We start from the raw sequence: 69,247 nt of genomic DNA, 5'->3' as shown, positions 1-69,247 counted from the left end.
CTTGTCTCATAAGGACCGGAGATCCCAGGTAGCAGCCCCAGACTTGTCTAATGAGGCTACCCTAGATAATTCTTCTCTTTTGCAGGAAGCTCTCTTCTCCGGGATCGACCCAAGACTCCTCCCAGGCGTCATCCCAGAACGTTTTGACCTCTGCGTTCGGGACCGGAGATCCCAGCTACCTGCCCCAGACTCCTCCAATAAGTAGCTCGAGACATTTTTGTTCTCCTGTAGAGAAATCTCTCAACTCCGACAGCCAGCTGAGACTCCTCCCAGGCATCTCCCACAGTCTTCTGTCCTCTGCTTTACCTACCTAAGGGGTCAGGTAGAAGCCCCAGACTCCTCCAAGGAAGCTACCGTTGAGGTTTTTTTCTTTTTTGGAGGAACCTCTGCCCTCCGGGATTCCCTGTGATTCCTTCCAGACGTCTCCTAGCGTCTTTTGGGCTTTTCTTATAAGGACCGGAGATCCCAGGTAGCAGCCCCAGACTTGTCTAATGAGGCTACCCTAGATGATTCTTCTCTTTTGCAGGAAGCTCTCTTCTCTGGGATCGACCCAAGACTCCTCCCAGGCGTCATCCCAGAATGTTTTGACCTCTGCGTTCGGGACCGGAGATCCCATCTACCTGCCCCAGACTCCTCCAAGTAAGTAGCTCGAGACATTTTTGTTCTCCTGTAGAGAAATCTCTCAACTCCGACAGCCAGCTGAGACTCCTCCCAGGCATCTCCCACAGTCTTCTGTCCTCTGCTTTACCTACCTAAGGGGTCAGGTAGAAGCCCCAGACTCCTCCAAGGAAGCTACCGGTGAGGTTTTTTTCTTTTTTTCGAGGAGCCTCTGACCTCCGGGATTCCCTGTGATTCCTTCCAGACGTCTCCTAGCGTCTTTTGGCCTTTTCTTATAAGGACCGGAGATCCCAGGTAGCAGCCCCAGACTTGTCTAATGAGGCTACCCTAGATGATTCTTCTCTTTTGCAGGAAGCTCTCTTCTCTGGGATCGACCCAAGACTCCTCCCAGGCGTCATCCCAGAACGTTTTGACATCTGTGTTCGGGACCGGAGATCCCATCTACCTGCCCCAGACTCCTCCAAGTAAGTAGCTCGAGACATTTTTGTTCTCCTGTAGAGAAATCTCTCAACTCCGACAGCCACCTGAGACTCCTCCTAGGCATCTCCCACAGTCTTCTGTCCTCTGCTTTACCAACCTAAGGGCTCAGGTAGAAGCCCCAGACTCCTCCAAGGAAGCTACCGTTGAGGTTTTTTCTTTTTTTTGGAGGAGCCTCTGCCCTCTGGGTTCCCCTGTGATTCCTTCCAGACGTCTCCTAGAGTCTTTTGGCCTTTTCTTATAAGGACCGGAGATCCCAGGTAGCAGCCCCAGACTTGTCTAATGAGGCTACCCTAGATGATTCTTCTCTTTTGCAGGAAGCTCTCTTCTCTGGGATCGACCCAAGACTCCTCCCAGGCGTCATCCCAGAATGTTTTGACCTCTGCGTTCGGGACCGGAGATCCCAGCTACCTGCCCCAGACTCCTCCAAGTAAGTAGCTCGAGACATTTTTGTTCTCCTGTAGAGAAATCTCTCAACTCCGACAGCCAGCTGAGACTCCTCCCAGGCATCTCCCACAGTCTTCTGTCCTCTGCTTTACCTACCTAAGGGGTCAGGTAGAAGCCCCAGACTCCTCCAAGGAAGCTACCGTTGAGGTTTTTTTCTTTTTTTCGAGGAGCCTCTGACCTCCGGGATTCCCTGTGATTCCTTCCAGACGTCTCCTAGCGTCTTTTGGCCTTTTCTTATAAGGACCGGAGATCCCAGGTAGCAGCCCCAGACTTGTCTAATGAGGCTACCCTAGATGATTCTTCTCTTTTGCAGGAAGCTCTCTTCTCTGGGATCGACCCAAGACTCCTCCCAGGCGTCATCCCAGAACGTTTTGACATCTGTGTTCGGGACCGGAGATCCCATCTACCTGCCCCAGACTCCTCCAAGTAAGTAGCTCGAGACATTTTTGTTCTCCTGTAGAGAAATCTCTCAACTCCGACAGCCACCTGAGACTCCTCCTAGGCATCTCCCACAGTCTTCTGTCCTCTGCTTTACCAACCTAAGGGCTCAGGTAGAAGCCCCAGACTCCTCCAAGGAAGCTACCGTTGAGGTTTTTTCTTTTTTTTGGAGGAGCCTCTGCCCTCTGGGTTCCCCTGTGATTCCTTCCAGACGTCTCCTAGAGTCTTTTGGCCTTTTCTTATAAGGACCGGAGATCCCAGGTAGCAGCCCCAGACTTGTCTAATGAGGCTACCCTAGATGATTCTTCTCTTTTGCAGGAAGCTCTCTTCTCTGGGATCGACCCAAGACTCCTCCCAGGCGTCATCCCAGAACGTTTTGACCTCTGCTTTCGGGACCGGAGATCCCAGCTACCTGCCCCAGACTCCTCCAAGTAAGTAGCTCAAGACATTTTTGTTCTCCTGTAGAGAAATCTCTCAACTCCGACAGCCAGCTGAGACTCCTCCCAGGCATCTCCCACAGTCTTCTGTCCTCTGCTTTACCAACCTAAGGGGTCAGGTAGAAGCCCCAGACTCCTCCAAGGAAGCTACCGTTGAGGTTTTTTACTTTTTTTCTAGGAGCCTCTGACCTCCGGGATTCCCTGTGATTCCTTCCAGACGTCTCCTAGCGTCTTTTGGGCTTTTCTTATAAGGACCGGAGATCCCAGGTAGCAGCCCCAGACTTGTCTAATGAGGCTACCCTAGATGATTCTTCTCTTTTGCAGGAAGCTCTCTTCTCCGGGATCGACCCAAGACTCCTCCCAGGCGTCATCCCAGAACGTTTTGACCTCTGTGTTCGGGACCGGAGATCCCATCTACCTGCCCCAGACTCCTCCAAGTAAGTAGCTCGAGACATTTTTGTTCTCCTGTAGAGAAATCTCTCAACCCGACAGCCACCTGAGACTCCTCCTAGGCATCTCCCACAGTCTTCTGTCCTCTGCTTTACCTACCTAAGGGGTCAGGTAGAAGCCCCAGACTCCTCCAAGGAAGCTACCGTTGAGGTTTTTTCTTTTTTGGAGGAGCCTGTGCCCTCTGGGATGCCCTGTGATTCCTTCCAGACGTCTCCTAGAGTCTTTTGGCCTTTTCTTATAAGGACCGGAGATCCCAGGTAGCAGCCCCAGACTTGTCTAATGAGGCTACCCTAGATGATTCTTCTCTTTTGCAGGAAGCTCTCTTCTCCGGGATCGACCCAAGACTCCTCCCAGGCGTCATCCCAGAACGTTTTGACATCTGTGTTCGGGACCGGAGATCCCATCTACCTGCCCCAGACTCCTCCAAGTAAGTAGCTCGAGACATTTTTGTTCTCTTGTAGAGAAATCTCTCAACTCCCACAGCCACATAAGACTCCTCCTAGGCATCTCCCACAGTCTTCTGTCCTCTGCTTTACCTACCTAAGGGGTCAGGTAGAAGCCCCAGACTCCTCCAAGGAAGCTACCGTTGAGGCTTTTTTCTTTTTTGGAGGAAACACTGCCCTCTGGGATTCCCTGTGATTCCTTCCAGACGTCTCCTAGCGTCTTTTGGCCTTTTCTTATAAGGACCGGAGATCCCAGGTAGCAGCCCCAGACTTGTCTAATGAGGCTACCCTAGATGATTCTTCTCTTTTGCAGGAAGCTCTCTTCTCCGGGATCAACCCAAGACTCCTCCCATGCGTCATCCCAGAACGTTTTGACCTCTGCGTTCGGGACCGGAGATCCCAGCTACCTGCCCCAGACTCCCCCAAGTAAGTAGCTGGAGACATTTTTGTTCTCCTGTAGAGAAATCTCTCAACTCCGACAGCCACCTGAGACTCCTCCCAGGCATCTCCCACAGTCTTCTGTCTTCTGCTTTACCTACCTAAGGGGTCAGGTAGAAGCCCCAGACTCCTCCAAGGAAGCTACCGTTGACGTTTTTTTCTTTTTTTTGGAGTAGCCTCTGACCTCCGGGATTCCCTGTGATTCCTTCCAGACGTCTCCTAGAGTCTTTTGGCCTTTTCTTATAAGGACCGGAGATCCCAGGTAGCAGCCCCAGACTTGTCTAATGAGGCTACCCTAGATGATTCTTCTCTTTTGCAGGAAGCTCTCTTCTCCGGGATCGACCCAAGACTCCTCCCAGGCGTCATCCCAGAACGTTTTGACATCTGTGTTCGGGACCGGAGATCCCATCTACCTGCCCCAGACTCCTCCAAGTAAGTAGCTCGAGACATTTTTGTTCTCCTGTAGAGAAATCTCTCAACTCCGACAGCCACCTGAGACTCCTCCCAGGCATCTCCCACAGTCTTCTGTCCTCTGCTTTACCTACCTAAGGGGTCAGGTAGAAGCCCCAGACTCCTCCAAGGAAACTACCGTTGAGGTTTTTTTCTTTTTTTTGGAGGAGCCTCTGACCTCCGGGATCCCCTGTGATTCCTTCCAGACGTCTCCTAGCGTCTTTTGGCCTTGTCTCATAAGGACCGGAGATCCCAGGTAGCAGCCCCAGACTTGTCTAATGAGGCTACCCTAGATAATTCTTCTCTTTTGCAGGAAGCTCTCTTCTCCGGGATCGACCCAAGACTCCTCCCAGGCGTCATCCCAGAACGTTTTGACCTCTGCGTTCGGGACCGGAGATCCCATCTACCTGCCCCAGACTCCCCCAAGTAAGTAGCTCGAGACATTTTTGTTCTCCTGTAGAGAAATCTCTCAACTCCGACAGGCACCTGAGACTCCTCCCAGGCATCTCCCACAGTCTTCTGTCTTCTGCTTTACCTACCTAAGGGGTCAGGTAGAAGCCCCAGACTCCTCCAAGGAAGCTACCGTTGACGTTTTTTTCTTTTTTTTGGAGTAGCCTCTGACCTCCAGGATTCCCTGTGATTCCTTCCAGACGTCTCCTAGCGTCTTTTGGCCTTTTCTTATAAGGACCGGAGATCCCAGGTAGCAGCCCCAGACTTCTCTAATGAGGCTACCCTAGATAATTCTTCTCTTTTGCAGGAAGCTCTCTTCTCCGGGATCGACCCAAGACTCCTCCCAGGCGTCATCCCAGAACGTTTTGACCTCTGCGTTCGGGACCGGAGATCCCATCTACCTGCCCCAGACTCCTCCAAGTAAGTAGCTCGAGACATTTTTGTTCTCCTGTAGAGAAATCTCTCAACTCCGACAGCCACCTGAGACTCCTCCCAGGCATCTCCCACAGTCTTCTGTCCTCTGCTTTACCTACCTAAGGGGTCAGGTAGAAGCCCCAGACTCCTCCAAGGAAGCTACCGTTGAGGCTTTTTTCTTTTTTGGAGGAACCTCTGCCCTCCGGGATTCCCTGTGATTCCTTCCAGACGTCTCCTAGAGTCTTTTGGCCTTTTCTTATAAGGACCGGAGATCCCAGGTAGCAGCCCCACAATTGTTTAATGAGGCTACCCTAGATGATTCTTCTCTTTTGCAGGAAGCTCTCTTCTCCGGGATCGACCCAAGACTCCTCCCAGGCGTCATCCCAGAATGTTTTGACCTCTGCTTTCGGGACCGGAGATCCCAGCTACCTGCCCCAGACTCCTCCAAGTAAGTAGCTCGAGACATTTTTGTTCTCCTGTAGAGAAATCTCTCAACTCCGACAGCCACCTGAGACTCCTCCCAGGCATCTCCCACAGTCTTCTGTCCTCTGCTTTACCAACCTAAGGGGTCAGGTAGAAGCCCTAGACTCCTCCAAAGAAGCTACCGTTGAGGTTTTTTTCTTTTTTTCGAGGAGCCTCTGACCTCCGGGATTCCCTGTGATTCCTTCCAGACGTCTCCTAGCGTCTTTTGGCCTTTTCTTATAAGGACCGGAGATCCCAGGTAGCAGCCCCAGACTTGTCTAATGAGGCTACCCTAGATGATTCTTCTCTTTTGCAGGAAGCTCTCTTCTCTGGGATCGACCCAAGACTCCTCCCAGGCGTCATCCCAGAATGTTTTGACCTCTGCGTTCGGGACCGGAGATCCCATCTACCTGCCCCAGACTCCTCCAAGTAAGTAGCTCGAGACATTTTTGTTCTCCTGTAGAGAAATCTCTCAACTCCGACAGCCACCTGAGACTCCTCCCAGGCATCTCCCACAGTCTTCTGTCCTCTGCTTTACCTACCTAAGGGGTCAGGTAGAAGCCCCAGACTCCTCCAAGGAAGCTACCGTTGAGGCTTTTTTCTTTTTTGGAGGAACCTCTGCCCTCCGGGATTCCCTGTGATTCCTTCCAGACGTCTCCTAGCGTCTTTTGGGCTTTTCTTATAAGGACCGGAGATCCCAGGTAGCAGCCCCAGACTTGTCTAATGAGGCTACCCTAGATGATTCTTCTCTTTTGCAGGAAGCTCTCTTCTCCGGGATCGACGCAAGACTCCTCCCATGCGTCATCCCAGAACGTTTTGACCTCTGCGTTCGGGACCGGAGATCCCATATACCTGCCCCAGACTCCCCCAAGTAAGTAGCTCGAGACATTTTTGTTCTCCTGTAGAGAAATCTCTCAACTCCGACAGCCACCTGAGACTCCTCCCAGGCATCTCCCACAGTCTTCTGTCTTCTGCTTTACCTACCTAAGGGGTCAGGTAGAAGCCCCAGACTCCTCCAAGGAAGCTACCGTTGACGTTTTTTTCTTTTTTTTGGAGTAGCCTCTGACCTCCGGGATTCCCTGTGATTCCTTCCAGACGTCTCCTAGAGTCTTTTGGCCTTTTCTTATAAGGACCGGAGATCCCAGGTAGCAGCCCCAGACTTGTCTAATGAGGCTACCCTAGATGATTCTTCTCTTTTGCAGGAAGCTCTCTTCTCCGGGATCGACCCAAGACTCCTCCCAGGCGTCATCCCAGAACGTTTTGACATCTGTGTTCGGGACCGGAGATCCCATCTACCTGCCCCAGACTCCTCCAAGTAAGTAGCTCGAGACATTTTTGTTCTCCTGTAGAGAAATCTCTCAACTCCGACAGGCACCTGAGACTCCTCCCAGGCATCTCCCACATTCTTCTGTCCTCTGCTTTACCTACCTAAGGGGTCAGGTAGAAGCCCCAGACACCTCCAAGGAAATTACCGTTGAGGTTTTTTTCTTTTTTTTGGAGGAGCCTCTGACCTCCGGGATCCCCTGTGATTCCTTCCAGACGTCTCCTAGCGTCTTTTGGCCTTGTCTCATAAGGACCGGAGATCCCAGGTAGCAGCCCCAGACTTGTCAAATGAGGCTACCCTAGATGATTCTTCTCTTTTGCAGGAAGCTCTCTTCTCCGGGATCGACCCAAGACTCCTCCCAGGCGTCATCCCAGAACGTTTTGACCTCTGCGTTCGGGACCGGAGATCCCATCTACCTGCCCCAGACTCCCCCAAGTAAGTAGCTGGAGACATTTTTGTTCTCCTGTAGAGAAATCTCTCAACTCCGACAGGCACCTGAGACTCCTCCCAGGCATCTCCCACAGTCTTCTGTCTTCTGCTTTACCTACCTAAGGGGTCAGGTAGAAGCCCCAGACTCCTCCAAGGAAGCTACCGTTGACGTTTTTTTCTTTTTTTTGGAGTAGCCTCTGACCTCCAGGATTCCCTGTGATTCCTTCCAGACGTCTCCTAGCGTCTTTTGGGCTTTTCTTATAAGGACCGGAGATCCCAGGTAGCAGCCCCAGACTTGTCTAATGAGGCTACCCTAGATAATTCTTCTCTTTTGCAGGAAGCTCTCTTCTCCGGGATCGACCCAAGACTCCTCCCAGGCGTCATCCCAGAACGTTTTGACATCTGTGTTCGGGACCGGAGATCCCATCTACCTGCCCCAGACTCCTCCAAGTAAGTAGCTCGAGACATTTTTGTTCTCCTGTAGAGAAATCTCTCAACTCCGACAGCCACCTGAGACTCCTCCCAGGCATCTCCCACAGTCTTCTGTCCTCTGCTTTACCTACCTAAGGGGTCAGGTAGAAGCCCCAGACTCCTCCAAGGAAGCTACCGTTGAGGCTTTTTTCTTTTTTGGAGGAACCTCTGCCCTCCGGGATTCCCTGTGATTCCTTCCAGACGTCTCCTAGCGTCTTTTGGCCTTTTCTTATAAGGACCGGAGATCCCAGGTAGCAGCCCCACAATTGTTTAATGAGGCTACCCTAGATGATTCTTCTCTTTTGCAGGAAGCTCTCTTCTCCGGGATCGACCCAAGACTCCTCCCAGGCGTCATCCCAGAATGTTTTGACCTCTGCGTTCGGGACCGGAGATCCCAGCTACCTGCCCCAGACTCCTCCAAGTAAGTAGCTCGAGACATTTTTGTTCTCCTGTAGAGAAATCTCTCAACTCCGACAGGCACCTGAGACTCCTCCCAGGCATCTCCCACAGTCTTCTGTCCTCTGCTTTACCAACCTAAGGGGTCAGGTAGAAGCCCTAGACTCCTCCAAAGAAGCTACCGTTGAGGTTTTTTTCTTTTTTTCGAGGAGCCTCTGACCTCCGGGATTCCCTGTGATTCCTTCCAGACGTCTCCTAGCGTCTTTTGGGCTTTTCTTATAAGGACCGGAGATCCCAGGTAGCAGCCCCAGACTTGTCTAATGAGGCTACCCTAGATGATTCTTCTCTTTTGCAGGAAGCTCTCTTCTCCGGGATCGACCCAAGACTCCTCCCAGGCGTCATCCCAGAATGTTTTGACCTCTGCGTTCGGGACCGGAGATCCCATCTACCTGCCCCAGACTCCTCCAAGTAAGTAGCTCGAGACATTTTTGTTCTCCTGTAGAGAAATCTCTCAACTCCGACAGCCACCTGAGACTCCTCCCAGGCATCTCCCACAGTCTTCTGTCCTCTGCTTTACCTACCTAAGGGGTCAGGTAGAAGCCCCAGACTCCTCCAAGGAAGCTACCGTTGAGGCTTTTTTCTTTTTTGGAGGAACCTCTGCCCTCCGGGATTCCCTGTGATTCCTTCCAGACGTCTCCTAGAGTCTTTTGGCCTTTTCTTATAAGGACCGGAGATCCCAGGTAGCAGCCCCAGAATTGTTTAATGAGGCTACCCTAGATGATTCTTCTCTTTTGCAGGAAGCTCTCTTCTCCGGGATCGACCCAAGACTCCTCCCAGGCGTCATCCCAGAACGTTTTGACATCTGTGTTCGGGACCGGAGATCCCATCTACCTGCCCCAGACTCCTCCAAGTAAGTAGCTCGAGACATTTTTGTTCTCCTGTAGAGAAATCTCTCAACTCCGACAGCCACCTGAGACTCCTCCCAGGCATCTCCCACAGTCTTCTGTCCTCTGCTTTACCTACCTAAGGGGTCAGGTAGAAGCCCCAGACTCCTCCAAGGAAACTACCGTTGAGGTTTTTTTCTTTTTTTTGGAGGAGCCTCTGACCTCCGGGATCCCCTGTGATTCCTTCCAGACGTCTCCTAGCGTCTTTTGGCCTTGTCTCATAAGGACCGGAGATCCCAGGTAGCAGCCCCAGACTTGTCAAATGAGGCTACCCTAGATAATTCTTCTCTTTTGCAGGAAGCTCTCTTCTCCGGGATCGACCCAAGACTCCTCCCAGGCGTCATCCCAGAACGTTTTGACCTCTGCGTTCGGGACCGGAGATCCCATCTACCTGCCCCAGACTCCCCCAAGTAAGTAGCTGGAGACATTTTTGTTCTCCTGTAGAGAAATCTCTCAACTCCGACAGGCACCTGAGACTCCTCCCAGGCATCTCCCACAGTCTTCTGTCTTCTGCTTTACCTACCTAAGGGGTCAGGTAGAAGCCCCAGACTCCTCCAAGGAAGCTACCGTTGACGTTTTTTTCTTTTTTTTGGAGTAGCCTCTGACCTCCAGGATTCCCTGTGATTCCTTCCAGACGTCTCCTAGCGTCTTTTGGCCTTTTCTTATAAGGACCGGAGATCCCAGGTAGCAGCCCCAGACTTGTCTAATGAGGCTACCCTAGATGATTCTTCTCTTTTGCAGGAAGCTCTCTTCTCCGGGATCGACCCAAGACTCCTCCCAGGCGTCATCCCAGAACGTTTTGACCTCTGCGTTCGGGACCGGAGATCCCATCTACCTGCCCCAGACTCCTCCAAGTAAGTAGCTCGAGACATTTTTGTTCTCCTGTAGAGAAATCTCTCAACTCCGACAGCCACCTGAGACTCCTCCCAGGCATCTCCCACAGTCTTCTGTCCTCTGCTTTACCTACCTAAGGGGTCAGGTAGAAGCCCCAGACTCCTCCAAGGAAGCTACCGTTGAGGCTTTTTTCTTTTTTGGAGGAACCTCTGCCCTCCGGGATTCCCTGTGATTCCTTCCAGACGTCTCCTAGAGTCTTTTGGCCTTTTCTTATAAGGACCGGAGATCCCAGGTAGCAGCCCCACAATTGTTTAATGAGGCTACCCTAGATGATTCTTCTCTTTTGCAGGAAGCTCTCTTCTCCGGGATCGACCCAAGACTCCTCCCAGGCGTCATCCCAGAATGTTTTGACCTCTGCGTTCGGGACCGGAGATCCCAGCTACCTGCCCCAGACTCCTCCAAGTAAGTAGCTCGAGACATTTTTGTTCTCCTGTAGAGAAATCTCTCAACTCCGACAGCCACCTGAGACTCCTCCCAGGCATCTCCCACATTCTTCTGTCCTCTGCTTTACCTACCTAAGGGGTCAGGTAGAAGCCCCAGACACCTCCAAGGAAATTACCGTTGAGGTTTTTTTCTTTTTTTTGGAGGAGCCTCTGACCTCCGGGATCCCCTGTGATTCCTTCCAGACGTCTCCTAGCGTCTTTTGGCCTTGTCTCATAAGGACCGGAGATCCCAGGTAGCAGCCCCAGACTTGTCAAATGAGGCTACCCTAGATGATTCTTCTCTTTTGCAGGAAGCTCTCTTCTCCGGGATCGACCCAAGACTCCTCCCAGGCGTCATCCCAGAACGTTTTGACCTCTGCGTTCGGGACCGGAGATCCCATCTACCTGCCCCAGACTCCCCCAAGTAAGTAGCTGGAGACATTTTTGTTCTCCTGTAGAGAAATCTCTCAACTCCGACAGGCACCTGAGACTCCTCCCAGGCATCTCCCACAGTCTTCTGTCTTCTGCTTTACCTACCTAAGGGGTCAGGTAGAAGCCCCAGACTCCTCCAAGGAAGCTACCGTTGACGTTTTTTTCTTTTTTTTGGAGTAGCCTCTGACCTCCAGGATTCCCTGTGATTCCTTCCAGACGTCTCCTAGCGTCTTTTGGGCTTTTCTTATAAGGACCGGAGATCCCAGGTAGCAGCCCCAGACTTGTCTAATGAGGCTACCCTAGATAATTCTTCTCTTTTGCAGGAAGCTCTCTTCTCCGGGATCGACCCAAGACTCCTCCCAGGCGTCATCCCAGAACGTTTTGACCTCTGTGTTCGGGACCGGAGATCCCATCTACCTGCCCCAGACTCCTCCAAGTAAGTAGCTCGAGACATTTTTGTTCTCCTGTAGAGAAATCTCTCAACTCCGACAGCCACCTGAGACTCCTCCCAGGCATCTCCCACAGTCTTCTGTCCTCTGCTTTACCTACCTAAGGGGTCAGGTAGAAGCCCCAGACTCCTCCAAGGAAGCTACCGTTGAGGCTTTTTTCTTTTTTGGAGTAGCCTCTGACCTCCAGGATCCCCTGTGATTCCTTCCAGACGTCTCCTAGCGTCTTTTGGCCTTTTCTTATAAGGACCGGAGATCCCAGGTAGCAGCCCCACAATTGTTTAATGAGGCTACCCTAGATGATTCTTCTCTTTTGCAGGAAGCTCTCTTCTCCGGGATCGACCCAAGACTCCTCCCAGGCGTCATCCCAGAATGTTTTGACCTCTGCGTTCGGGACCGGAGATCCCAGCTACCTGCCCCAGACTCCTCCAAGTAAGTAGCTCGAGACATTTTTGTTCTCCTGTAGAGAAATCTCTCAACTCCGACAGGCACCTGAGACTCCTCCCAGGCATCTCCCACAGTCTTCTGTCCTCTGCTTTACCAACCTAAGGGGTCAGGTAGAAGCCCTAGACTCCTCCAAAGAAGCTACCGTTGAGGTTTTTTTCTTTTTTTCGAGGAGCCTCTGACCTCCGGGATTCCCTGTGATTCCTTCCAGACGTCTCCTAGCGTCTTTTGGGCTTTTCTTATAAGGACCGGAGATCCCAGGTAGCAGCCCCAGACTTGTCTAATGAGGCTACCCTAGATGATTCTTCTCTTTTGCAGGAAGCTCTCTTCTCTGGGATCGACCCAAGACTCCTCCCAGGCGTCATCCCAGAATGTTTTGACCTCTGCGTTCGGGACCGGAGATCCCATCTACCTGCCCCAGACTCCTCCAAGTAAGTAGCTCGAGACATTTTTGTTCTCCTGTAGAGAAATCTCTCAACTCCGACAGCCACCTGAGACTCCTCCCAGGCATCTCCCACAGTCTTCTGTCCTCTGCTTTACCTACCTAAGGGGTCAGGTAGAAGCCCCAGACTCCTCCAAGGAAACTACCGTTGAGGTTTTTTTCTTTTTTTTGGAGGAGCCTCTGACCTCCGGGATCCCCTGTGATTCCTTCCAGACGTCTCCTAGCGTCTTTTGGCCTTGTCTCATAAGGACCGGAGATCCCAGGTAGCAGCCCCAGACTTGTCAAATGAGGCTACCCTAGATAATTCTTCTCTTTTGCAGGAAGCTCTCTTCTCCGGGATCGACCCAAGACTCCTCCCAGGCGTCATCCCAGAACGTTTTGACCTCTGCGTTCGGGACCGGAGATCCCATCTACCTGCCCCAGACTCCCCCAAGTAAGTAGCTGGAGACATTTTTGTTCTCCTGTAGAGAAATCTCTCAACTCCGACAGGCACCTGAGACTCCTCCCAGGCATCTCCCACAGTCTTCTGTCTTCTGCTTTACCTACCTAAGGGGTCAGGTAGAAGCCCCAGACTCCTCCAAGGAAGCTACCGTTGACGTTTTTTTCTTTTTTTTGGAGTAGCCTCTGACCTCCAGGATTCCCTGTGATTCCTTCCAGACGTCTCCTAGCGTCTTTTGGCCTTTTCTTATAAGGACCGGAGATCCCAGGTAGCAGCCCCAGACTTGTCTAATGAGGCTACCCTAGATAATTCTTCTCTTTTGCAGGAAGCTCTCTTCTCCGGGATCGACCCAAGACTCCTCCCAGGCGTCATCCCAGAACGTTTTGACCTCTGCGTTCGGGACCGGAGATCCCATCTACCTGCCCCAGACTCCTCCAAGTAAGTAGCTCGAGACATTTTTGTTCTCCTGTAGAGAAATCTCTCAACTCCGACAGCCACCTGAGACTCCTCCCAGGCATCTCCCACAGTCTTCTGTCCTCTGCTTTACCTACCTAATGGGTCAGGTAGAAGCCCCAGACTCCTCCAAGGAAGCTACCGTTGAGGCTTTTTTCTTTTTTGGAGGAACCTCTGCCCTCCGGGATTCCCTGTGATTCCTTCCAGACGTCTCCTAGAGTCTTTTGGCCTTTTCTTATAAGGACCGGAGATCCCAGGTAGCAGCCCCACAATTGTTTAATGAGGCTACCCTAGATGATTCTTCTCTTTTGCAGGAAGCTCTCTTCTCCGGGATCGACCCAAGACTCCTCCCAGGCGTCATCCCAGAATGTTTTGACCTCTGCGTTCGGGACCGGAGATCCCAGCTACCTGCCCCAGACTCCTCCAAGTAAGTAGCTCGAGACATTTTTGTTCTCCTGTAGAGAAATCTCTCAACTCCGACAGCCACCTGAGACTCCTCCCAGGCATCTCCCACAGTCTTCTGTCCTCTGCTTTACCAACCTAAGGGGTCAGGTAGAAGCCCTAGACTCCTCCAAAGAAGCTACCGTTGAGGTTTTTTTCTTTTTTTCGAGGAGCCTCTGACCTCCGGGATTCCCTGTGATTCCTTCCAGACGTCTCCTAGCGTCTTTTGGGCTTTTCTTATAAGGACCGGAGATCCCAGGTAGCAGCCCCAGACTTGTCTAATGAGGCTACCCTAGATGATTCTTCTCTTTTGCAGGAAGCTCTCTTCTCTGGGATCGACCCAAGACTCCTCCCAGGCGTCATCCCAGAATGTTTTGACCTCTGCGTTCGGGACCGGAGATCCCATCTACCTGCCCCAGACTCCTCCAAGTAAGTAGCTCGAGACATTTTTGTTCTCCTGTAGAGAAATCTCTCAACTCCGACAGCCAGCTGAGACTCCTCCCAGGCATCTCCCACAGTCTTCTGTCCTCTGCTTTACCTACCTAAGGGGTCAGGTAGAAGCCCCAGACTCCTCCAAGGAAGCTACCGTTGAGGCTTTTTTCTTTTTTGGAGGAAGCTCTGCCCTCCGGGATTCCCTGTGATTCCTTCCAGACGTCTCCTAGAGTCTTTTGGCCTTTTCTTATAAGGACCGGAGATCCCAGGTAGCAGCCCCACAATTGTTTAATGAGGCTACCCTAGATGATTCTTCTCTTTTGCAGGAAGCTATCTTCTCCGGGATCGACCCAAGACTCCTCCCAGGCGTCATCCCAGAATGTTTTGACCTCTGCGTTCGGGACCGGAGATCCCAGCTACCTGCCCCAGACGCCCCCAAGTAAGTAGCTCGAGACATTTTTGTTCTCCTGTAGAGAAATCTCTCAACTCCGACAGGCACCTGAGACTCCTCCCAGGTATCTCCCACAGTCTTCTGTCTTCTTCTTTACCTACCTAAGGGGTCAGGTAGAAGCCCCAGACTCCTCCAAGGAAGCTACCGTTGACCTTTTTTTCTTTTTTTTGGAGTAGCCTCTGACCTCCGGGATTCCCTGTGATTCCTTCCAGACGTCTCCTAGCGTCTTTTGGCCTTTTCTTATAAGGACCGGAGATCCCAGGTAGCAGCCCCAGACTTGTCTAATGAGGCTACCCTAGATGATTCTTCTCTTTTGCAGGAAGCTCTCTTCTCCGGGATCGACGCAAGACTCCTCCCATGCGTCATCCCAGAACGTTTTGACCTCTGCGTTCGGGACCGGACATCCCATCTACCTGCCCCAGACTCCCCCAAGTAAGTAGCTCGAGACATTTTTGTTCTCCTGTAGAGAAATCTCTCAACTCCGACAGCCACCTGAGACTCCTCCCAGGCATCTCCCACAGTCTTCTGTCTTCTGCTTTACCTACCTAAGGGGTCAGGTAGAAGCCCCAGACTCCTCCAAGGAAGCTACCGTTGACGTTTTTTTCTTTTTTTTGGAGTAGCCTCTGACCTCCGGGATTCCCTGTGATTCCTTCCAGACGTCTCCTAGAGTCTTTTGGCCTTTTCTTATAAGGACCGGAGATCCCAGGTAGCAGCCCCAGACTTGTCTAATGAGGCTACCCTAGATGATTCTTCTCTTTTGCAGGAAGCTCTCTTCTCCGGGATCGACCCAAGACTCCTCCCAGGCGTCATCCCAGAACGTTTTGACATCTGTGTTCGGGACCGGAGATCCCATCTACCTGCCCCAGACTCCTCCAAGTAAGTAGCTCGAGACATTTTTGTTCTCCTGTAGAGAAATCTCTCAACTCCGACAGCCACCTGAGACTCCTCCCAGGCATCTCCCACAGTCTTCTGTCCTCTGCTTTACCTACCTAAGGGGTCAGGTAGAAGCCCCAGACTCCTCCAAGGAAACTACCGTTGAGGTTTTTTTCTTTTTTTTGGAGGAGCCTCTGACCTCCGGGATCCCCTGTGATTCCTTCCAGACGTCTCCTAGCGTCTTTTGGCCTTGTCTCATAAGGACCGGAGATCCCAGGTAGCAGCCCCAGACTTGTCAAATGAGGCTACCCTAGATGATTCTTCTCTTTTGCAGGAAGCTCTCTTCTCCGGGATCGACCCAAGACTCCTCCCAGGCGTCATCCCAGAACGTTTTGACCTCTGTGTTCGGGACCGGAGATCCCATCTACCTGCCCCAGACTCCCCCAAGTAAGTAGCTCGAGACATTTTTGTTCTCCTGTAGAGAAATCTCTCAACTCCGACAGGCACCTGAGACTCCTCCCAGGCATCTCCCACAGTCTTCTGTCTTCTGCTTTACCTACCTAAGGGGTCAGGTAGAAGCCCCAGACTCCTCCAAGGAAGCTACCGTTGACGTTTTTTTCTTTTTTTTGGAGTAGCCTCTGACCTCCAGGATCCCCAGTGATTCCTTCCAGACGTCTCCTAGCGTCTTTTGGCCTTTTCTTATAAGGACCGGAGATCCCAGGTAGCAGCCCCAGACTTGTCTAATGAGGCTACCCTAGATAATTCTTCTCTTTTGCAGGAAGCTCTCTTCTCCGGGATCGACCCAAGACTCCTCCCAGGCGTCATCCCAGAACGTTTTGACCTCTGCGTTCGGGACCGGAGATCCCATCTACCTGCCCCAGACTCCTCCAAGTAAGTAGCTCGAGACATTTTTGTTCTCCTGTAGAGAAATCTCTCAACTCCGACAGCCACCTGAGACTCCTCCCAGGCATCTCCCACAGTCTTCTGTCCTCTGCTTTACCTACCTAAGGGGTCAGGTAGAAGCCCCAGACTCCTCCAAGGAAGCTACCGTTGAGGCTTTTTTCTTTTTTGGAGGAACCTCTGCCCTCCGGGATTCCCTGTGATTCCTTCCAGACGTCTCCTAGAGTCTTTTGGCCTTTTCTTATAAGGACCGGAGATCCCAGGTAGCAGCCCCACAATTGTTTAATGAGGCTACCCTAGATGATTCTTCTCTTTTGCAGGAAGCTCTCTTCTCCGGGATCGACCCAAGACTCCTCCCAGGCGTCATCCCAGAATGTTTTGACCTCTGCGTTCGGGACCGGAGATCCCAGCTACCTGCCCCATACTCCTCCAAGTAAGTAGCTCGAGACATTTTTGTTCTCCTGTAGAGAAATCTCTCAACTCCGACAGGCACCTGAGACTCCTCCCAGGCATCTCCCACAGTCTTCTGTCCTCTGCTTTACCAACCTAAGGGGTCAGGTAGAAGCCCTAGACTCCTCCAAAGAAGCTACCGTTGAGGTTTTTTTCTTTTTTTCGAGGAGCCTCTGACCTCCGGGATTCCCTGTGATTCCTTCCAGACGTCTCCTAGCGTCTTTTGGGCTTTTCTTATAAGGACCGGAGATCCCAGGTAGCAGCCCCAGACTTGTCTAATGAGGCTACCCTAGATGATTCTTCTCTTTTGCAGTGTGATGGGTTGACCCTGGCTGAACACCAGGTGCCCACCAAAGCCATTCTATCACTCCCCCATCCTCAGCTGGATAGGGGAGAGAAAAATATAACAAAAGGCTCGCGGGTCGAGATAAGGACAGGAGAGATCATTCACTATTACCGTCACGGGCAAAACAGACTCAATTTGCAAAACATACTCAATTTATTACAAATCAACCAGAGCAAGGTAATGAGAAGTAAAATGAAATCTCAGAACACCTTCCCACCACCCCTCCGTTCTTCCCAGGCACAACTACCCTCCCGGATTTCACCACCAAGCCCCCCCAGCGGCACAGGGGGACAGGGATGGGGTTTATGGTCATCACACGTTATTTTCTGCCGCTTCACCTCCTCAGGACGAGGGCTGATCACACTCTTCCCCTGCTCCAGCGTGGGGTCCCACCCACGGGAGACAGTCCTCCACGAACTCCTCCAACGTGGGCCATTCCCACGGGCTGCAGTTCTTCACGAACTGCTCCAGCATGGGTCCATTCCACGGTGTGCAGTCCTTCAGGAGCACACTGCTCCAGCGCGGGTCCCCCACGGGGTCACAAGTCCTGCCAGAAAGCCTGCTCCGTGGGCTCCTCTCTCCACAGATCCGCAGGTCCTGCCAGGAGCCTGCTCCAGCGCGGGGTTCCCACGGGGTCACAGCCTCCTTCGGGAACCCACCTGCTCCGGCGTGGGGTCCTCTCTCCCCGGGCTACAGGTGGAGATCTGCTCCACCGTGGACCTCCCTGGACTGCAGGGGGACAGCCTGCCTCACCAGGGTCTTCCCCACGGGCTGCAGGGGAATCTTCGCTCCGGCGCCTGGAGCATCTCCTCCCCCTCCTTCTTCACTGACCTTGGTGTCCGCAGGCTTGTTTCTCTTACATGTTCTCACTCCTCACTCCGGCGGCAGTTTCTCTCCGTCCCAACTTTTTTCCTTCTTAAAAATGTTATCACAGAGGCGTTACCACTATCACTGATTGGCTCGGCCTTGGCCGGCGGCGGGTCCGTCTCAGAGCCGGCTAATATGGGCTCGCTCTCTCTCGAACACAGGGGAAGCTTCCAGCAGTTTCTTACAGAAGCCACCCCTGTAAACCGCCCCCGCTACCAAAACCTTGCCAAACAAAACCAATACATTCCACCCCTCGCCTCTGTGCATCACATTTTTAAGAACTATCATTAAAATCCACATTCATCACACAAAGTCTTCACTCACATCACAAAAATAATTCCCCACACCAAAATCAAAATAATATCATCACAAAACTGACAAAAGTGGACAATTTACACACACAATCCACCCCTCATCCCTTCACCACAATTACAACAATAAAGATTCCCCACTTATCAAGCAGCTCTTAACTCTCTAGCTGCGTTCAGTCCATGTTTTGCCCGTTACCTCTCTCAGTCACTATCCTTATCTCAAATTCCTCACATTGCCCGCATTCTCCACCAAAAAGACTGTGATGGGTTGACCCTGGCTGAACACCAGGTGCCCACCAAAGCCATTCTATCACTCCCCCATCCTCAGCTGGATAGGGGAGAGAAAAATATAACAAAAGGCTCGCGGGTCGAGATAAGGACAGGAGAGATCATTCACTATTACCGTCACGGGCAAAACAGACTCAATTTGCAAAACATACTCAATTTATTACAAATCAACCAGAGCAAGGTAATGAGAAGTAAAATGAAATCTCAGAACACCTTCCCACCACCCCTCCGTTCTTCCCAGGCACAACTACCCTCCCGGATTTCACCACCAAGCCCCCCCAGCGGCACAGGGGGACAGGGATGGGGTTTATGGTCATCACACGTTATTTTCTGCCGCTTCACCTCCTCAGGACGAGGGCTGATCACACTCTTCCCCTGCTCCAGCATGGGGTCCCACCCACGGGAGACAGTCCTCCACGAACTCCTCCAACGTGGGCCATTCCCACGGGCTGCAGTTCTTCACGAACTGCTCCAGCATGGGTCCATTCCACGGTGTGCAGTCCTTCAGGAGCACACTGCTCCAGCGCGGGTCCCCCACGGGGTCACAAGTCCTGCCAGAAAGCCTGCTCCGTGGGCTCCTCTCTCCACAGATCCGCAGGTCCTGCCAGGAGCCTGCTCCAGCGCGGGGTTCCCACGGGGTCACAGCCTCCTTCGGGAACCCACCTGCTCCGGCGTGGGGTCCTCTCTCCCCGGGCTACAGGTGGAGATCTGCTCCACCGTGGACCTCCCTGGACTGCAGGGGGACAGCCTGCCTCACCAGGGTCTTCCCCACGGGCTGCAGGGGAATCTTCGCTCCGGCGCCTGGAGCATCTCCTCCCCCTCCTTCTTCACTGACCTTGGTGTCCGCAGGCTTGTTTCTCTTACATGTTCTCACTCCTCACTCCGGCGGCAGTTTCTCTCCGTCCCAACTTTTTTCCTTCTTAAAAATGTTATCACAGAGGCGTTACCACTATCACTGATTGGCTCGGCCTTGGCCGGCGGCGGGTCCGTCTCAGAGCCGGCTAATATGGGCTCGCTCTCTCTCGAACACAGGGGAAGCTTCCAGCAGTTTCTTACAGAAGCCACCCCTGTAAACCGCCCCCGCTACCAAAACCTTGCCAAACAAAACCAATACATGCAGGAAGCTCTCTTCTCTGGGATCGACCCAAGACTCCTCCCAGGCGTCATCCCAGAATGTTTTGACCTCTGCGTTCGGGACCGGAGATCCCATCTACCTGCCCCAGACTCCTCCAAGTAAGTAGCTCGAGACATTTTTGTTCTCCTGTAGAGAAATCTCTCAACTCCGACAGCCACCTGAGACTCCTCCCAGGCATCTCCCACAGTCTTCTGTCCTCTGCTTTACCTACCTAAGGGCTCAGGTAGAAGCCCCAGACTCCTCCAAGGAAGCTACCGTTGAGGCTTTTTTCTTTTTTGGAGGAACCTCTGCCCTCCGGGATTCCCTGTGATTCCTTCCAGACGTCTCCTAGAGTCTTTTGGCCTTTTCTTATAAGGACCGGAGATCCCAGGTAGCAGCCCCAGAATTGTTTAATGAGGCTACCCTAGATGATTCTTCTCTTTTGCAGGAAGCTCTCTTCTCCGGGATCGACCCAAGACTCCTCCCAGGCGTCATCCCAGAACGTTTTGACATCTGCGTTCGGGACCGGAGATCCCAGCTACCTGCCCCAGACTCCCCCAAGTAAGTAGCTCGAGACATTTTTGTTCTCCTGTAGAGAAATCTCTCAACTCCGACAGCCAGCTGAGACTCCTCCCAGGCATCTCCCACAGTCTTCTGTCTTCTTCTTTACCTACCTAAGGGGTCAGGTAGAAGCCCCAGACTCCTCCAAGGAAGCTACCGTTGACCTTTTTTTCTTTTTTTTGGAGTAGCCTCTGACCTCCGGGATTCCCTGTGATTCCTTCCAGACGTCTCCTAGCGTCTTTTGGCCTTTTCTTATAAGGACCGGAGATCCCAGGTAGCAGCCCCAGACTTGTCTAATGAGGCTACCCTAGATGATTCTTCTCTTTTGCAGGAAGCTCTCTTCTCCGGGATCAACCCAAGACTCCTCCCAGGCGTCATCCCAGAATGTTTTGACCTCTGCGTTTGGGACCGGAGATCCCAGCTACCTGCCCCAGACTCCTCCAAGTAAGTAGCTCGAGACATTTTTGTTCTCCTGTAGAGAAATGTTTCAACTCCGACAGCCACCTGAGACTCCTCCCAGGCATCTCCCACAGTCTTCTGTCCTCTGCTTTACCTACCTAAGGGGTCAGGTAGAAGCCCCAGACTCCTCCAAGGAAGCTACCGTTGAGGCTTTTTTCTTTTTTGGAGGAACCTCTGCCCTCCGGGATTCCCTGTGATTCCTTCCAGACGTCTCCTAGAGTCTTTTGGCCTTTTCTTATAAGGACCGGAGATCCCAGGTAGCAGCCCCAGAATTGTTTAATGAGGCTACCCTAGATGATTCTTCTCTTTTGCAGGAAGCTCTCTTCTCCGGGATCGACCCAAGAGTCCTCCCAGGTGTCATCCCAGAATGTTTTGACCTCTGCGTTCGGGACCGGAGATCCCAGCTACCTGCCCCAGACTCCTCCAAGTAAGTAGCTCGAGACATTTTTGTTCTCCTGTAGAGAAATCTCTCAACTCCGACAGGCACCTGAGACTCCTCCCAGGCATCTCCCACAGTCTTCTGTCCTCTGCTTTACCTACCTAAGGGGTCAGGTAGAAGCCCCAGACTCCTCCAAGGAAGCTACCGTTGAGGTTTTTTTTTTTTCGAGGAACCTCTGCCCTCCGGGATTCCCTGTGATTCCTTCCAGACGTCTCCTAGCATCTTTTGGGCTTTTCTTATAAGGACCGGAGATCCCAGGTAGCAGCCCCAGACTTGTCTAATGAGGCTACCCTAGATGATTCTTCTCTTTTGCAGGAAGCTCTCTTCTCTGGGATCGACCCAAGACTCCTCCCAGGCGTCATCCCAGAATGTTTTGACCTCTGCGTTCGGGACCGGAGATCCCATCTACCTGCCCCAGACTCCTCCAAGTAAGTAGCTCGAGACATTTTTGTTCTCCTGTAGAGAAATCTCTCAACTCCGACAGCCACCTGAGACTCCTCCCAGGCATCTCCCACAGTCTTCTGTCCTCTGCTTTACCTACCTAAGGGGTCAGGTAGAAGCCCCAGACTCCTCCAAGGAAGCTACCGTTGAGGCTTTTTTCTTTTTTGGAGGAACCTCTGCCCTCCGGGATTCCCTGTGATTCCTTCCAGACGTCTCCTAGAGTCTTTTGGCCTTTTCTTATAAGGACCGGAGATCCCAGGTAGCAGCCCCAGACTTGTCTAATGAGGCTACCCTAGATGATTCTTCTCTTTTGCAGGAAGCTCTCTTCTCTGGGATCGACCCAAGACTCCTCCCAGGCGTCATCCCAGAACGTTTTGACCTCTGCTTTCGGGACCGGAGATCCCAGCTACCTGCCCCAGACTCCTCCAAGTAAGTAGCTCGAGACATTTTTGTTCTCCTGTAGAGAAATCTCTCAACTCCGACAGCCAGCTGAGACTCCTCCCAGGCATCTCCCACAGTCTTCTGTCCTCTGCTTTACCTACCTAAGGGGTCAGGTAGAAGCCCCAGACTCCTCCAAGGAAGCTACCGTTGAGGTTTTTTTCTTTTTTTCTAGGAGCCTCTGCCCTCCGGGATTCCCTGTGATTCCTTCCAGACGTCTCCTAGCGTCTTTTGGGCTTTTCTTATAAGGACCGGAGATCCCAGGTAGCAGCCCCAGACTTGTCTAATGAGGCTACCCTAGATGATTCTTCTCTTTTGCAGGAAGCTCTCTTCTCCGGGATCGACCCAAGACTCCTTCCAGGCGTCATCCCAGAACGTTTTGACCTCTGTGTTCGGGACCGGAGATCCCATCTACCTGCCCCAGACACCTCCAAGTAAGTAGCTCGAGACATTTTTGTTCTCTTGTAGAGAAATCTCTCAACTCCCACAGCCACATGAGACTCCTCCTAGGCATCTCCCACAGTCTTCTGTCCTCTGCTTTACCTACCTAAGGGGTCAGGTAGAAGCCCCAGACTCCTCCAAGGAAGCTACCGTTGAGGCTTTTTTCTTTTTTGGAGGAACCTCTGCCCTCCGGGATTCCCTGTGATTCCTTCCAGACGTCTCCTAGCGTCTTTTGGGCTTTTCTTATAAGGACCGGAGATCCCAGGTAGCAGCCCCAGACTTGTCTAATGAGGCTACCCTAGATGATTCTTCTCTTTTGCAGGAAGCTCTCTTCTCCGGGATCGACGCAAGACTCCTCCCATGCGTCATCCCAGAACGTTTTGACCTCTGCGTTCGGGACCGGAGATCCCATCTACCTGCCCCAGACTCCCCCAAGTAAGTAGCTCGAGACATTTTTGTTCTCCTGTAGAGAAATCTCTCAACTCCGACAGCCACCTGAGACTCCTCCCAGGCATCTCCCACAGTCTTCTGTCTTCTGCTTTACCTACCTAAGGGGTCAGGTAGAAGCCCCAGACTCCTCCAAGGAAGCTACCGTTGACGTTTTTTTCTTTTTTTTGGAGTAGCCTCTGACCTCCGGGATTCCCTGTGATTCCTTCCAGACGTCTCCTAGAGTCTTTTGGCCTTTTCTTATAAGGACCGGAGATCCCAGGTAGCAGCCCCAGACTTGTCTAATGAGGCTACCCTAGATGATTCTTCTCTTTTGCAGGAAGCTCTCTTCTCCGGGATCGACCCAAGACTCCTCCCAGGCGTCATCCCAGAACGTTTTGACATCTGTGTTCGGGACCGGAGATCCCATCTACCTGCCCCAGACTCCTCCAAGTAAGTAGCTCGAGACATTTTTGTTCTCCTGTAGAGAAATCTCTCAACTCCGACAGCCACCTGAGACTCCTCCCAGGCATCTCCCACAGTCTTCTGTCCTCTGCTTTACCTACCTAAGGGGTCAGGTAGAAGCCCCAGACTCCTCCAAGGAAACTACCGTTGAGGTTTTTTTCTTTTTTTTGGAGGAGCCTCTGACCTCCGGGATCCCCTGTGATTCCTTCCAGACGTCTCCTAGCGTCTTTTGGCCTTGTCTCATAAGGACCGGAGATCCCAGGTAGCAGCCCCAGACTTGTCAAATGAGGCTACCCTAGATAATTCTTCTCTTTTGCAGGAAGCTCTCTTCTCCGGGATCGACCCAAGACTCCTCCCAGGCGTCATCCCAGAACGTTTTGACCTCTGCGTTCGGGACCGGAGATCCCATCTACCTGCCCCAGACTCCCCCAAGTAAGTAGCTGGAGACATTTTTGTTCTCCTGTAGAGAAATCTCTCAACTCCGACAGGCACCTGAGACTCCTCCCAGGCATCTCCCACAGTCTTCTGTCTTCTGCTTTACCTACCTAAGGGGTCAGGTAGAAGCCCCAGACTCCTCCAAGGAAGCTACCGTTGACGTTTTTTTCTTTTTTTTGGAGTAGCCTCTGACCTCCAGGATTCCCTGTGATTCCTTCCAGACGTCTCCTAGCGTCTTTTGGCCTTTTCTTATAAGGACCGGAGATCCCAGGTAGCAGCCCCAGACTTGTCTAATGAGGCTGCCCTAGATGATTCTTCTCTTTTGCAGGAAGCTCTCTTCTCCGGGATCGACCCAAGACTCCTCCCAGGCGTCATCCCAGAACGTTTTGACCTCTGCGTTCGGGACCGGAGATCCCATCTACCTGCCCCAGACTCCCCCAAGTAAGTAGCTCGAGACATTTTTGTTCTCCTGTAGAGAAATCTCTCAACTCCGACAGGCACCTGAGACTCCTCCCAGGCATCTCCCACAGTCTTCTGTCTTCTGCTTTACCTACCTAAGGGGTCAGGTTGAAGCCCCAGACTCCTCCAAGGAATCTACCGTTGAGGCTTTTTTCTTTTTTTTTGGAGTAGCCTCTGACCTCCGGGATTCCCTGTGATTCCTTCCAGACGTCTCCTAGCGTCTTTTGGCCTTTTCTTATAAGGACCGGAGATCCCAGGTAGCAGCCCCAGACTTGTCTACTGAGGCTACCCTAGATGATTCTTCTCTTTTGCAGGAAGCTCTCTTCTCCGGGATCGACCCAAGACTCCTCCCAGGCGTCATCCCAGAACGTTTTGACCTCTGCTTTCGGGACCGGAGATCCCAGCTACCTGCCCCAGACTCCTCCAAGTAAGCAGCTCGAGACATTTTTGTTCTCCTGTAGAGAAATCTCTCAACTCCGACAGGCACCTGAGACTCCTCCCAGGCATCTCCCACAGTCTTCTGTCCTCTGCTTTACCTACCTAAGGGGTCAGGTAGAAGCCCCAGACTCCTCCAAGGAAGCTACCGTTGAGGCTTTTTTCTTTTTTGGTGGAAGCTCTGCCCTCCGGGATCCCCTGTGATTCCTTCCAGATGTCTCCTAGAGTCTTTTGGCCTTTTCTTATAACGACCGGAGATCCCATGTAGCAGCCCCAGACTTGTCTAATGAGGCTACCCTAGATGATTCTTCTCTTTTGCAGGAAGCTCTCTTCTCCGGGATCGACCCAAGACTCCTCCCAGGCGTCATCCCAGAACGTTTTGACATCTGTGTTCAGGACCGGAGATCCCATCTACCTGCCCCAGACTCCTCCAAGTAAGTAGCTCGAGACATTTTTGTTCTCCTGTAGAGAAATCTCTCAACTCCGACAGCCACCTGAGACTCCTCCTAGGCATCTCCCACAGTCTTCTGTCCTCTGCTTTACCTACCTAAGGGGTCAGGTAGAAGCCCCAGACTCCTCCAAGGAAGCTACCGTTGAGGTTTTTTCTTTTTTGGAGGAGCCTGTGCCCTCTGGGATCCCCTGTGATTCCTTCCAGACGTCTCCTAGCGTCTTTTGGCCTTTTCTTATAAGGACCGGAGATCCCAGGTAGCAGCCCCAGACTTGTCTAATGAGGCTACCCTAGATGATTCTTCTCTTTTGCAGGAAGCTCTCTTCTCCGGGATCGACCCAAGACTCCTCCCAGGCGTCATCCCAGAACGTTTTGACCTCTGCTTTCGGGACCGGAGATCCCAGCTACCTGCCCCAGAGTCCTCCAAGTAAGCAGCTCGAGACATTTTTGTTCTCCTGTAGAGAAATTTCTCAACTCCGACAGGCACCTGAGACTCCTCCCAGGCATCTCCCACAGTCTTCTGTCCTCTGCTTTACCTACCTAGGGGTCAGGTAGAAGCCCCAGACTCCTCCAAGGAAGCTACCGTTGAGGTTTTTTTCTTTTTTGGAGGAAGCTCTGCCCTCCGGGATCCCCTGTGATTCCTTCCAGATGTCTGCTAGAGTCTTTTGGCCTTTTCTTATAACGACCGGAGATCCCAGGTAGCAGCCCCAGACTTGTCTAATGAGGCTACCCTAGATGATTCTTTTCTTTTGCAGGAATCTCTCTTCTCCGGGATCGACCCAAGACTCCTCCCAGGCGTCATCCCAGAATGTTTTGACCTCTGCGTTCGGGACCGGAGATCCCAGCTACCTGCCCCAGACTCCTCCAAGTAAGTAGCTCGAGACATTTTTGTTCTCCTGTAGAGAAATCTCTCAACTCCGACAGCCACCTGAGACTCCTCCCAGGCATCCCCCACAGTCTTCTGTCCTCTGCTTTACCTACCTAAGGTGTCAGGTAGAAGCCCCAGACTCCTCCAAGGAAGCTACCGTTGACGTTTTTTCTTTTTTGGAGGAGCCTCTGCCCTCCGGGAGCCCCTGTGATTCCTTCCAGACGTCTCCTAGAGTCTTTTGGCCTTTTCTTATAAGGACCGGAGATCCCAGGTAGCAGCCCCAGACTTGTCTAACGAGGCTACCCTAGATCATTCTTCTCTTTTGCAGGAAGCTGTCCTCCAGGATCGACCTGAGAGTCCTCCCAGGCATCTCCCAGAATCTTTTCGCGTCTGCTTTTCAGACCTTAGATCCTAAGAAAAGATACCTATGAAGAGGCCAAAAGGCTCTGGAGATGCCTGGGAGGAGACACAGGTGCATCCCAAAGGGGCGAGCTTGCTCCAAAAAAAGAAAAATCTCAAGGGTAGTTTCCTTTTAGGAGTCTGGGGCTGCTACCTGAGATCTTGCACGAGCAGCAGGCAGTAACCTAGCCAAAACGGAGCGGAGGAGGCCTGACAAGTGGTCCTGCTCAGTGCTGCAGAGGAAGGCAAAAACTCCTGGGGCCCAGTGCCAATCTGCGCCAGGGTAAAATTCCTTCCTGACCCCAGAGCTGGCAATCGGCTATTCCCTGAGCACGTGTGAGCAAGACCTGCCTCCTGGTCCCGCAGGCCGGTCAGGCCCCCCAGAGGATGCCCAAGCCCTGTTCTCCCTGAACCTGGAGCCATCTTGGGGCTTCCAAGAGTGGCCAAGTGCCCCCGGCCTGATTGACCTTGGGGGCAAGAATCCTTCCCGCGCCTTTGGGCCACCAGCGGGTGCTCCAAAGCACTGGGAGCCCTGGCAACATCTCTGCATCCCACTTCTTACGGCTGCTGCCACTGGTTCTGCAGGGAGTGAGGACGGCGAGCTCTGCAGTGCTCCTCAAGAAGACATTCCCTTGGTCTTGCCACAGCTCTCCATGCAAACAAGCCTGATGGCCTCGGGCACCTCCAGGGCTTGGTGGTTCTTCATGTCTCTAGCAGCCTGGTCCAGCCTCTGGTCTTCCTCCCTCAGCACTGGGCAAGGAATTCCAGCGGCTCCTCACGGACTTCCTCTGGGATGTGTCTGGGCCGCCTGCCAGGCAGACTGGCAGTGGGACAGGGGAGGCTGCCCCTTTTATAGTGCCCCGGGGCATTGTGACTGCTGCGTTGCCGGGTGGTGGCATTGTGACATGGGGTGGGGGGTGAGGGGGCCCCCTGTGCGCAGCGCTGCCTGCCGCCCCTCGGCCCAGCATCCTTGGGAGGAAGGCCTTTGGGGTGCCAGCCCCGCGGGCTGTGTGGCGTTACTGAGTCCAGAAGTTTGGCAGAAAATAAACTGCCTTGCATTCCAGCTTATCCTCAGATGTCAGAGGGGCTGGGGACGGCTAGGTTTAATTTCTTTCTGAGCGATGTCCAATTCGACGCTCTAAGGGCGGTCGCGTTCAATATGCTGAGCTATCACAATGAGGGATGCCCTTAATAGCGCACTGTACTCTCGGCTTAGCTGTCTTCAATGCACGAGAATGACCAGACTTAGGGAGTTTGATTGCACGAACGAACTATCACGACTAGATTAATGAGCAGCGCACTTTATTAAAGCAACGGTACAGGTGCTTTTGGATTGCCTGTGATAAATAGACTGTCTGCAAAGCACGTGCAGGTGGCATTACAGTCGCTTATAAGCGCATGAAATGATGAAAGAAAAGAGCTCTGAAGAATTCTAAGTTAGAATTATAATTCTAATTAGAATTCTAATTCTAATTCATTTCTGTTGTAGGTACCCGTTGCTTTGGCTCCAACCACCCCTGAGAGCGCGGCAGAGCCCCTGGTGCGCCCAGAAGAGCTGGCAAACCTGTCAGAGGAAAGATGGTAAAACGAGCTCGCTTTGGTTAAAATCAGAACCGACTCCAGTGGGTCGTGCCTTTCCCTACCTCATACCGCTGTGGGATGAAAAGGTTTGCAGGCTCTCCCCAGGACAAGGAGAAAAAGAAAAAACGAAAGAGAAAACAGGTCTGGGGAGAGAAGAGTGACAGACACGCAGAAAAGAGGAGGAGGAAGAGAGAAAACGTTTTTGGGGACGGACCGGTGAAAAGATGCAGGAAGGTCCAGCAGTTCAGGAAGCCCAGGTGTGTACCAGGCTCTGCTGCCCATCTTTCCCAACTCTCAGCGCTGCTGCAAGTCAGTCCGACCTGCTGGCAAGGGACGGTGCTGCGCGGGGCTTGGAAATAACTCCATGGCCGCTCCCCAGGGGCTCCCCATCGAGCCCTGCTGCGTGGCACAGGGGCCCTGTGCATCTGTGCATGCATGCAGGTCTCTAAGGGCATTTCCCGTGGGCATAAGGCGCCAGAGCCGTGCCCTGGTTGATGCCAGCCATAGCTCTCTCTTCTGGGCTATGAACAATTCCTCGTCAACGGTGTTCCCTAAAGAAAGGGGAAGCGAGTCATGCCTATTCCTGCCTTCATGGGTTTATCAGTGCTCTCTGACTCTGTCGTTGTAGGTGCCGTTTCCCTGTTACTGGCTGAAGCCCTGTGACTCCCAGGCCCGCCCCCCGCCGCAGTTGATGTTTGCAATAAAAGGATCTTTTCTCTCTTCTGAGTGTGTCTGCCATACGATATTCTGGAGTAGGTAGATGGGTTTTTGTGATGAGTCCTCGGGGAGGAGTCTGGGATCTTGCCTTGTCCCAGCATCCTTTCCCGCAGGCATCAGGGCTGAGTTCAGGTGCTTTAGGAGTGAAACCAAAGCACGGACTCACACAGGAGGGTGGAGGTTGGAAGGGACCTGTAGAGTTCCTCTGGTCCAACCTGCCTGCTCAAGCAGGCTCACCTAGAGCAGGTTGCCCGGGACAATGTGCCCTTGGGTTTTGAACATCGCCAAGGACGGAGACTCCGCAAACTCCCTGGGCAACCTGTGCCAGTGTTTGACCACGTTGACAGGAAAAAGTTGTTTTCTCATGTGCAGCTGGAGCATATCATGTGTTTTAATTTGTGCCTGTTGCCGCTGGTGCTCTCACTGGGCACTCTTGAGAAGAGCCTGGCTCCCTCATCTTCATTCCCTCCCAGCAGGGATAGATAGATGATAGATTGATAGATAGATAGATAGATAAGAAACCCCCCGGCTTTCTCTTCTCCCCACGGCAGTGTGCCAGCTTAAAAGCACCAGGGCAAAGTTGGCTTCCTTGAGGCTCCTTGTTTTGCAGGTGACTTGGAGACGTGGAGGTGCGTGAGGTTCCCCTGCCAAGAGAGGCAGAGGGCTGGAGGGCACAGCTGGACTCCTGCTCCTGCAACAGCAGGGACTCGCTGGCCAGAAATGGCCCCGAGGACCCCGGCAAGGGGCTGTGCTCAGTGCTGCAGAGGAAGGGGAAACTCCCCCCGGGAGCTGTGCCAATCTGCCCGGGGGAAAAAAACTCCTTCCTGAGCCCAGCCCTGGTGCCCCGAGCAGGGTCCGGGGAGCTCCTGCGGGGGAGCGCGTTTGGGGTCGGCAGCCAGGGACCTTTTCCAGCCTGTTTGGTGCAAAGGCACGGGTGGGCATGGGGCATCAGTCCCGGGAGAGCCGTGGCTGACTCCTCTTTCCCGGGAAGGGCAGGTCGCTCTCGCCGTGTCTCTGTCCTGCGCCCACCCGGGTTTCTTTGTCCTGCCAGCTGCTGCCCAGCGAGGAGGATTCGGCTGAGCTCAGCAGGGATGTCCCGGGACCCGCTGAAGGAGAGCTCCTGCTTGGTCAGCATCCTGACCGCTAGCCCCGCTCTCGGGACGGCACGTCCCGTCCCACGCGTGAAGCGGTGCCTGGGCTTGCCCTGGGAGCGGCACGACTCGGGAGCATTCTCCGGCTGCTGCGGCTCCCGTCCGTGCGATGGACGGAGGCGGCGGTTTCCCTGGCGGCTCTCCGCTGGTCTCGGCCCGCGACCCCTCGGGCTCCCTTTGGGCAGCCCTGCCCCGCACCCTGGGGATGGAAAGCGGCGCGATCCTGCTGCAGCTGCAGCTGCAGCTGCTGCGGGGACAAAGCCACGGGGGAGTGAGCGAGCGAGCAGCCTCGTGGTGCTTGGTCGCCAGCTGGGCTGAAACCACCACAGTCCTTTTTTGCTGACATCATCGCAACTGGGGAGAGAAAGGGCTGAGCTACCAGGGCCACTGCCAGCAGACTGTCATTAGGCACCAGAGTCAACGTTGACTCGAGAGGCCTGGGCAGAGCCCAGACCCCCCTGAAAGCAGCTGCAAGACCTGCCACGAGGTACAGGCCAACTCCTCTGATGCTTCGGGCTCACGCTGGAACCCCAAGCGCTCCAAGCCCCAAAATGCAGCTGCCTCTGCAGCGCAGCAGCAGCAGCAGCCAGTGCCGAGCAGCGTGGGGAGCTGGAGCAGAGGGCTCCGGGCCGGGCTCGGCTCCCTTCGGCTCATCTCGTTTCTGTTCGGCTCCCTTCGGCTGGGCTCGGCTCCTCTCGGCTGGGCTCGGCTCGGTTCGGCTCCTCTCGTTTGCGCTCGGCTGCCCTCGGCTCCGTTCCGGCCGCAGCCCCGGCCCGGCCCCGCCTGAGGCAAGGGCGGGTGGCGGGCGAAGCGGGGCCGGTGGCCGTGGCGGGGGCTCCTCCCCGTCCGTGGAGCGGTGGGCTGCCCGGCGGTCGCCAGCGCCGAGGCTGCCCGGGGGCCTCGCAGGCCGGCAGCGGGGCTGAGGCGGCGGCGGCGGCGGTGGCGGCGGTGGCGGCGGCATCTCCCCTCGCGGCAGGCCGGGGCGCCGGGTCCCGGCCTTCCCCCCGCAGGCCCGGCCAGCCCCGGCCCCTCCCTGCCGCCCCCGGGGCTGCGGGGGCAGCAGGGGACTGCCTGCCGCTGGTGGCTGTCCAGCGGAGGCCGGCGGGCACCGCGGAGACGTGCGGCTGTGTGTGGAGAGAAAGGAGTTTCTGCCGGCTGTCCCCGCAGGGAAGGGACCCGCAGCCGCCGGGGGTCTCCCTCCCTCCCTCCCAGCCTGGCATGGGTGGCGGGCTGCGACACAGTCCTGCCCGGGCGTTCTTGGCAGCCCCCGGGGCAAGAGGCCCTGGAGGGAGCTTCAGGGAGGTCGGCAGTGGCGTTTCCAGAGCAGTCGCGTCCCGTTGGCTCTGCTGCTTCCTTCCCTCGGCTGGGAGAACGGAGGACGTCCTCGACAGCAGGTACCTACCTGTCGGTTGCCTGAAACCAGGAGGTTCCTAGGTTCCTAGGAGACCCTCAATTCGGACGGGACTGGGGGGGCTGCTCTTTTCCTGCCCTCTTTCACTGACCGTGAAAGCGGTCGCTTCCGAGGGGCTACTGCGCTTGCACGGGAGTGTAATGGGAGTAATGGGAGCTGTAAAAAGCGCTCCTGTTCCAGTGCCGTGCGTGGGTTTCGTGCTTCAGTGGGAAAAGAGGCTGGTTTTACTGACGGTGTTTTGAAATGTTGTTTAAAGCGTTCAGCTGAGAAGCTCTCGAGCCTCTGTAGTGGTTTAACCCCAGCCGGCAGCTAAGCCCTGCACGGCCGCTCGCTCGCTGCCCCGCAGTGGGAGGAGGGAGAGGATCGGAAGGGTGAATCAACTCGCGTGTTGGGATAAAGATGGTTTAACAAGTAAAAGCTGTGCACGCGAGCAAAGCCAAGTCAGGAATTCAGTCACTGCTTCCCATTGTCTGGCAGGTGTTTAGTTTGCAGGAAAGCAGGGTTCCATCATGCCTAACAGTTACTTGGGCATGTCCCCCCTTCCTCCTTCTTCCCCCAGTTATATTGCTGAGCGTGACATCCTGTGGTCTGGAATATCCCTTGGGTCAGTTGGGGTCAGCTGTCCCAGTTTTGTGCCCCCCCTAGCTTCTTGTGCACCCGCAGCCGACTCCCTGGTGGGGTGGGGTGAGGGGCAGAAAAGGCCTTGATGCTGTGTAAGCACTGCTTTCAGCACAAATCCAAAACGTAGCCCCGTGCAAGCTACTGTGGGGAAAATTAACTCTCTGCCAGTCAAAACCAGCACAGCCGTGGAGCTCTGTACGCAAAGTATGTCCTTCTTTCTTGGGCTGTCTGCTGGTAGCAATGTGCCTTTTGCTGGCCTGGCAGTCTGGCGCTCAAGTGTGGATGTGGAAAGAGTCTTTGGAAACTCTCAGTGGCAGCAGTTGTTTGTTGTGCTCTTGGGATTTTTTCTTTCACGAGGTTCCCCTTGCGCTGCCACTCCTCTTTCCGACGTCTTTGTGACAAACCTGTCCTGTTGTTTGGAAAGAAGAGCATGCCTCTGCTGCAGGCAGAGGGGCTGAGCAGGCCTTTTAGGATAACTGCTGCTCTCAGTTTCTAGAAGGCACTGTAGTGTCAAGCCTGAGAAAGGAGAGTGAAGGGAGAGTGTTTTAGTCTGTGGTACTGCTGGCATGCAAGGCAGAGAAAGGAAAGCGGCCTTTGGGTGTGCAGGGGACAATGAATAGGAAGGTTGTGGGAGGTAACAGTTGTGTGGTAAGGCTGCAATGGGAAGTTTGAGTTAGCAGCCAGCAAAGTAACTAAAGCACAGGGTGCTGAGCAGCCTGGTCAGCTGGGGAAGATGTAAAACAAGTGAGGAGGATGGTCCTTTAGAAGTGAAAAAGAGACTTTCCCTGAGGGTGTTGCCCTGGAGGAATCTGCTTGTGTCTGCTAGTCAGGCAGGCAGACAGAGATGATGGGCAAGTGCTTCTGTGAGTGGGCAAAACCTTGACCAGCTCAGTCGAGGAGCTCTGGAGCTTTTAGTTTGAGAGGGGACTGGGAATTGCCGGAGGCTGCGATCTGTAATAATTCCAGAAGTTTGAGGTGCTCTGAAAAAGGAGCTGGAGCTGCTTAGGTTTAAGGGTTGTATTTTTAAGCAGGTGCCTCTAGATTGGGTCCTGCTGAAGGAGTGTTCTGTAGGGCTCAAACTTGGTCTGAAACTTTATGAGTTGTTGTTGGTGTCTCAGCCTCTGATAAAAAATGAATAATGATAGTATTCATGAGTATTAATAAAAAAGCCGTGGCTCAGCATAATCTGGCTCCCTGTGTATGTTGTTGCAAGGGTGTGATCATCATCAGACAGCAGTTCAAGGTTGATGCCCTCAGAGGCTTTTGGAAAATGTTCTGAACTGTTGAGGTTAAGTCTCTTTTCAGGTGGTGGCACCCGTGCAGAAACTAGGACTGAGATCCTTTTGAGCCAGGAAAGTATCCCTGCATCAGAGGAACAGAACAGTGTCGTGGCATCCCGAAAGGGCTGTTTTCATGCCAGTGAGGTTGCAGCAGGGCTAAAATGCCATAGGCAATGACTCAAGCCTCTGCCTAGAGAGTGGTTTTATGAGTGTGAGTGAATTTGCTTTGGCAATGAGATGTGCACAGGCATTGCCAGGGCCTGGCTTTACTCTGGAAGTGACTGTTGTTAGCTGCTGCAGAATTGAAGAGACTGTGCTATGAACACCACGCCAATTAGGCTGTCTCCAGACCTGAAGCTGCATTAAATCTCGTGCCACACTAGTCTCCTTTTTCCTTTGGAGAAGTAGGCCGAGTCTTTGAAATTCTGCTGCATGACTTTATTTTGGGATGAATTGAAACGCAGTTGTTTCTTTAGCTTTGCTTATTAGCATTCTGCTGGAATAGCGTCAGATCTAGGAGGATTAACCTTCCTCCTTGTTTTGTTCTCTGTGTTGATTTTGGAGAGGAAGGTGTGTTGTCTGTCTTGTGGTGTCGTGTGGTGTTCAGAAGATGCTTGAAATGTTGCTCTTGTCTGTGACCAAGCTCTTTCCCTCAGCGTAATCCCTTTGGACAGTGCTGCCAGTAGTGTGCGTACGTTTCTGAGCAGCCTGCAGGTGTTTGATCTCCTGATGGTACAGAGAGCACTGCATTTGTTTGAGTTTGGCAGCCTGTCATCGCCCCTTGCTTTCTTCCATTCTTTCCACCCTCTTCAGCGTCCCTTCCTGAATCGTACTTTTGTGTCCCTGGTGATTCATGAAGGCTTCATGACCACAGCGTGAGTCTTGGGTGGGTGATATCTGTCCTTCTGCTGTGGCGCGCTGTGTAACTCCTTTCATTAACTTGTTCCATATTAAGCGAGGAGAGGGCCTTTCTGAAGAGGAAGGAGAGTTCTCATCTCTGACCGAGTTCTGGCTGGGGCCCCTGAATGTGGAGGATATGAGAATGGCTGCCTGCCAGACCATATACCAGAGAACACTTGCATGCCATAATTCCTTACACTCCACCCTATTTCCTTATTTCCAAGTGACACTTGTGCGGCATTTGTTTACTTATGAATGGGTTCAGCTTTCCTTTGAGACTTTCTCTCTCTGTGGATTTTATTGTTGGCCGATACCTGGCAGTGAACAACTTTTGAGAAGCTGGCTTACAAAAGATGTAGTTAATAGTTGGGAAGCTGTGGAAGCCAGGGGACGTTCTTTTAATGACGCCATTACTTTGTGGCCAAGCTTGGTGACAGCTGATGAGTTCTGTTGTTGTCATCTTCTTCCTGAGACAGAAGAAAGCCCCTGCCGTTCCCGAGGAAATGAGACCAATATACTGCCTGTTTAAAAATGCTCCTGTTAGTTAAGTTGAAACAAATCTTCAGAGTACAGTAGTAGCATTGCAAATATTATTGAAGAAAATGTGCTGATTGTAACTGATACAGAAAATTATTGGTTAATTTCTCTTTCTGTTTCAATTTTGAAAATACTGAAAGGTATTCCTAGAAAAAGTTTCCCGTTTATAAAGCAGGAGTTTGTTGGGGCTGAATTACAGTTCCTTTGTAACTGAATTGGGTCAATATTCCGAAAAAGGGGAATATGTTTATTTTTGAAACAGGTCAATACTGCATGTGTTGTGCTGGCAAGGAGGAGGCTTCTTAAATGTAGAACTTGTTAAATTTAAAAGCACACCTCCACTCTCCATAGTATTGCTTCTATGTTAATTCAGGGTTAAGATATTCGTTCACTTCAGTTTCTGTGAATCTGTTAGGGCAGCGTGCTCTAAGGTGATGGGAGGGAGCAGGGGGAAGAAGGGGAGGAGGAAAAGCAAAATATCTGGAACCTGCTCTTCCATGACTCCTGCAAACTGTAATGTTATTTTTTTTTCCCAAGCCTGAAAACTGTACTTGGCGGTGGGATTGTGGCTATCTTGTTAATATTCTTCCTTCCTTTCTTGTTTTGGCCTCTCCAGGAAGCGATTCGAGTAATCCTTGGAAATCTTGATGATTTACATGCATTTTCTACAGACCACTATCTTTCTGTGTACCCTTTCTTTCCTACTTGTAAAAGAAAAGGTCCAATGACTTGTATCTGTTGGGCATTGCTTAATTTGACATTCCTGCCTAGTAGTGCGCAGATCTTTAGCTGGAGTACGACTCCTCTGAGCTTCGCAGTTTTACATTAGCTGAAGATCCTCCTCAGTTGTTGCCTTCACCAGAGAACTGATGTATGTAAAAAGAATGTTTTGCAGTGTTTTCAGATGGCCACCCCTGCGTTCCAAATCAGATTTAGCCAGAGAAAACGAACGTGCATATATAAAGTCCCAGGAAGCCCACGTAATGCGATTGCAAGGAAAGCTAGTGCGTTGTTTCAAAAGGTTAATAAAACGTAAAGCGCTCCTTACAGGCGCAGCAGCGTTGGCCCTCTAGTAGAGAAGACCGCAGTAGTTTTCTTGTAAGGTACATTAGGATTAAGTATTGTAGTTGCTGTAGTGTAAAGGGTTACGGAGAAGTTACTCTCCTGAGGCTGTTGTTGCAGAGAAAAGTAAGTTAGTGGAAGGAGAAGCCTTTTCAGTCCTAAGGTGCGTCAGTTTGTGAATCGGATCAGGCCCTTCGGCATCATCTCCTCCCGTGATTCCGAGTGCCCAGGAGTAATGAACACCCGCGTGTTTCCGCCTCCAAGGCATCCCCTTCCAGTCTCGGCAGACTGCGTTATTGCCACCCCTGGTCCTAGCAGGCAAGAACGAGATCATCCTCTTTCTCTGTCAGAAGCTGGTAGGTATGAGAGCAACTTATTCCTGTTGCTGCCAGGAAGAGAAAGTAGCCCAGAGCATCGTCAGACAGGAGGCACCCAAACATAGGAAGCCTCGTTGTTGGTTTGCTTCGCTAAAGCGCAGCCAGTTTTGCCTGCGTGCTTGAGGAGGGTTTGATTCACGAGCTTGTATTTCTGGAACTGGGAAGTCCATCCACCTGCTCAGGCAGCACCGGGCCCTGCGGAGAACTGCAAGCTCAGAGGCCTGGCGTGATGAGTTGTCCTGCAGTCTGTGTGTCGGGCTCCTCGCTGTAGCATACCTCTTAGTTAATCGCCAGCTGTGGGAGTCCTTGAAGCCAAACTCAAACGAACAATTTCATCCCTTAAAGGAACTGACTGTGTCATCTAGGCAAATCTTGGGCTTCATCTCTGGTCCTCAGGATGCAAATGGAGTAAAAGTATTCATGTTACCTGTTTCTTCCTGAGGTCAGAGGCACGTAAGAAGGCTGCTGCCTGGCGTCACCCATTCGTGCATGCATGAGCTCCTAGGTGTGCGAACTGCACCCCCAGGAAGGAACGTCTGTAACTGTGGCGTTTGTCATGTCAGTTATCTTTTGTCCTCCCATTTTGAGGAGGACTGTGAAGTGAATGTAATGACGCTAGTCCTGTGAATCCTAGTCCTTTTCAGGTTTAAAAATAATATTTAAAAGAATTACTTTTTAGTTAGGAAAGCTGATGAGGTTTTCTTCACAGGGTTGGGAGAGCCTGGCATGTTGTTTTTTGCGGGAAGATGTCAGGACTGAAGCCAGATGCAGTTAAGGAAACCCAATGCTATGAATGCAAGCAACTGATGGGAGAGTGTCACCTGGATGAGTGTTTCTTGTAATGTGTTACTAGCGTATGGTGTCTCCTCACATCTCATTTCTCCGCTGTGTAGTTCGATGTGTCACTTGTTCAGCTGCTGCTGCTCATTAAATATAAATCTCCATTGGCAGGAGCAGTTACAGGGTCGTGGATCTTGGACCAAGATCCTCAAAACCCCCTAGCTATGCGAGGTTTCCCTGCCGCACGTGCACTGCCTTTGTGTCCTGACGCTCTGTTTCTCCAGGAATGTCGGTATTTGCGTGGGGAGTTTCAAGGACCTGCCTGTGGACGCGACGGCCCCTACACCCCTGATGTATTCTTCTGGTGCTGCATCCTCTTCTTCGCCACCTTTGCCCTGTCAGGCTTCTTGAAGAAGTTTAAAACCAGCCGCTGCTTTCCAACCAGAGTAAGTAGAAGGAGGTGGCCAGCGTCCATCTCCACACTCGTTTCCCAAAATGGCTTTCCTGGAGCACTAAGCAGTATTTGCCCTGCCTTGGTCAAGCTGGGAAATGTTGGCCTTGTAGGCCAAGCTCTCCAAGAGCTTGGATGTCCCGCACTCATTTCCATGAGTGCAAAATCATCATAGCGTTTCCCACATGCCTTGTGACCTGCCCCAGATTGAAGATTTTTGGGGTTTGATTTTTTTTATATGTTTTTTCTCCTCAGGTAGTAGGAAGTCAGGTTTCCAAAAGTTTTGGGGTTGGGGTTTTCGGTTTATTTTTTTCCCCCTACCTTCTGCGCATTATGTGCACGAGCGGAAAGTAGATTCGAATGAGGAGCTTCCTTTTGAGGACTAAAGGATGCCTCAGTGCCTTGTTGCCATTGTAGCTGTGAATGTAGCTGTAGTGGCAGACATCTCTTTTCTTAATTTTAATATTATTTTTAGGTTTTGACTTAAACCAACCCTTGTCGGCCTAGTTAAGCTTTTTTTATTGTCTGACCCCAGATCTCACAGGGACAAACACAGCAGCAGTAGCTAAGCAAGGGATCAGGCTGCATGTGCTCAGAGGGGTGGTGGGATTTGGTTAAGCAGCCTTAATGTTGTGGATGTCTGCAACTCTTGCATCTCACCTTAGGGCCCTGTTTGCCATGCCCCTCTCACCTCTGGTTTCTCGCCCCAGGTACGGTCCACAGTGAGCGACTTTGCTGTTTTCCTCACCATCGTCATCATGGTGCTCCTTGACTTTGTGGTTGGGATCCCATCGCCAAAGCTCCAGGTCCCCCATGCGTTCAAGGTAACGGGGTGTTTTGGCACGTGGGGGTGCCACAAGGTGATGCCAGGGCAGGGCAGGGCTGAGTCTGGAAGAGATGCTGGTGGTGTGACCATCTCCTCTTCCACCTCCAAGTGCCTTGCTTCCTCCTGGAAACGAGAAGATGGCCCCAAAACTAGATACCTACAGGGGAAGTATCTAGAGCTGCTTGCAAGGAGGAGACTGGCACTGCTGAAGCCCCCGGGAGAGGGGGACATGAAGCCAGGGCTGGGAGGTGCTCTGACGCAAGGAGGGAGGGGAAAATGAAAGCCAGTGGAGTGCCTGGGCTGGGAGACAATGCTGATGTGTGGGCTTTGTTGCAGCCTACCAGAGACGACCGCGGGTGGTTCATCAACCCCATAGGACCCAACCCTTGGTGGACGGTGTTGGCTGCGCTCGTCCCAGCTCTGCTCTGCACCATCTTGATATTCATGGACCAGCAGATCAGTGCCGTTATTGTGAACAGGAAGGAGCACAAGCTGAAGGTAAGGGCCTGCGAGAGATGACCCCAGCCCCTTCTGGGCTGCAGGTCTGGGGAGAAGCTCTTATTCCCGATGCTTTCTGAAGGCATTGGTTTGGGACAAGGTCAGGCTGCGTGGCAGGATGCTCTCCTGGATTAACGATGATGCAGGGAGCAAGTGACAGGGCAGTTCAGATGAGCAACCTTTTGGAGGAGCAAATTAATCTTGGAGCAATAGAGAACTGCGTTTTTGTTTTAAAATGGCAGCAGCAGCAGGTGTGGGGAATGAATTGTTTTGATGCGCTGCCAGGGATAACTCAGAGTCACACCTTCCTTGCAAGTGGTACAGTTTTCTTTGTGAGTGGAAAAAATGGTTTGGTGCTTTTGGGTTGTGGCTTGTTGTTTTTTGGAGAAGTATTTAATGCACAAGCTCTGCATATCCATTGTGTCTGAACTCCTGCCAGATTTTCATGCCAGGTGCTTGTGCAAATCCTGCATACACCCTTCCTTGTTTCCATTTCTTGTTTTGAATTCTGAAGAAGTTGACTTGTGCTCGAGCAGGGTTTGAGTCTGACTTGCGACGTTATCCTTGCTCTTGTGCTATGGGATGCTCTGTTTCTTGTTTTCCTGCCTGCAGAAAGGATGCGGGTACCACCTGGACCTTTTTGTGGTGGCCGTGATGCTCGGGGTGTGCTCTGTGATGGGGCTGCCCTGGTTTGTGGCTGCGAGACCGTCCTGTCCATCACCCACGTGAATAGCCTCAAAGTAGAGTCTGACTGCTCAGCTCCAGGAGAACAACCCAAGTTTCTGGGGATACGAGAGCAGAGAGTCACTGGCTTGCTGATCTTTGTGCTCATGGGCTGCTCTGTCTTCTTCACTTCTGTGTTAAAGGTGAGAGGAAAATGCAAACCACCCAACAACCGCGAGCTTGTTGGATGTTACAGACAAACAGTCCCTTCTCTGCAGGCCTGAGTAGTTAGTTGTGGAGCGGAGGAGAAGGAGGTGGTCCCAACCCTTGGGGCTTGACCCACGGTGGGAATCAGCCTCAGTTAGGCTTTGCAGCCCTTCAGGCCCCCGTTTGGTGTGCTCGAGGTGAGCGAGCAACGCAACTGCTTGAATTTTTGGGTGTCTTTCAGGCCCACCCATGTTTATGGGTTACAGTTGACCATATTCAGACCAGCACATCTGCTGTCTTTCAAACAGGCAGCCCTTTAGTGGCTGCAATTTGCTCCCCAAATGCCGCGGAGCAGCCGTTCCCAGGAGCTAAACACACTGAGGTCATCCCCGTGGTCTTCCTTGCACGTTCCTCCCACAAAGTAATCTCATCTCTAGGCTAGGAGGAGGCCTGTGGCCTTTGCCTGTTGCCCCAAGAATAGGCAGAAGTGTTTCTTCTACCGCCAGAGAATGCAGCATAGGGTAGCATGGGTGAAATCACCTATTTTCCTCCAACCTTTCTGGAAAATAGGATTATTCTGAGGAGAGATAACTCCCAAGTTCAGCCTAAAGCAGAGCCTTAGCTCACTCGTGCGCACAAAATGGCAAAAAAATGGTTAAAATCTGACCCATCTCTAAGCCTGAATGGAAGCTGGAAAGCTTCAAGCAATTTTAGGCAGTGCCTGTGGAAGAGGGTGGTAATACGGAAAATGCAATACAGAAAAAGAAACGATTGCATTCTTTCTTTTTTTTTTCTCCCCCCCCCCCCCCCCCCCCCAGTTTATACCGATGCCTGTGCTTTATGGTGTCTTTCTCTACATGGGTGTGTCGTCGCTCAGAAGAATTCAGGTACGGACTGTTTTACAGCGTGCAGCATGTCAGCTCCCTGGTATTTTGTCTCCGTAGCAGCAGGGAAAAAAGCAATGGCATGGGAAAAACTTCTCGCAGAGCAAGCAATGAAACTCTTTTGTCTAAGAAAAAGATTGCTGGAGGCACAGGAGGTATAGAGGGCTGGGAGGACCAGGCAAGTTCAGCGCTCTCTGTTGCAGGGTTTAGGGCAGGTCAGTGTTTGGTTACGTGAAAAGCGGGGGAATTTGGTGCAAAGGGAAGGCAGTTTCTACCACTGGTGGAAATCCTCGCGGGGGGGATTCAGTGGGCCGAGAAATGCTAATAATGGAATGGCATGGAATAGTTGCCGTTTGGTAGACAGCTCTCAGGGGCAAGCCGGTTGCTAGATGGAACAAAGGGAAAATGGGTGCTGCTCCCAGGAGGAACGCGGTGGGATCCAGGATTTCTGACGGCAAGCGAGATGCTGCAAAGTGCCTCCACGTCTCGAGAGGGCCAGAAACTTGCCGCAGTCCCAAGGTGGCAACCTTTCCCTTTTATTTTGCAGTTCTTTGATCGCTTGAAGCTGTTTTGGATGCCGGCGAAACACCAGCCGGATTTCATCTAACTGCGGCACGTGCCCTTGCGAAAGGTTCATTTTTTCACGGCGATCCAGCTGACCTGCCTCGTCCTGCTCTGGACCATCAAGGTGTCCCGTGTCGCCATCATCTTTCCCATGATGGTAAGAGCTGCCACCGCTCGGCAGCGGGGTGTTTGCAGCGTTGGAGTGAGAGGTGGCATCGTCTCTGAGCTCACCGCATCTTCCCTCTTATTCGTGAAGGTTTTGGCTCTCGTCTTTGTCCGGAAAGCGATGGATTTCTGCTTCTCAAAGTGAGAGCTCAGCTTTCTGGATGACCTTATGCCAGAAAGGAAGAAGAAGTTGGACGATGCCAGAAATGAAGCCGGAGAAGAAGAGGTAAGGCTTGCTGTGTCCTCGGGGCTGGACATCTCCGTGTGTCTGTGAGATTGCCTGTTTCTCTTACAGCTTGTCTGGAAACGTTGGGGGAAGATCAGCACTCAATCGAAATAGATCCCAATAGCCTGTAACTTTTGTAACCTTTGTTTCCTCAAGTAGCAGTGAGCTGAACGCTTGAATACAGGTGTAATTTTTAAAACGAGTCGTTTTTCACAAAGGTCATTATCATTATGATGATTATTATTAGATGATGCAGCTGCTGCTGCTGCTGCTGCTGCTGGCAAGACTTGCTCATAATCGTGTTTTGAACACACAACCCCCCTGCCCCGAAATCTTTGGAGTGAACGGTTTCTCCCCTGCTGCACTAATACCTATAGCTGCCAAGGGGCAGAAGGGAAGGGCATACTGCTAAGTTTGTGCTGGGCATTCAGCTTATCTCCACTTTGATCAAAGACAGAGAACGTGATTTGTCCCTTTTTTACATCAGGAGTCCAGGAGCGTGATGGAAGCTGCTGCTGCTGCAAGTTCAGTTCAGCTGAACGTGGGGAAGACCAGTGACGTGGATATCCCAAAGCAAAGCAGTGACGGGTAAAGCCCCACCAAGCGCCAGGACCCCCGGCAAGATTAGCTTGAAGGTGTTTGGCAGAGTTTTCTCCACTTGCCTCTTTGTGGGGCATCCCACAGAAACCAGCAGGCAGCTTGGTGGGAAAATCAAATTCGGGGGCAGGGCTGCAGGAGGCAATTGCAGGGCTCTGACCCCAAGCAGAGTGGCTGCAGCACTCGCGTTTGACCCCCAAACCTTGCCTCATCAGTGCCTTTACGGTAGCTGGAGATCCTCATACTTACACATGAGGAGTTGCAGGCGTGATCTGTACCAGCAGTGGCTTAGGAACCCGGACCGGGGCTAAGCCCCAGCAAGAGCCTTTGCACAGAGCTGTTGCTCTGCAGCTCCCCGGCTTGCCTCCCAAAACTCCTCATCCAGCAAAACCTCCCACGCTTATGCGGAGCTTTGATTCTCGGGGCTCCGCTGTTCCTCTTGCTGATGCTAATGCCCTTGGTGGCATCAGTTCCCATAATCACGGATTGCTATGTAAAATATTTATTGCAGGACTGATCCTTCTGAGATTGTTATCCTGGATGAAATGTCACAAATGACCGTATGGAAGGCTCTCACTTTGAAGACAGAAACCCTTTGAATCCAGGGAGGAAAAAGGTAAAGGATTGCACGTGAACATGACCGTGCTCCTCTGCAAGCTACGGCGCACACCTACGCTTTTCCCACGCTTTGGCCGGCAAGGCTGAGCAAACGGCCTGTCCCTGGGAACAGGCAGTGAGGACCGTGGCATGCAAACCAGCTCCTCTCTGCTGGGGTGGTCCCCCAAACAGGGCTGAATCAGCAGCAGCTGGCAGGTCTTCCACTGATGATGCTCTCCCTCTTTTTCTCTTCCCTTCGCCTTTCCCCACTCCCGCTTTTCACGTTTAGGAATCTTGACTTTGAAGGAGAGGAGTGAGAGCGTGACTCAGGGATGTGCCAACGCAGACAGAGGGAGAAAGCGCTTTGTTTCAGTTGGAGGATTCCCATTAAAGCCATGCAGATGTTTTCAGTTATCCTTGGTGTGCTTCAGGCATTCAGTATCTCTAGACCAGCAAGCTGAGGGGAACGTCACAGTCACGGGGAGTTTGGTGGTGTTAAGTCTGTGTGCGTACGTGCGTGTGGGGGTGTGGGTTTGTAGTGGTAGAGGGACTGCTACTGCTTTATCATTCAGTGCTCTTCATTTAATACCCAATTCCTCCTCTTTTTTTTTTTCCTCTTTTTTCCAAATGTAAACTGGGAATGTCCAAAATAAATTTTCTGTTATATTTGATGCATTCTCCACTTTCTTCTTGATCACGACTGGGTTTTTGGTCTGGTTTGGGGTCCTGGCTTTAATTCACTCTTATGTCTCTTACTGGTACGGGAGGGATGCCCTCTGTGGCAGGGCAGCATAGAAAGCATCCAAGCAGTTGGCCTAAGGTGAAAGAAAAGCATTTGCTCCCTGCGCTCCAATTTTACCTCTCTTGGTTGGTTTGGTTTGGGGTTTGTGTTTTTTCGCTTTGGCTCTGCCATCAGCCTGGGAGCTGCAAAATGCAGAACTGCCACCTTCTTGTCCCCTGGCTGTAAACTGCATCTAAGGGAGCACTTCAGGTATTTGATTTTGAATACACTGTATGGTCACAGGAGCGGCCAGATGAGACCTGGGGCTCTGTGTCCCTGGGCTGCCCCCTCTGTTGTTCCTCCACTTTCCTTCTGTATTGGATCTGGCTGAGTTGGAGTTCCTTTACCCCACAGCAGCCCTCGTAGTGCTGTGCTCTGTACTGGTAGCTAGAAAGCTGTTGATAACACAGCAGTGTTTTGGCCATGGCAGACAGCCAGAGCACACCCAGACACCCAGGCATCCTCCACATGGAGGCCACTTCCCACCCCGGCTGGCCAACGCAACACGCTGCCTACCTTCTTCAAGGACGTCAGCGGTTTGATGCTGACGAAGCCCATCTTGTTCTTCTGGACATGTTTCAGGAGGAAAGCATCCTTGGCCAGGTTCTCGTCAGAGAGGTGGAATTCCACCCTGGACACAACCCTCCTGGCCAGCTGCCGGTCAGGGACAGAGTAGCTGCAGTCCAAGAGATCAGCCCCCAGAACATCGCTCGCATCGCAGAAGCTCCCGGCAAAGCAGCAGGGACACGGGTGTGACTTGGTGGCCTTTGGGATGTGCAGCACTGCCCAGTCCCAGCCACAGCGGTGCAGATGGCAGAGTCTTGAGGAGCGGGGTGGCTCAGCTGCGCTCTGAAATGAAATGGAGTTTTATGGTTTTAGAAGCGCGCTTGCCTTCACGCCCCCAAGCATCGGTCCCTGCCACAAGTTACGCAGCACATGGCCTTGCACAATCTTGCAGCCAGAGGTGCCTCACGAACAGAGCACAATCTCTTTGATTACCAGGATACAGGCCAGGAGAGATCTTTGGCCTCCGGTTCACGGCAGTTGTCCCGACTCCCCCAGGCCACACACTGTTCACACAGCGGGAGCGAGAGGCCTGTGTCCTTGGTACCCTTGGGGTGTCCTTGCTAGCGCCGAATCCTCCAAGCACGAGGAGGGGATGTACTAACCCCATCCCTGGGATCCCGTAGAGCGCAAACAGCCCCAGCGCCCCGACACCGGATGTTGGGCAAAATCCAGTCCTTTTCTGGGAGCACGCGGTGGCGGGTACCGTCTCCTCCGGGGTGTCACGCACCCAGGGAAAGGGCCACCCCCTCCCAGGGGGATCCAGAGCTGCTGCTTTTCCCAGCAGGAGACTGAAAGACCTGACAGCACTACTGGAGCGAGGGCTGGGGGAAAGCGTGCCACCAAGCGACACCGCGTGACCTACCTTCGTGCCCTCGAGGTCCTTTTCCTATTTCTGCCTCGCTCTGGTCAACGCAGTGAACAGAAGCACGGGCAACGGTCACAAACGCATTTGCCATCTGGCGCAAGGAGGCTGCGGCTGCAGCTTGGTCCCCGCTTGGCTCGGCTGAATCAACTTGTTCTTCTTCCCCCACCGGAAAAATACTGTTGAAAGCCAAGAGCATTTGCACCCGCAGAGAATCTTGCAGCCCATCTGCAGAGAATTCCCCAAATATTTGGGGCCACCTCTCCCCTTTCACCTCCTAGATGCGAGTCTCCTCCCCGATTTGCAACCCCGTCCCACCGGCACAGCGGCTCACCCCGTGGGGATCGCCACGGCCACAAGCTCCCCACGCCCCTGGCCCAGAGGTGGGGGATGTCAGCCATCGGTGCCAGCTCGGCGGGTGCCCCTGGACAGTCCCCCCGGCCCAGCACGGCTCCCCCCTCACCCACACAGGTCTGCAGAGGGCTCCATGTGGCTGCCTCTTTGACCCCCGGGTCTTCCGCATCCAGTGGACAACCACCGACCTGCCTCCACCGGCCACCGCCACGCTCAGCCAAGGCGCCGCTTCTCTGCCAGGTGCTGCCCTGTGGGGTGCCGGGGGCTGCGGGGCCCCCCAGGGCCAACCATGATACCTCACACCCTACAAAAATCAGAGGAGTGGGGTGGCCCCAGACACTCTGGAGCTGCCAGTGTCCATCCCTGGCTACCAGCACAGCGAGGGGCAGCTGGCACAGATCAACATCCCCAGCACGGCCACCCCTGTGGGAGCAGCCCCGGGCGGCGATGTCCACACCAGCCCCTGCGCTGCCACCAACAACAAAGCCCTTGGGGACACTGCAGGCGACCTTGCAGTGTCCGAGGAGATGGTCCTGGAAGAGGCCCTAAGGCTCTTCGGTTGCTCCCTGGATGGAGTGGGGGTCAGCCAGGATGCTCCCAGCAGGAGCTCCGTGCCCGAGGACGCTGGTGACACCAGCACAGACACCCCAGACCGCGACTTCAGCTCGCTCTCGCTGCCTGAGGAGATGCTCACCCCCGACTACTGCATCCCCGAGCTCAGCGACGCCATGCTGAGCCTCAAAATAGTCAACGGCGGCGGGATGGAGCCCCAGGAGCCGTGGCAGGATGCGGGGATGGACCTGCCACCGTCCCCACCTGCCACGGCCGGCAAGCGGAGGAAGAGGCAGGCGCAGAGCTCCTTGCCAATGGCACCCAGCAAGCGCAGGGCTCTGGCAGCCAACGTGAGGGTGTGTGTGGGGGTGGGGATTAGACAGGGGTGAGAGGGATGGAGATGGGGGGAGTGGGGGGGGTGGGAGAGGAGGGGTGGGGTATATGGCAGGGGGGGTGGGCGGGGGTGGCTAGGGAGGGGTTAGACCAGCTTGGATGGGACCTTTTCTCTTGTCTTTTCAATTAAAAGCTGTTTCTCTAGAACCGCTCGGTGCCTATGTGGGAGGGGGAGGGAGCACAGGGGGCATCAAGAAACAGCCCCCAAGAGGTGCAAAAGCCCCACTGAGCCCCAAATCCGAGCCAGCAAGCCACGAGGGGAACCCAGCCACCCCCAGGGCCCAGTCACCACCAGCGGGGCAGGCGATGGTGGGGGGGGGACGGGAACGGGAACAACTCCCCTCTCCCCTTCCCCAGGGGAAGCAGCCCTTTGGTGGGGAAGCCAGGACAGACAGGTCCCTGCAGGACTCACGGACACGGCCCCATGCAGAAAGCAGCACAGTGCCCCTGCGACAATGACAGACCTTCGGGGCCGGGGGGGACACGGGCACACACGTCAACAAGGGCTGCAAGGCCTTCGTCTTGAACACCACCAGCGTCCCCTCCAGTGGGGACAGGGCTCGGTGCACAGCCCTTCAAAGCCTCAAGACCATCACGGCCTTCCTCGGGTCCCACTGACCTCAGCCCCCAAGAGCCCAGCTTTGCCTCACTAACACAGCAAAATAACCCCAAATCACCCCAAGAATGGCGAGGGAGGGAGCTGCAGGCCAGGCAGGGACCCTCCTCCACTTCTCTGGCTGCACCTTGGGCAGCTGTAAGACCAGCAAGGAGGGAGAAAAAATCAGAAGGAAAAAAAAAATAAAATCACTGCACCGGCCAGAAAGTGCCTGAAAACTTCATCCCTCTTCATTGCCCATTTCCCATGCGAGCTCCACAACCTGGGAGCAACGCAGCCAATAGAACCTTCGAGAAGCAGACTCACAGCCTGCTGCAGCTGGCCCTGCTCGAGCAGCCGAGGTGGGCTGGATGATCTCTAGAGGTCTCTTTCAGCATCCATTCTGTGCTGCTGTGACTCTGTCTCTATCATGGTTTAAGCTATAAAAATGAGAGCTATAAAAATGGAACGCTGTGTTAAGAGCACAAGGCTCTGCTAGCAACGACCTTGCTGTGGCTCCTTGCTGTGCTGAGCCCAACCGCGTTTTTAAGAGTAGATTCTTAGTGTGAGCAAAAGTGTGATTATTTTATTTTGTAATTTATGTAAATAAAGTGTGTTTGGTTTGTTTTTTTTTTTAAATAAGACTCTTCCAGAGCTCAGGTCAGGCTGAACCTGAGGGAAAGGGGCAGACCCTTGCAGAGGGCAGAGCCACATCATGATAGGGGGGCCAGCAGGATCAGGGGGCCATGCGACACCCCCTGCTCACGTCCTGCCGGCTCCAGGAAGATGGTTGCACAAAGGACTCGGGGCGCAGCTCCAGGGACAGGGGTTTGGTGACCTGGCTCCAGCGCCTCTGGGGCCAGGGGCTAGGAGCTGTCGGGGGCTTCGGAGCTGTCGGGGGCTTCAGGGCTGTCAGGGGCTTCGGGACTGGGGGCTGCAGCCCTCCGCTTCAGAGGGACGATGCAGACGCTGTTCTTGGCCTCTTTGACTCTCCACCACCGGCCAAGCCTGCAGATGAGAGAGATGGGGGCTACCCTCCGCCGAGCCCTTGGAGGAGCAGGGGGGGGCTGTGCCCCTGGGCAGCACCAGGGAGGGGGGACAGTACCGGTGCTGCTGTCCAAGGCCAGCCACCAGGAAGTCACCGGCTGCAGAGAACTTGAGGCTGTTAACAAAACCCACCTGGAAGGGACAGGGCAGGGTGAGGGGCTCTGGCAGCCTCCTCCTGCCGCCCAGGGAGGGGAGCCCCTGCCCAGAGATGCCCCAAGCCCAGCTCCAATCCCCCACCTCCCCATCCATACCAACGGGATGTCCCAGAGGGGCTCCAGCTTCCGAAATCCCTCACCGCACTTCCAGAGCTTCACGCTGGCGCTGTGGGAGCCTGGGGCAGAGAGAGAAGACTGCCATGCACTCCCACCCAGGTAAGGGAGCAGGACGCCCCCCTCTCCACACCCCCACTCCAAAGCAGCTGCCACACACCTGTAGCCAGGAGGTCCCTGTTGCGCAGGGCGGCCACTGCTGAGATCCAGTATGGCTGCTGCAGGCCCTGGGCATCCTGCATGCCATGTGCCTGCCGGGCCAGTGCCAGCGGCTTCTTTTTCGTTAGCCCCCACAGGGCTAGGGACCTGCCAGGGAGGGAAGGGGCGAGGGGGCCGAGGGGGGCACCGCCTGCGCACCCCAGGCACCACCCCGGCCCTGTGCTCACCCGTCATCGGCGCCTGACACCATGTGCTCCTCACTGATGAACTGGATACAATCGATGGAGCCCCTGTGAAGAGAAGGGGCAACTGCCATCAGTTATGAGCATGCTTTGGGATCCTATTTAGGAGACAAGGGCTCACCGGGGCATCAGCATCCCCACAGTGCCGGCAGGCTCCTAGTGATGCTTGGCACCTGCACACCGCTGCCCCAGCCTGACCCCCCTGCCTCCCCCTGCCTGCAGCCCCCTCTCCCGCCCCAGACCTACTGGTGCCCGTAAAACACAAGCTGCGACTCCTCCGGGATCTTCCAGAGCCGCACGGTACCGTCCCGGCCCCCTGCCGTCACACAGCACTCCCGGCTCAGGCTGTCCAGCCCCGTGATGACATCCTGGTGCCCGAACCTGGAGAAGGAGATGGCAAAGTGCTGTGGCAAGCAGGGCCCTCTGCTACCACAACTCCCCCGGGCCTGCTGGCTCTTGTGACTTCTGACATCCCCAGGCAGGAGTGGCTGCGCAGCTTGCGGTGCGGGCAGGAGGCAGAGCTGCCCTTCCTGCTGGGGACGTGGAGGGGAGGATGCTGCTGGAGTCAGAGCATTGGTGGCTTTGTAGCTCCCGAGCTCGGCCACGTCAGCCCAAAGCAGCACAGGATCCTTGGACGGTGGGAGGCAGAAAAAGGGATTCGCCCCGGCGTGGCCCCGCAGAGGGGAGGGAAGGCTTCAGTTTCAACTTTGGCTTCAGCTTTGGCGTGGCCTTCTCCTTCCCTCTGTTTCAACAGCCCAGCAGAGCAGCTGGTGCTTTGTGGCAAAGATGAAGCGCGTGGACAGGCGTTGTCCTAGACCACTGGAAAGAGTGGCTGTCCTGCCACTCTCCGGAGGCTGCCGGGTCCTCCTCCAGCTGAGGTGTCTCCTTTCCTGTTAGACCTCAGGAAGAGGAGATACCCCAGCCTGCAGAGCATCCTAGGGCTGGGGCTCCAGCGTTGTCTCTGCCTGAGCAGAGTCCTCGCTGGGAACTGAGTGTGACCTCATCCGTGCCCTTGTCATCTGTAAACTCAGCCGTGGTAGGTTAAACCTCGACTTCAGCCTTCCTCGTCCCAGGATGAGGAGTGTCTGAGTTGCCAGGGAGGAGACCAAGGGGCTGGTGTCTTTGCTTGGGCCTTGAAGGACTGTGGGGACAAAGCAGCAGAGGTGAGGTGACAGCCCCATATCCCTTCCAGGCAGGGCACATTGCACCTCACGATTCCCAGGGCCAGGAGGGAACCAGGGGGCAGATGGCTCAGCTGGAAGCTGCTGGTTAGGAATACGCCCCTCCCGAAACACCCCTCTTCCCACAGATGTGCTGGGAGCAGAGCCCCCCTTGCCCAGGCTGGGGGGGGAGCTCCATGCCAAGGTCCTTCCTCCTCCCCACTGCCCTCACTCACTCTCTCTGATGTACTTGTGCTCGTTCTTGTGCTCATCCACATCCCGTCCAAGGAGTCCTGGGGGGACACAGCATGTCAGGGACCCACTGGCCATCAGGGACCCACCAGCCAGCCTGTCTGGCCACACAGCTCCCTGGGGAGGGCTGACCCCAGGGTGCAGCATCGGGGAGGGGATGGATGAGCCTCCTGCCAGCCCTACCTGTACAGGCAGGAGTGGGAGAGAGTGAAGGGGTGCCCCACAGGTCCTGCACTGGGACACAGGGACCCTGGCAGAGAAAGGGACCCTGGGGCTAGGGGCTCACCGATGAACCTGACAGCCTCCAGCCGCAGGGACTCCTGCGGGCTCCGCAGGTAGGTCTGGCTCTTCCACAGGTAGTACGTGGCCCTGCTCCTCTTCCTGGCCAGCTGGAGAGAAGGGTGCAGAGTTGGCACAGAGATGGCCCCCCCGTTGGGCCATCCCTCCACCAAGGACCACCCTTCTTCTCCCCAGCAGGACATTCCCAGCTCTCCGCTCTCCGCATTGGGGTTTGGAGGGAGCAGAGGGCTCCCAGGCAATGCTAGGGTGCCATCCTGGTGGCGGGGTCCCCTTTGGGACCCCGGAGGTGAGGACAGCCTGGAGCAGAGCCTGTTCCAGGAGGGTGCATGCAGCTGTGGGGACACTGCCCTTGGTCCCCTCTGCTGGGCACGGGCAGGGCTTACCCAGGGCAGATCCCAGGGGTGTTCGGGCTATGCTTACCAAGCACTCGCAGATCCTCCATGCCTGCGCCGTCTCGGCCAGTCGCACCAGCTGCCTCCACTTCAGGAACTGGCCAGCGCTGCGGAGGGCTTCCTGGGAGGCCTGGTGAGCAGCACAGATGCTACCACCACCATGGGGGGCACAGGACCCTGTGTCCTCCCTCCTGGTGGGGCTCAGAGCCTGTCCTGGCCCATGCAGGGAAGACGCACCAGCTGGGGACTGATGCTGCCAGCAGGTTCAGCACCCCAGGGGAAGAGGAGGGCAGCCACCCTCTCTGGCTGGAAGCCTGTCGGGGCTTCAGCGTTTCAGCTGTGGTGGCCCCAGGCTGCTGCGGAGCCGTAGTCCAGTCTCTGGGGCTGCAGGGACCCATGCCAGGGGCTGTGTGGAGGGAGCTGGGTGGGAAAGGGACCCACCTGCCCATCCACCAGGCAGCAGGAGGAAAAAGGCAGCAGTGGGCAGGGAGGGGGGCTCTGCCTGTTCCTAGGGACTCAACAAGCTAGACCTCACAGTGCAGTGTCAGCATTGCCCTCCCCAAAGGACCAGTCAGGTTGGGAATCCCACCTTGGCCACACTCTCGTCCTGGTCATGCAGGTGAAAGAGCAGCGGCAGCAGGCTGTCCCACACCACCTTCTTCATCTTCTTCTTTTCAGCACCCACCACGAGCCCCATTGCAATTTGGAAGAGATGGATGGAGAGCTCCCGCACCGTGTCCAGCTCCTGGGGGAAGAGGGGAGGAGGACCTCAGCCACAAGCCCATGGCAAGCAAGGGGCTGACATGGAGACAGACATCCCCAAAATGGCTGCAGGCAGCCCTGCTGCAAAAGGCAGCGAGCTGCGGCAGGCAGATGGTCTGCCCAGGGAGACTGGGGTCTCCGGGGCTGAGGGCCAGAGAGGGAGGCCCTGCAGAAGGCTGGAGGATGCTGCCAGAGCAGGGTGTGCATTGGTGGGGCTCAGCACGCCTGCTGCCATCCTGCCACCACTGTCCCCCGCTGCGGCAGGGAGGCCGAGCCGGAGTGAGTCCTTGGTGGGGGGTTTGTGACACAGCACGGAGCCACCAAGGGCAGCAATGGGGTCTGGGGACTGCAGGGCAAAGCATCCCCCTGCAGAGCACAGGGGCTGCAGTGGGAGGCGTGAATGGAGGTGCCCAGGAAGGGGGACATGGGGCTCTCCCCCAGCCTTACATTGTTGAAAAGCAGCAGGAGCTTTCCAGCCAGTGCCAGGGCAGTGAGGCTGAGTCTCTTCCCCTCCAGCAGCCAGAGCATGTTGCCAAGCACGGGCAGGGCCGCGGCGCTGGCATCACTGTCATCATCCAGCAGCTGGTCCATAACGTACGGCAGCAGGATAAGGGCTTTCCTTTCCTGTGTGAGACATGCCACCTCCTTTTTGTAAAGGAGCCACCGATCACAGGGGTGAAAACCCTCTCCACGAACACCGGCCTCCCCACTGGGTTCTCTGCAGGCAGTGCAGGTTACGAGGGCAAGGTCCCGGCAGACAGGGCTCACCAGCATGCCCATGGGAAGAGCAGGGCACACAGGGGGAGGACAGACAGCACTGGCTCCTTGCCAGCCCTTCGGCTGCCCCCTTCTCCACCAGACCCCCCTGGATAGGCTGGTGGGTGACTGGCGCTGCCTGGAAAGCTGCCCAAGCTGCCAGCAGCCCCTGCCATGGCTGCTGTGTTTCACCCTGGGGCTCAACACCTCATGGCCAGGCCCTGCAGACCCCACGCTCAGGCCGGTTGCTCTGCCGCCAGCATCCCTGCTGGGACGTGCTGGCAGTGGGAGCCCGTTCCCGTCAGCACTGCTGCTTCTCTCCTTGGCATGGCACAGCCATGGGGCAGAGGGCCGGGGAGGCAGGAGAGCTGGCAGCAGCCAGCACAGCCCACAATGCCCAGGAAAGCCTGAGCTGCCACGTTACCCACTGTTCCACCCTGGGCTGCTGTCCCGGCTGCCCCCTACTCACTGTGTCAGGCCTCTCGGTGAGCCTGAGGATGGCCCTGAGCACCAGGCTGGGCATCCCCAGGCACTGGCTCTGCAGATAAATGGGGAAGATTTCCAGGGCACGGACCAGCTCTTCACTGATGTTGGTAAAGTCCAGCATCTGAAACACAGGCAGTGGGAGCTGCTGAGGTGTGGTGCTGGCTCCAACCATCAGCTCAGGACAAGGACGCAGGGCAAGACCAAGCCCAGACAGAGAGAGGCAGCAGGGATTGCAGAGAGTCCCCGTGCCCCACACCACAGCACATTGCTTGCTCATCTGCTCCTCCATGGTACCAACCAGAGCCCACCCACTGCCCCAGCTTTCCCCACAGTGGTGGGCATGGGAGAACCGAGCATCGGGGGGAGCTTGGAGTGGTGCCATCAGGCTCACCTCAATGAAGAAGACCATAGCGACCATCTGCCAGGTGGGGTCCTCTGTCCTGAGGAGCTCTACCAGATGGCAGAAGATGGCGGAGCGCAGGCGCCTTGGCATCTTCATCATCTCCCTGACGGGGAAGGAGGCACTGTCAGGCCTGAGCCAGGCAGGCACATCTTTTGGGGGTTTGCACCAGCCTGGACATCGCCAGTCTGTACCACTTTCTCCAAGTAATGGGGACCCCACTGCCATCAGCCCCAAGGGAGGGGGTGGCATGGGGTACCCTGTCCCCAAGGAGCAGGGAGAAGGGGCTCTCACCTGGCGATAATGCGCACTCCCATGAGGTGGGTCTGGGAGCTGAGCAGGGTGTCCCAGCCACCCTGCGCCTCGATGGCCAGTACCTGGTTCTCAAAACCCATGCTGCAGAGCAGCACTTTCATGGACTGCACCGCAGACCTGCACAAGGAGAAATGCTTAGCTCCCACCCTGGCTTGGCTCCGGGTGGTTGGCAGGGATGAGAGGAAAGGGATGGAGCACCTGATGGGAGTGAGCTGATCCTGTCGGTGCTCCGTCCAGAAGATGTGCACTTCCTGCAGCGTCAGCTCCGTGGTGAATGACGCTTGGAAAAGCAGCGCCAGGAAAAGCTGGGGGAAAATTGCCTCCACCTGCCACAGGCAGACAGACTGCAGGAGGATCTCGCTTATCGCCCTGGTTGCCTGCAGAAGACACCCGGACGCTAAGATGTCCCCTCATCCCTGGGGAGGTCAAGCCTTGGGGCGGGCAGGGAAGGGGAGCAGGGGCCCCGGACAGCTGAGATCAGCCCCGGAGGTCAGCAAGGCTTCGTCCAGCAACTCACAGCCAGGGAGAGGATGCGCGGGTTGTCCTTGGTGGAGGTGGAGGTCTTGCGCAGTGACTGGTTCACCAGCAAGCTGAGCAGCTCCCTCAGCACCTTGTCCGCAGCCCGGAGGTCAGACATCATCGCCCTCCACATGGCCCTGGCGACACTGCAGGGACACGGGGCTCTGTCAGCAGGGACACCCCAGAGGATGGCCGGGCTGAAATCCCTCGGGAGGGTCTTGGGGCCCCTCTCCTAGTGTGAGAGGAGCCCCCAAAGGCTGGTGGTCCCCTTACCGGGTGCATGTCGGGGAGCACTGCAGCAGGCTGGCCACCAACTCCCTGGGGTGTTTGCGCACAAGCACCACCAGGGCCCTGTCCAGGCTTTTGCGGGCTACCACCGCCCTGACGGAGGGCCGGCTTCTGTAGATGGCCCACACGACGTTCAGCACCTGGAGGGGAGACACGGGTGGGAGTGGGGATGTCAGCATGGTGAGCGCGGCCATTTCCCCAGCTCCTACTGGGAGCTGCTTCCGTTCCTAGTGCGGTATGCCAGCTCGAGACGGCATCAGTGCTAGCCAGGCACAGAGCCAGGGGAGGAACAGTCCCCCAGTGGGCTGGAGCATCAGCTGTGCCACCCATGGGCTATTCACCTGCCCCGGCTGGAAGGCACGGTCCGCCACAAGGACATCCACCATGTGGGCAGCCAGCCTGATGCTGTAGGCGCTTGGGTGTCTCAAGCTCTTGATAGCCATGAGGATGATGTCTGCCTGGTCGGAGGACTGGAGGTATTTTGTGAACATCTGCAGGATGAAGGAGAGGAGGGGAGATTTGTTGCCTCACCCAGAGCATCACCCAGAGCATCTTGACTGTGCAGTGAGAGCGGGGCACGGAGCCAGGCTGAGCTGGGGAGGAGACTGATGGTGGGCATCAGGGTCCCGCAGGGGACTGAAGCTCCCTGAGGGCCTTTGCCTAGCCCCTGCTCAGGAACAGCGTGAGCCCCTATCATCCCCACGCATCGGGTGTCCCTTCACTCACACTGAGCCAAAGGCACTTCTTACCAAGAAGATTTTGCGGGTGTGGCTGATTTTCAAAAGCTGCCAGGGCTTCATTGCTTGCCAGTCCTCCTGGAGCTGCAGCTGCTCTGTGCCATGCAGCCAGGGCCACCTGCCTGGGGGGGAGCAAAAACGGGGTGCTTAGAGAGAGGGTGCAGAAGTGGAAGTGCAGTCTGAGAGCATTGGGCAGAAAAGTTGCTGGCAAAGAAAAAGGGCACCAGCAGATACCCAGGGAGGGTCCAGGGCTATTGTGAGCGGGGGCAAGGCAAAATGACTTTTCAGACTGCAGGCAGGCAGGCAGGTTGGATAAGGCTTTCTCTCGTCAAGGAGAGTGGCCCCTGACTGCCCATGCCTGGGGGATCCAGCCTGACACAGCTTGTCTTACTTCTCTGCTGCAGGACAAATGTGTGCAGGTGATAGAGAGCTTCTGCAGCCTCAGGACGCATCCCCTTGTCCTTGCAGGTGCAACAGAGGGTGAGGTGCCCCACCAGCTTCCCCAGCATTACAAACTGATGTGTCTTGGAGCACTGATGCCTGCGGACTGTGGCTTGGGCAAAGCAGGGGCAGACCTGGGGGAAGAGAGGCAGTGTGAGCACAACGGGAGCCCCAGCTGCTCCCAGAGCAGCTAGGCAGCAGCCAAGAGCAGGGCAGGGCTGCCGGACCCAGGTTCCTGCCTGTGCCCGGGGCAGCCCTGCCCTGCCCTGCCCTGCCCTGCCCTGGGAGAGAGCATCGATGCCCAGGGCAGCCCTGCCCTGCCCTGCCCTGCCCTGGGAGAGAGCATCGACAGGACAGGGGCAGGGCAAAGACCCCTGCTCCCGACCTGCTGGCTGGGTGCCCAGCTTCCCTGGGAGGTGCCGGGGCTCAGGGGCACAGGGACAGGGCACTGGGGCTGCCCAGACCAGGAGCTCGGTACCTGTGGCAGGGAGTAGGTGGTGATGAAGTTCACCAGCCTGGCGATCCGTGCCATGGCCCTCTCCTGCACCTCTGCCAGCTGGGAATCGGTGAAGGGCAGCAGCAGCTGGGAGGAGAAAAGCTGCTGGTGTGCCAGGGAGGTGGCATGGCACAGCATGGCACAGCCAGGCTTGCTCTGGCGCAGTGCCTGGGATGGGGCATGTGTCCTTCTTGCCCCTCACAGCAACCTGCTGCGGGCAGGCAGGTCACTGCATCCCGCTTCTGCTGCTGCCTCTGCTGCCTTCCATTCACTCCCCACCAAAAAACATCCCTCTGCCTCCCACCCAAGGACTCCAAGGCTTTGGGGTGACCACCTCACTGGGGACCTGTGGTGGGGGCTCTGGGATATGGCCCATGGTGAAGCTGGAGGGGGAAAGCCCCAGGGCTGGGCTCCCCTTGCCAGACAGGCAGGTCCATCTGGGAGGCAGTGTTGGGGAGGACGGGCAGCGGGCAAGGCTGCAGAGGTGGCGTGGGCTGGGGCAGGAGAAGGGGCTCTGGCGGGAGCCAGGAGGCAGGGGGGTGGGGGGGGGGCATGGCTGGTAAGGAGAGACATTCCCTGCCCCCCTCCTTGCACCAGGTGCTGGGGGTGGGCACCGCTCAAGCCAGGGGTCACTGCCCATGGGGACCCTGTGCCAAGGTCAGACCTCCAAGATGTTCTGCAGCTCCACGATGCCAAGGGTGCCGGCACTGCGTACCAGCACCTGCAGCATGCTGTCCATCGTGGCCAGGGTCTGTGAGGGGGACAGAGTCTTGGGGGCAGCCCTGGAAGCCTGGCAGGGGACGGCCGTGGCCCTGCGGTGCCCAGGAAGGGGCCTCGCAGCCAGGGAACTCCCCATGGTTCACCCCCTGGCACACCTTGGAGTAGAGTGAAGCATCAGGGCCCTGAGTGTCCTCCTGAGGAGGCAGGTGGAAGATGTTGCAGAAGCAGGCATACAGGAGGCTGTTCTTCTTCTCCTGCAGAAGCAGCCCCGCTCTGCTGCGGGGACAGAGGAGGAGGCAGACCCTGGGCTTAGAGACCTGAGCTGAGCCCCATGCCATGGGGGACCCCTCAACCCTCCATCACACTGGCACTTGCCTTTGCGGGGAAAACCCTGTGGCACCCCCTGCCCTGTTCTCTGCCTCCCTCTCAGACCCAGGACTGGGGATGCCCCCCACCTGGGACCGGTGCCATCGGGGCCACCAAGCTGGGGGCTGGGGCAGGTACCTCATGGAGATGATGGCCAGCATGGCTTGCTGCTGCACCATAATGCCCTGGGGGCCAGCGGGCTCCTCTTGCAGCAGCACCTGGGGAGCACAGCAGCGTGGGACAGCTCAGGATGGGGCAGTTTCCTTCGCCCAGCAAGAGCCTGTGGGGCTGGCAGAGCCCAGGTGCCCCCATCCTGGCACCCAGTGGTCCCAAGCCCCATGGCTGGAAGGGCTGTGCCCGTCACAGAGCCACAGGCTGGCCAAGGGACCTGCAAACATCCAGCCAGGCCGCCCAGGTGGCTTTGGAGCATCTCCAAGGATGGAGACCTGGAGCAGTGCTCATCCGCAACCCCCCTGCCTGGCCAAGCTCTCATCTGCCCCCGGGGCTGTGTCGCTGCCTGCTGCCCCTGCCCCTGCCCCTGCCCCTGCCTCAGCCTGACTGGCCGTCCCCTCACCTCGATGGTCTCCACCACCTCCGGCTGGCAGAAGTAAAGCATGTCCCACGCAGCGGAGTCCACGCTGGTGGTGCTGCAGACGGTGCAGATGGAGGCCAGAAACCTCAGCTTCTGGGCCTCTTGCTGCCAGCCAGGGAGGAGACAGACAGACAGACAGTGTCAGGGGGGAGAGACAGCCAGGTGGGGGGCCCAGCACAGCCCCCAGCACCTTCTGAGCACGGGACAGGGGCCGAAAGACAGGCTGGGAGACACGGGCACAGCCTCATAGAAGTGGCCACGGATACCTTTGGTCTGCTCCTGAGGAAGGCTCGAATGATGTCCAGGGTATTGTCTTCCTCCCTGGGCAAAGCCAAGGCAGAGCAGCACAGATCTGGCCAAGAGAGAGCAGGAAGGGCTGGGGGGCAAGCAGCAGGGAAAACCCGAGCCCTCTGCCCAGCTCCCAGGGATGCCACAAGCCCTTGCTCAAGGCTGGGACACCGGTGTCCCCTGTGTGCCCCAGGAGAGAGGGTGTGATGCTGGAGGGCAGCACAGGGAGGGGGCCCTGCTGTGGTCTGGTAAGGGATGCGCTGGCACCAGGGCACAGGGAGAGTCCCTGTCCCAGAACGCCAGAACAGAGCTCCCTTCCCGGCCACTGCGCTGTGGGAGCTCTGATGCCAGCCTGGCTGGGGGATGTGAGCCTGGCCCAGGACAAGGCAGGGCAGGCTGGGGAGCCCCCTGCTCCACAGCACCCGCACACTCACCTGCCCGCAGCAGCTGGACCTCGGACATCTCATGGGGCTTTGGCCTGGATCTGGGAGCCGGGGCAGCTCCAGCCTTCTCCACCCAGGCCTGCCTAACGTGGCCAGGGGGTCTCTCCGCCATCCTGCAGGAGGGAGGGAGGAAAGGGGTGAGGAGGACCCCCTGCCACCCCAGGGGTGGTGGGGGCAGAGGTGGCTGTGCTCAGGGGCTCCTCGCTCCCATCCTGTCCCAACACTGTCCTCCCAGACACTGCGGGAGCAGGGCTGGCTGCCACAGGGTGTCGCAAAGTACCCCAATGTCACTCCCCTAAGCCCCCTGATCCCCCCTCCCCAGAAGCCCTCTGGCTGCCCCGGAGCACATGGACCCCTCCTCGCCCTGGGGGGACGGGACTGGCTCCCTCTTCCTCCTCCTCCCGCTATGGGGCTGGGGTTTGTCTGTATGGGGGCATCCCCCTTGTCGCAGACACCCCTCTGTCCTCTGTCCCTTCCCTCCCAGGGCCTGGTGCCACCCCCACCTATGGCCAGGCCGAGCCGGGGAGCAGCCCCCAGCCCCTCAGGCACGCCGAGGCTCTTCCCTCGTCCTCAGGAGGCGCAGGACAAGGCCCGCCGGGCTCCCCTCGCTCGAAGGCAGGTGGGCACACCGGGACACCAGAGGCCTTCCTGTGCGCTCAGCCACAGCGATCTGCGACCGTTGGGGTCTGCTGGGTTGCCCTGGTTACGGCTGCCGCGGCAGGCGGCAGGGTTCCATCGGCCGTTCGCTGGCACGAGGGAGGGGGGGAGTCCCCCCTCCCCCCCTCCCCGGGGCCTACGCCCCCGCTGGGCTCAGCCCGGGCCTGCTGGGTCGTCTGAGCGGGCGCGGGGGCCCGGGCCGGGGTGCTGGGGGACGCGCTACGCCCGGGGTGGTGGGGCCGGGAGCGAGGTGGCGTGGGCACAGAGGGGTCGGTGCGTGGGGACGGGCGGGAGGTAAGGCGAGAGGCCGGTGGGCAGCGGGAGGCTGCGGGTCGGGCCGTTGCGGCGAGCTCGGCCCAGCAGCGGGGAGCAAGGCGGACGGCAGCGGCGGCGGGGCCGGCAGGTGGGTACGGGCGGGAAGGGGACGGGAACGGGGGAGCGGGGGAAGAAGGAAGGAAGGAAGGAAGGAAGGAAGGGGGAAAGGGGAGGGGGAGAGGGGTCTGGTGATGGGTCAGGGATGGGGTCGATGAGGGGGTCAGGGATGGGGTCAGGGATGGGTCAGGGATGGTCAGTGAGGGGCTGGGGGCCACTTGTCTGGGAGGTCCAGCCGTGGGGTGGGCGCAGTGATCAGCTGGGTGGTGCCGTTCAGGTTTGTGCAGCCTGTGCGGGTGTAGCGTGGTTTGGAGTGATGGGGGGGTGCAGGCAGGGTGGGCTGCGCTGTGCAGGGGTGCAGTCTGTTTTGGGTGCTGGGGGAGGTGCCCTGGACAGACGTGTCATTCATGCTGGGGAAGCAGAACCAGGCGCTGGTGAGCCGGTGCAGCGGTTCCTCCTGCGCAACATTCTTAGGAAAACTCTCCTTTTTCTTTCCTTTTCCTTGCTCCTTCGCTTCCAGATCTCCGTGGTCGCAGTTTGTGCTGCCTCACCTCCAGCACAGCGTGCAGAATGAAACGACGGTCACAGAATTCGTCCTCCTGGGGTTCTGCAGCACCCCAGCCCTGCAGCGCTGCCTCTTTGGCCTTTTCTCTGCCCTCTGCTCTGCCACTCTGATGGGAAACGCACTTGTCTTTCTGCTTATCTGCCTGGACTACTGCCTCCCCATGTACTTCTTCCTCTGCCACCTCTCCATCGCGGACATCTGCTACGCCTCCAGCAATGTCCCCCGTATGCTAAGGAGCCTCCTTGGACAAGGCAGAACCCCCTCCTTTGCTGGGTGTGGGGCACAGAGCCATCTTTATTTAATCTTTGCACTTACGGCGTGCGTGCTGCTGGCCATCATGTCTCACGTTCGCTATGTGGCAATCTGCCGTCCCCTGTGCTATGCCCTCATCGTGATCTGGAGGCTGCGCCTCACCCTTGCCACGGTTTTGTGGGCTTTGGTGTTTGTATTTGGTACACTGCAAGCCTCTCTGGCTTTACACCTGCCTTTCTGTGGCCCCTGCGAGGTTGTCCACTTCTCCTGTGAAATTCTTGCTGTCTCAAAGCTGGCCTGCCCTGCCGCTCCTGCCAATAAAGTCCTGATCTTTGCTGTTTGTGTGTGCTTCTTCCTCTTCCCTTTAGCCCTAATCCCGATTTGCTCCCTGGACAGCCTGGCCACCGATCTGCGCATCTGCTCTGTGCCAGGATGGCACGAAACCACCTCCACCTGTGGCTCCCACCCGACCGTGGTGGGTGTCTTTTATGGAAACGCCATCTTCGTGTACGCGGGGCCCGGGAGCGGTAACTCCTCTGGGAGGGAGAAAGTTCTTTCCCTTTTCTACAGTCTCGTCAGCCCCAGTTTGAACCCCGTCATTGACAGTCGGAGGAACAAGCAGGTGAAGGAAGCCTTGCTGAAGCTTCAGAGAAGGAAGAGGGTCTTTCATTCCCTCTAGCTGGCGCTCTAGGCTTTCACCTGTCTCCTGTCTTTCTGCTCTTTCTTCTTGAGCTCTTGCAGTATTTCTCACGGAATGTTAAGTGGTTAAAAGTGTCCTCGTTTCAGCTTGGATAGAGTTAACTGTCTTCCTAGTAGCTGGTACACTGCTATGTTTTGAGTTCAGTATGCAAAGAACCTTGATAACACTGATGTTTGCAGTTGTTGCCGAGGAGTGTTTAGATAAAGTCAAGGATTTTTCAGCTTCTCATGCCCAGCCAGCGAGAAAGCTGGAGGGGCAGAAGAAGTTGGCACAGGACACAGCCAGGGCACCTGACCCAAACTGGCCAACAGGGTATTCCATACCATGCGACATCCCATCTAGTATAGGAACTGGGGAGTGGGGGGGAAATCGCTGCTCGGGGACTAGCTGGGTGTGAATGGTGGGTGGTGAGCGATTGCACTGCGCATCATTTGTACATTCCGATCCTTTTATTATTGCTGTTGTCATTTTATTAGTATTATCATTATTAGTTTCTTCCTTTCTGTTCTATTAAACCGTGCTTATCTCAACCCACGAGTTTTACTTCTTTTTCCAGATTTTCTCCCCCATCCCACTGGGTGGGGGGGGAGTGAGTGAGCGGCTGGGTGGTGCTTAGTTGCTGGCTGGGGTTAAACCACGACAGAGACAGAGTCACAGCAGCACAGAATGGATGCTGAAAGAGACCTCTAGAGATCATCCAGCCCACCTCGGCTGCTCGAGCAGGGCCAGCTGCAGCAGGCTGTGAGTCTGCTTCTCGAAGGTTCTATTGGCTGCGTTGCTCCCAGGTTGTGGAGCTCGCATGGGAAATGGGCAATGAAGAGGGATGAAGTTTCCAGGCACTTTCTGGCCGGTGCAGTGATTTTTTATTTTTTTTTCCCTTCTGATTTTTTCTCCCCACTTCCTGGTCTTGCGGCTGCCCAAGGCACAGCCAGACAAGCGGAGGAGGGTCCCTGCCTGGCCTGCAGCTCCCTCCCTCGCCATTCTTGGGGTGATTTGGGGTTATGTTGCTGTGTCAGTGAGGCAAAGCTGGGCTCTTGGGGGCTGAGGTCAGTGGGACCCGAGGAAGGCCGTGATGGTCTTGAGGCTTTGAAGGGCTGTGCACCGAGCCCTGTCCCCGCTGGAGGGGACGCTGGTGGTGTTCAAGACGAAGGCCTTGCAGCCCTTGTTGTCGTGTGTGCCCGTGTCCCCCCCGGCCCCCAAGGTCTGTTGTTGTCGCAGGGGCACTGTGCTGCTTTCTGCGTGGGGCCGTGTCCGTGAGTCCTGCAGGGACCTGTCTGTCCTGGCTTCCCCACCAAAGGGCTGCTGCCCCTGGGGAAGGGGACAGGGAAGTTGTTCCCGTTCCCACCCCCCCACCATCGCCTGCCCAGCTGGTGGAGACTGGGCCCTGGTGGTGGCTGGGTTCCCCTCGTGGCTTGCTGGCTCAGATTTGGGGCTCAGTGGGGCTTTTGCACCTCTTGGGGGCTGTTTCTTGGTGTCCCCTGTGCTCCCTCCCCGTCCCACACAGGCACCGAGCAGTTCTGGAGAAGGAGCTTTTAATTAAAAAGACAAGAGAAAAGGTCCCATCCAAGCTGGTCTAACCCCTCCCTAGCCACCCCCGCCCACCCCCCCTGCCATATACCCCACCCCTCCTCTCCCACCCCCCCCACTCCCCCCATCTCCATCCCTCTCACCCCTGTCTAATCCCCACCCCCACACACACCCTCACGTTGGCTGCCAGAGCCCTGCGCTTGCTGGGTGCCATTGGCAAGGAGCTCTGCGCCTGCCTCTTCCTCCGCTTGCCGGCCGTGGCAGGTGGGGACGGTGGCAGGTCCATCCCCGCACCCTGCCACGGCTCCTGGGGCTCCATCCCGCCGCCGTTGACTAGTTTGAGGCTCAGCATGGCGTCGCTGAGCTCGGGGATGCAGTAGTCGGGGGTGAGCATCTCCTCAGGCAGCGAGAGCGAGCTGAAGTCGTGGTCGGGGGTGTCTGTGCTGGTGCCAGCAGCATCCTCGGGCACGGAACCTCTGCTGGGAGCATCCTGGCTGACCCCCACTCTATCCAGGGCGCAACCGAAGAGCCTTAGGGCCTCTTCCAGGAGCATCTCCTCGGACACTGCAAGGTCGCCTGCAGTGTCCCCAAGGGCTTCGTTGTTGGCGGCAGCGCAGGGGCTGGTGTGGACATCGCTGCCCGGGGGTGCCCCCACAGGGGTGGCCGTGCTGGCGATGTTGATCTGTGCCAGCTGCCCCTTGATGTGCTGGTAGCCAGGGATGGACACTGGCAGCTCCAGAGGGTCTGGGGCCACCCCACTCCTCTGGTTTTTGTAGGGTGTGAGGTATCGTGGTTGTCCCTGGGGGGCCCCGCAGCCCCCGGGACCCCACAGGGCAGCACCCGGCAGAGAAGCGGCGCCTTGGCTGAGCGTGGCGGTGGCCGGTGGAGGCAGGTCGGTGGTTGTCCACTGGATGCGGAAGACCCAGGGGTCGAAGAGGCAGCCACATGGAGCCCTCTGCAGACCTGTGTGGGTGAGGGGGAGCTGTGCTGGGCCGGGGGAACTGTCCAGGGGCACCCGCCGAGCCGGCCCCGTTGGCCGACATCCCCCAGCTCTGGGCCAGGGGCGTGGGGAGCTTGTGGCCGGGGTGATCCCCACGGGGTGAGCCGCTGTGCCGGTGGGACAGGGTTGCAAATCGGGGAGGAGACTGGCATCTAGGAGGTGAAAGGGGAGAGGTGGCCCCAAATATTTGGGGAATTCTCTGCAGATGGGCTTTACTGGGCACGCGCCGCCCGGGCGAGGGCAAGGATGCTCACCGGGGCTTGCTGAACCCCCATGCGAAAAGTGCCGGGGGAACGGGTGTGATGGGGATGGCGAAGGGGCCAGAGCAGACTGGGGTGCCATACCTGCTGGTGGTGCCTGGGGGGCCCAGGCTGCAGGGAAGGGCTGCTCCCGTGCGGGCAGGCGGCATAGGTTGGCTGAGCCTGAGAGAATGAGACAGGAGCGATGGCCGGCGGTCACCTCTGCTCTTGTCCTCCAAGAGCATCCCTGGGCTGCAGGGGTTGGGGTCGGTCCCTACCTCAAGGGTAGAAAGTTTTGGGGAGCACGAATGGCTGGAAAAGCTGGAGCGCTGGGGGGCCCCAGGGCCCAGGCAGTGGGAGCTGCGTTGGTGGCCGTGCCATGGTCCCTTCTGGCTGTTAGCTGCCAAGGACTCTTTGGCGTCTCCCCGGAAGGAATGCGGGGGCTCCCTGTGTTCCGCCCCACCCCCAAGAGCCTCCCCAGCTCCTCCTGGGGAGGGAAAGAGTTAAGGGAGGCTGGGGTGGCCCCGGGGCCTACAGGCGGCTCTCGGGGTCTGCGGGTGCAAATGCTCTTGGCTTTCAACAGTATTTTTCCGGTGGGGGAAGAAGAACAAGTTGATTCAGCCGAGCCGAGTGGGCACCAAGCTGCAGCCACAGCCTCCTTGCGCCAGATGGCAAATGCGTTTGTGACCGTTGCCCGCGCTTCTGTTCACTGCGTTGACCGGAGCGAGGCAGAAATAGGAAAAAGGACGTCGAGGGCATGAAGGAAGGTCATGCAGTGTTGCTCGGTGGCACGCTTTCCCCCAGCCCTCGCTCCAGTAGTGCTGTCAGGTCTTTCAGTCTCCTGCTGGGAAAAGCAGCAGCTCTGGATCCCCCTGGGAGGGGGTGGCCCTTTCCCTGGGTGCGTGACACCCCGGAGGAGACAGTACCCGCTGCCGCGTGCTCCCAGAAAAGGACTGGATTCTGCCCAACGTCCGGTGTCGGGGCGCTGGGGCTGTTTGCGCTCTACGGGATCCCAGGGATGGGGTTAGTACATCCCCTCCTTGTGCTTGGAGGATTCGGCGCTAGCAAGGACACCCCAAGGGTACCAAGGACACAGGCCTCTCGCTCCCGCTGTGTGAACAGTGTGTGGCCTGGGGGAGTCGGGACAACTGCCGTGAACCGGAAGCCAAAGATCTCTCCTGGCCTGTATCCTGGTAATCAAAGAGATTGCGCTCTGTTCGTGAGGCACCTCTGGCTGCAAGATTGTGCAAGGCCATGTGCTGCGTAACTTGTGGCAGGGACCGATGCTGGGGGCATGAAGGCAAGCGCGCTTCTAAAAGCATAAAACTCCGTTTCATTTCAGAGCGCAGCTGAGCCTCCCCGCTCCTCAAGACTCTGCCATCTGCACCGCTGTGGCTGGGACCGGGCAGTGCTGCACATCCCAAAGGCCACCAAGTCACACCCGTGTCCCTGCTGCTTTGCCGGGAGCTTCTGCGATGCGAGCGATGTTCTGGGGGCTGATCTCTTGGACTACAGCTACCCCGTCCCTGACCGGCAGCTGGCCAGGAGGGTTGTGTCCAGGGTGGAATTCCACCTCTCTGACAAGAACCTGGCCAAGGATGCTTTCCTCCTGAAACATGTCCAGAAGAACAAGATGGGCTTTGTCAGCATCAAACTGCTGACGTCCTTGAAGAAGGTAGGCAGCGCGTTGCGTTGGCCAGCCGAGGTGGGAAGTGGCCTCCATGTGGAAGACGCCTGGATGTCTGGGTGTCTGGGTGTGCTCTGGCTGTCTGCCATGGCCAAAACACTGCTGTGTTATCAACAGCTTTCTAGCTACCAGTACAGAGCACAGCACTACGAGGGCTGCTGTGGGGTAAAGGAACTCCAACTCAGCCAGATCCAATACAGAAGGAAAGTGGAGAAACAACAGAGGGAACAGCCCAGGGACACAGAGCCCCAGGTCTCATCTGGCCGCTCCTGTGACGATACGGTGTATGCAAAATCAAATACCTGAAGTGCTCCCTTAGATGCAGTTTACAGCCAGGGGACAAGAAGGTGGCAGTTCTGCATTTTGCAGCTCCCAGGCTGATGGCAGAGCCAAAGCAAAAAAAACAAACCCCAAACCAAACCAACCAAGAGAGGTAAAACTGGAGCGCAGGGAGCAAATGCTTTTCTTTCACCTTAGGCCAACTGCTTGGACGCTCTCTATGCTGCCCTGCCGCAGAGGGCATCCCTCTCGTACCAGTAAGAGACATAAGAGTGAATTAAAGCCAGGACCCCAAACCAGACCAAAAACCCGGTTGTGATCAAGAAGAAAGTGGAGAATGCATCAAATATAACAGAAAATTATTTTGGACATTCCCAGTTTACATTTGAAAAAAAGAGAAAAAAAAAAGAGGAGGAATTAGGTATTAAAAGAAGAGCACTGAATGATAAAGCCATAGCAGTCCCTCTACCACTACAAACCCACACCCCCACACGCACGTACTCACACAGACTGAACACCACCAAACTCCCCTTGACTGTGACGTTCACCTCAGCTTGCTGGTCTAGAGATACTGAATGCCTGAAGCACACCAAGGATAACTGAAAACATCCGCATGGCTTTAATGGGAATCCTCCAACTGAAACAAAGCGCTTTCTCCCTCTGTCTGTGTTGGCACATCCCCGAGTCACGCTCTCACTCCTCTCCTTCAAAGTCAAGATTCCTAAACGTGAAAAGCGGGAGTGGGGAAAGGCGAAGGGAAGAGAAAAAGAGGGAGAGCATCATCAGTGGAAGACCTGCCAGCTGCTGCTGATTCAGCCCTGTTTGGGGGACCACCCCAGCAGAGAGGAGCTGGTTTGCATGCCACGGTCCTCACTGCCTGTTCCCAGGGACAGGCCGTTTGCTCAGCCTTGCCGGCCAAAGCGTGGGAAAAGCGTAGGTGTGCGCTGTCGCTCGCTGAGGAGCACGGTCACGATCACATGCAATCCTTTACCTTTTTCCTCCCTGGATTCAAAGGGTTTCTGTCTTCAAAGTGAGAGCCTTCCATATGGTCGTTTGTGACATTTCATCCAGGATAACAATCTCAGAAGGATCAGTCCTGCAATAAATATTTTACATAGCAATCCGTGATTATGGGAACTGATGCCACCAAGGGCATTAGCATCAGCAAGAGGAACAGCGGAGCCCCGAGAATCAAAGCTCCGCATAAGCGTGGGAGGTTTTGCTGGATGAGGAGTTTTGGGAGGCAAGCCGGGGAGCTGCAGAGCAACAGCTCTGTGCAAAGGCTCTTGCTGGGGCTTAGCCCCGGTCCGGGTTCCTAAGCCACTGCTGGTACAGATCACGCCTGCAACTCCTCATGTGTTAAGTATGAGGATCTCCAGCTACCGTAAAAGCACCGATGAGGCAAGGTCTGGGGATCAAACGCGAGTGCTGCAGCCACTCTGCTTGCGGTCAGAGCCTTGCAATCACTTCCTGCAGCCCTGCCCCCGAATTCGATTTTCCCACCAAGCTGCCTGCTGGTTTCTGTGGGATGCCCCACAAAGAGGCAAGTGGAGAAAACTCTGCCAAACACCATCAAGCTAATCTTGCCGGGGGGTCCTGGCGCTTGGTGGGGCTTTACCCGTCACTGCTTTGCTTTGGGATATCCACGTTACTGGTCTTCCCCACGTTCAGCTGAACTGAACTTGCAGCAGCAGCAGCTTCCATGGCCCTCCTGGACTCCTGATGTAAAAAAGGGACAAATCACGTTCTCTGTCTTTGATCAAAGTGGAGATAAGCTGAATGCCCAGCACAAACTTAGCAGTCTGCCCTCCGCTTCTGCCCCTCGGCAGCTATAGGTATTAGTGCAGCAGGGGAGAAACTGTTCACTCCAAAGATTTCGGGGCAGGGGGACTGTGTGTTCAAAACATGATTATGAGCAAGTCTTGCCAGCAGCAGCAGCCGCAGCAGCATCTAATAATAATCATCATAATGATAATGACCTTTGTGAAAAACGACTCGTTTTAAAAATTACACCTGTATTCAAGCGTTCAGCTCACTGCTACTTGAGGAAACAAAGGTTACAAAAGTTACAGGCTATTGGGATCTATTTCGATTGAGTGCTGATCTTGCCCCAACATTTCCAGACAAGCTGTAAGAGAAACAGGCAATCTCACAGACACACGGAGATGTCCAGCCCCGAGGACACAGCAAGCCTTACCTCTTCTTCTTCTCCAGCTTCATTTCTGGCATCGTCCAACTTCTTCTTCCTTTCTGGCATAAGGTCATCCAGAAAGCTGAGCTCTCGCTTTGAGAAGCAGAAATCCATCGCTTTCCGGACAAATACGAGAGCCAAAACCTTCACAAATAAGAGGGAAGATGCGGTGAGCTCAGAGACGATGCCACCTCTCACAACAACGCTGCAAACACCCCGCTGCCGAGCGGTGGCAGCTCTTACCATCATGGGAAAGATGATGGCGGCACGGGACACCTTGATGGTCCAGAGCAGGACGAGGCAGGTCAGCTGGATCGCCGTGAAGAAATGCACCTTTCGCAAGGGCACGTGCCGCAGGTAGATGAAATCCGGCTGGTGTTTCGCTGGCATCCAAAACAGCTTCAAGCGATCAAAGAACTGCGAAATAAAAGGGAAAGGTTGCCACCTTGGGACTGCGGCAAGTTTCTGGCCCTCTCGAGACGTGGAGGCACTTTGCAGCATCTCGCTTGCCGTCAGAAATCCTGGATCCCACCGCATTCCTCCTGGGAGCAGCACCCATTTTCCCTTCGCTCCATCTAGCAACCGGCTTGCCCCTGAGAGCTGCCCACCAAACGGCAACTATTCCATGCCATTCCATTATTAGCATTTCTCGGCCCACTGAATCCCCCCGCGAGGATTTCCACCAGTGGTAGAAACTGCCTTCCCTTTGCACCAAATTCCCCCGCTTTTCACGTAACCAAACACTGACCTGCCCTAAACCCTGCAACAGAGAGCGCTGAACTTGCCTGGTCCTCCCAGCCCTATCTACCTCCTGTGCCTCCACCAATCTCTTTCTTACACAAAAGAGTTTCATTGCTTGCTCTGCGAGAAGTTTTTCCCATGCCACTGCTTTTTTCCCTGCTGCTACAGAGACAAAATACCAGGGAGCCGACATGCTGCACGCTGTAAAAGAGTCCGTACCTGAATTCTTCTGAGCGATGACACACCCATGTAGAGAAAGACGCCATAAAGCACAGGCATTGGTATAAACGGGGGGGGGGGGGGAAGAAAAAAAAAGAAAGAATGCAATCGTTTCTTTTTCTGTATTGCATTTTCAGTATTACCACCCTCTTCCACAGGCACTGCCTAAAATTGCTTGAAGCTTTCCAGCTTCCATTCAGGCTTAGAGATGGGTCAGATATTAACCATTGTTTTGCCATTTTGTGCGCACGAGTGAGCTAAGGCTCTGCTTTAGGCTGAACTTGGGAGTTATCTCTCCTCAGAATAATCCTATTTTCCAGAAAGGTTGGAGGAAAATAGGCGATTTCACCCGTGCTACCCTATGCCGCATTCTCTGGCGGTAGAAGAAACACTTCTGCCTATTCTTGGGGCAACAGGCAAAGGCCACAGGCCTCCTTTTAGCCTAGAGACGAGATTACTTTGTGGGAGGAACGTGCAAGGAAGCCCACAGGGATGACCTCAGTGTGTTTAGCTCCTGGGAACGGCTGCTCCGCGGCATTTGGGGAGCAAATTGCAGCCACTAAAGGGCTGCCTGTTTGAAACAGAGCAGATGTGCTCGTCTGAATATGCTCAACTGTAACCCATAAACATGGGTGGGCCTGAAAGACACCCAAAAATTCAAGCAGTTGCGTTGCTTGCTCGCCTCGAGCACACCAAATGGGGGCCTGAAGGGCTGCAAAACCTAACCGAGGCTGGTTCCCACCGTTGGTCAAGCCCCAAGGGTTGGGACCACCTCCTCCTCCTCCGCTCCACAACTAACTACTCAGGCCTGCAGAGAGGGGACTGTTTTTCTGTAACCTCCAACAAGCTCACGGTTGTTGGGTGGTTTGCATTTTCCTCTCACCTTTAACACGGAAGTGAAGAAGACAGAGCAGCCCATGAGCACAAAGATCAGCAAGCCAG

The 69,247-nt window shown here is 55.4% G+C and overlaps 3 long non-coding RNA genes across 4 annotated transcripts; 1 reads left to right on the top strand and 2 right to left on the bottom strand.

The window, feature by feature from the left end:
• Positions 1-25,297: 25,297 nt before the first annotated feature.
• On the top strand, positions 25,298-28,618 carry LOC126037582 (uncharacterized). The gene is made up of 3 exons (XR_007505757.1): positions 25,298-25,407; positions 27,737-28,085; positions 28,457-28,618. It is a non-coding gene; the product is annotated as an uncharacterized LOC126037582 (long non-coding RNA).
• Positions 28,619-49,165: 20,547 nt separating this feature from the next.
• LOC126037860 (uncharacterized) lies at positions 49,166-50,555 on the bottom strand. 2 transcript variants are annotated; one of them, XR_007505829.1, is made up of 5 exons: positions 50,505-50,555; positions 50,296-50,397; positions 49,862-49,964; positions 49,560-49,616; positions 49,166-49,304 (listed from the first exon to the last, which is right to left on the bottom strand). It is a non-coding gene; the product is annotated as an uncharacterized LOC126037860 (long non-coding RNA). The 2 variants fall into 2 exon arrangements; XR_007505828.1 differs by lacking the exons at positions 49,166-49,304; positions 49,560-49,616 and adding an exon at positions 49,652-49,758.
• Positions 50,556-65,807: 15,252 nt separating this feature from the next.
• On the bottom strand, positions 65,808-67,379 carry LOC126038034 (uncharacterized). The gene is made up of 4 exons (XR_007505864.1): positions 67,352-67,379; positions 66,773-66,873; positions 66,146-66,250; positions 65,808-65,875 (listed from the first exon to the last, which is right to left on the bottom strand). It is a non-coding gene; the product is annotated as an uncharacterized LOC126038034 (long non-coding RNA).
• Between the last annotated feature and the right edge of the window lie 1,868 nt (positions 67,380-69,247).

The sequence above is a fragment of the Accipiter gentilis genome, chromosome 4, assembly GCF_929443795.1.
Source record: "Accipiter gentilis chromosome 4, bAccGen1.1, whole genome shotgun sequence".
Classification (NCBI taxonomy): domain Eukaryota; kingdom Metazoa; phylum Chordata; class Aves; order Accipitriformes; family Accipitridae; genus Astur; species Astur gentilis.
This window is presented reverse-complemented; position numbering and strand designations above follow the sequence as displayed.